Source organism: Oncorhynchus masou, chromosome 24 (genome assembly GCF_036934945.1).
Source record: "Oncorhynchus masou masou isolate Uvic2021 chromosome 24, UVic_Omas_1.1, whole genome shotgun sequence".
Lineage (NCBI taxonomy): Eukaryota > Metazoa > Chordata > Actinopteri > Salmoniformes > Salmonidae > Oncorhynchus > Oncorhynchus masou.
The window spans coordinates 67,625,547-67,697,635 of NC_088235.1; the positions used below are offsets into that span (position 1 = coordinate 67,625,547).

Genomic DNA, 72,089 nt, shown 5'->3' on the forward strand with positions numbered 1-72,089 from the left:
ATACATGTTAGAATCACCTTTGTCAGCAGTTACAGCTGTTTGGGTAAGTCTAAGAGCTTTGCACACCTAAATTGGACAATATTTGCCTATTATTTGTTTTGTTTTTTTACTTTTCAAGTATGTTGTTGATCAGTGCTAGACAGCCACTTTCAAGTCGTGCCATAGATTTTTAAGCAGATTTAAGTCAAAATTTCAACAGGGCCACTGAGGAACATTCAATGTTGTCTTGGTAAGCAACTCCGGTGTATATTTGGCCTTGAGGTTTAGGTTATTGTCCTGCTGAAATGTGAATTTGTCTCCCAGTGTCAGTTGGAAAGCAGACTGAACCAGGTTTTCCTCTAGGATTTTGCCTATGCTTAGCTCTATTCAGTTTCTTTTTATCCACCCCAAAATATCCATATTCCTTGCCGATGACAAGCGTATCCATAATGATGCAGCCACTACCATGCTTGAAAATATGAAGAATGGTACTCAGTGATGGGTTGGATTTTGACCAAACATAATGCTTCGGAGCAAAAGTTAATTTCTTTGCCACATTTTTTTTGAGTATAACTTATTTGCCTTATTGTAAACATGATGCATATTCTGTACATTTTACTCCATCATTTAGTTAGTCTTGTGGAGTAACTACAATGTTGTTGATCCATCCTGTTTGCTCCTATAACAGCCATTCAATTCTGTAAACGTTTTGAAGTCACCAATAGCCTCCCGGTGAAATCTCTGAGCACTTCCCTTCCTCGCCAGCAACTGAGTTCAGGACACCTGTATCTTTGTAGTGATTGGGTGGGTGCATTGATACACCACCCAAAGCATAATTAATAACTCCACCAGACTCTAAGTGATATTCAGTGTATGCTTTATCTTTTTTCAATCCAATTCCAATTCTTTGGAAATTAATGGCGAGGAGGCAGAATAAAAGCAGGGGGAATATGCATACTATTTTTATGAAACACCAGTCAGGTTGCAGCAGTATGTTTTTTTCAACCCTGGTCTGATTAACTGAATGCGATACACAACATCCGGGACTAGCATTAGCCACTGGTGGTGGTGGACAAGGTGTTTCATAAAGAAAGTATGCATTTTTTCCTGTTTTTTCCTCCACCGTCTTTGCATTAAATCGAGTTAAGGAAGAAATTGACACCTTTGCAGCCTGAATGGAGAATGTTTAATGTACAAACCGGTCCATGGAGGATACAAGCGTTAAGCTAGCTGCATAGATTCCCTTTGGATAGTAAGATGAAATAACTCAATATTGCCATCTGCCGGCCATTGGGCTATCTTTATGTGACTCTGTGCAGCCAATGGCAATGTCCACTTTAGGTATAATGGCGGGTAGCCTATGCGGAGTCCCCAGAAAACACTAACATCTGGTTTTCAGGGTACAGTATTTTCATCCGAACTTCAGTTTCCCATGTAAAATGGAAGTGGGAACTCAGCTCAAGCGTCTTTCAACACCTGCTACGTTAGGTTAAATGCCAGGAGCCTTGTGGATTTGACAGCTTTAACACAGTTCCACCTCCGACAGTTAAAACATCAGCTATGCAGATGTCGGCTAAAGAGGATTTGATTGAATCTGCCCCATAGGATCTCTATTAGAGGTCGACCGATTAATCGGAATGGCCGATTAATTAGGGCCGATTTCAAGTTTTCATAACAATCGGAAATCGGTATTTTTGGACACTGATTTGGACGGTTTTTTTTACACCTTTATTTCATCTTTATTTAATCTTTATTTAAGTAGGCAAGTCAGTTAAGAAAATTTTTATTTTCAATGACGTCCTAGGAACTGCCTCGTTCAGGGAACGACAGATTTTTACCTTGTCAGCTCGGGGGATTCAATCTTGCAACCTTACAGTTAACTAGTCCAACGCTCTAACCACCTGATTACATTGCACTCCACGAGGAGACTGCCTGTTACACAAATGCAGTAAGCCAAGGTAAGTTGCTAGCTTGCATTAAACGTATCTTATAAATAACAATCAATCAATCATAATCACTAGTTAACAACACATGGTTGATGATATTACTAGTTTATCTAGCGTATCCTGCGTTGCATATAATCGATGCGGTGCGTATCGTTGCTCCAATGTGTACCTAACCATAAACATCAATGCCTTTCTTAAAATCAATACACAGAAGTATATATTTTTAAACCTGCATATTTAGCTAAAAGAAATCCAGATTAGCAGGCCATATTAACCAGGCAGAGTCAAGTGTATATGCAACAGTTTGGGCCGCCTAATTTGCCAGAATTTTAAGTAATTATGACATAACATTTAAGGTTGTGCAATGTAACAGGAATATTTAGATTAATGGATGCCACCCGTTAGATAAAATACGGAACGGTTTTCGAGATGATAGTTTCCGGATTCGGCCATATTAATGACCTAAGGCTCGTATTTCTGTGTGTTATCATGTTATAACTTAAGTCTATGATTTGATAGAGCAGTCTGACTGAACGATGGTAGGCAGCAGCAGGCTCGTAAGCATTCATTCAAACAACACAGTCGTGCGTTTTGCCAGCAGCTCTTCGCAAGCACAGCCCTGTTTATTATTTATTATACTAACACCATAGTACCCTCCAAGCTCGTCATCAAGCTCGAGACCCTGGGTCTCGACCCCGCCCTGTGCAACTGGGTACTGGACTTCCTGACGGGCCACCCCCAGGTGGTGAGGGTAGGCAACAACATTTCCACCCCGCTGATCCTCAACACTGGGGCCCCACATGGGTGCGTTCTGAGCCCTCTCCTGTACTCCCTGTTCACCCACGACTGCGCGGCAACGCACGCCTCCAACTCAATCATCAAGTTTGCGGACGACACAACAGTGGTAGGCTTGATTACCAACAACGACGAGACGGCCTACAGGGAGGAGGTGAGGGCCCTCGGAGTGTGGTGTCAGGACAATAACCTCACACTCAACGTCAACAAAACTAAGGAGATGATTGTGGACTTGATGATTGTGGACAGCAGAGGGAACACCCCCCTATCCACATCGATGGAACAGTAGTGGAGAGGGTAGTAAGTTTTAAGTTCCTCGGCATACACATCACAGACAAACTAAATTGGTCCACTCACACAGACAGCATCGTGAAGAAGGCGCAGCAGTGCCTCTTCAACCTCAGGAGGCTTGTCACCAAAAGCACTCACAAACTTCTACAGATGCACAATCGAGAGCATCCTGGCGGGCTGTATCACCGCCTGGTACGGCAACTGCTCCGCCCACAACCGTAAGGCTCTCCAGAGGGTAGTGAGGTCTGCACAACGTATCACCGGGGGCAAACTACCTGCCCTCCAGGACACCTACACCACCCGATGTTACAGGAAGACCATAAAGATCATCAAGGACAACACCCACCCGAGCCACTGCCTGTTCACCCCACTATCATCCAGAAGGCGAGGTCAGTACAGGTGCATCAAAGCTGGGACCGAGAGACTGAAAAACAGCTTCTATCTCAAGGCCATCAGACTGTTAAACAGCAACCACTAACATTGAGTGGCTGCTGCCAACACACTGACTCAACTCCAGCCACTTCAATAATGATGGGAATTGATGGGAAAGGATGTAAAATATATCACTAGCCACTTTAAACAATGCTACCTAATATAATGTTTACATACCCTACATTATTCATCTCATATGTATACGTATATACTGTACTCTATCATCTACTGCATCTTTATGTAATACATGTATCACTAGCCACTTTAACTATGCCACTTTGTTTACATACTCATCTCATATGTATATACTGTACTCAATACCATCTACTGTATCTTGCCTATGCTGCTCTGCACCATCACTCATTCATATCTTTATGTACATATTCTTTATCCCCTTACACTGTGTATAAGAAATTAGTTTTGGAATTGTTAGTTAGATTACTTGTTGGTTATTACTGCATTGTCGGAACTGGAAGCACAAGCATTTCGCTACACTCGCATTAACATCTGCTAACCATGTGTATGTGACAAATAAAATTTGATTTGATTTGATATTACTTCAAGCCTATCAACTCCCGAGATTAGGCTGGTGTAACCGATGTGAAATGGCTAGCTAGTTATCGGGGTACGCGCTAATAGCATTTCAAACGTCACTCGCTCTGAGACTTGGAGTAGTTATTCCCCTTGCTCTGCATGGGTAACGTTGCTTCGATGGTGGCTGTTGTCGTTGTGTTCTTGGTTCAAGCCCAGGTAGGAGCGAGGAGAGGGACGGAAGCTATACTGTTACACTGGCAATACTAAAGTGCCTATAAGAACATCCAATAGTCAAAGGTTATTGAAATACACATGGTATAGAGAAATAGTCCTATAATTACAATAATAACTACAACATAAAACTTCTTACCTGGGAATATTGAAGACTCATGTTAAAAGGAACCACCAGCTTTCATATGTTCTCATGTTCTGAGCAAGGAACTTAAACGTTGGCTTTCTTACATGGCACATATTGCACTTTTACTTTCTTCTCCAACACTTTGTTTTTGCATTATTTAAACCAAATTGAACGTTTCATTATTTATTTGAGGCCAAATTGATTTTATTAATGTATTATATTAAGTTAAAATAAGTGTTCATTCAGTATTGTTGTAATTGTCATCATTACAAATAAAAAAAAACATTAAAATCGTCAGATTAATCGGTATCGGCTTTTTTTGGTCCTTCAATAACCGGTATCGGTATCAGGGTTAAAATCATAATCGGTCGACCTCTAATCTCTATGGCAGAAACAGACAGCACACTGGGGCAAATCGTAAGCAATTGAGGGTGATCTATTGTACTATTCACAGGTGGTTGGTTTCACCTTAATTGGGGAGGACGGGCTCGTGGTAATGGCTGGAGTGAAATGACTGGAATGGTATCAAATAAATCAAACACATGGTTTCTATATATATATATATATATATATATATATATATATATATATATATATCTATATATATATATATCTTTAATCTCAATGAGACAAATAATTGAGGATGCCATTCAATTCTCTCCAGTCCAGCCATTATTATGAGTCACCCTCCACTGGTACTATTACACATGGAAACATTCAAACTTTTGTCATGTGTTCTTATTTTTGCTATCTATCTTTAGACAAATAACAGCATAATGGGTCACAAATTCCTCTGTGATTATATTATTCAAGTGTTATTTCATGGAAAATACTGCAATGACCAGAGAAATGTATAATGTATGAGAACACTTTGTAACAAATCATACATGTATAAAATTAACTTCTAATCAAATTCCAGGCACACTATTAACCATTTGGAATTAGTATGACATGCCTTCCTCTGTTTTCACTGTATATTTTAGTGTATACATTTATTATATAATGCCTACTAAATACCGTAATCACCAAGGGTGGGTTAGGATGCACTTACTGTTTCTCCAAGACAATTCATGGGGCATTGACTTCAGGACATATTCTGTCCTCGATCTGTCAAACTAGACAAACTTATAATTTTACAGTAGGCGCATGTGAGCTAAATATGACAGTCCCCCATATCGTGAAGGAGTAAGGGGCTAAAACGTGTCTTCAGATTTTCAGTTAAAGTTATATAAACTATTGAGGAAAATTCACATCTTTAAACCTTGGTAATAACTGTCTATGGTATATTTAGCTATTATTTGTCTCATTGAGATTAAAGATATATATATATATATTTAGCAAAAGAGACCTATAATATCTGCAATTCAAAATCCTTATGATCCTCAGTCAAAAAAAATGTACTCACAGAATCATATGGATGGTTGGATATACACATTTTATTCCCCCTTCTCCCATAGCCACATAAGAAAGCTCCAACAAGCATGATCAAGATTTTATATGATGCTATGTCTACTTACATTCTCCATACAAGCTTGTGGGGGAAATACATAATATATATACACAATATTCAGCAAATCCGGACGATATCCCCTCTGACGTTTGGTTAGCGTGGAAATCGGGGACACAGTAGCATTCATTGTTCAGCGAGCTTTTCCACTTAGTTAAACCCACCGACAGCAATGAATGTTGATTGTGACCTTTTCTGTGGTTAGAGGCTGGAGGATTGGTTTCTCTGTGTGTGTGTGTGTGTGTGTGTTTGTGTGTGTGTGTGTGTGTGTGTGTGTGTGTGTGTGTGTGTGTGTGTGTGTGTGTGTGTTTAGGAGGGGGGTAGATGCAGAGGGGTGGAGAGGCAGATAGGACCATAATGTTCATCTTCCTTCTTCCTCTGGTCACATTGAGAGTTGGGCTGGCCACAGGGTACACTCAACGGTCGATGGTTTTTGTCAATTTAACTCAAACTCACCGACAGCGTTGAATGTTCACCGGGGAAAACAGGGCCTGATGGTGAGTCGGGCTGACAGTCGGGCTGACAGTTTGCTGCTTCGAGATGAGGAGAGCAATAGGCAGGGCTGGATTACCGAATGGAGGTCGGGGGCCACCACCCAGATAGCAAAATGTATAGAATTGCAGAAAATTAGCTATAAAACTTCAAAACTTTCTCTCAGCCTCATGGCAAAATATGAACAATAGCATGAGATGAGCTATAAAAACAGAAAAACTAACATTTTCTCTTGTGTAGAGAAATGTGTAGAATACTATTACAAAACTGCTTTTTCTGCAACACAAAATGTGTTGAAATGCAGTTTGTCAAAAGAGACCCGCCTGGAGGTCGATGCCCCGGGCCCCAAAAGCAGTAGTCCGGCCATGGCAATGAGCAGCTGGGCCTCTCTATTGCTCCCTCTCCATTCCTCTTTCTCGCTCATCCCTCTTATTCTCTCTCTCCATCCTTCCTTTATTATCTCGCCCACATGTATTCTCCCCTCTCTCCATACCTCTATTCTCTCCCCATCCCTCTTATTCTCACTCTTCATCACTCTTATTCTCCCGCTCATTCTTGTTTTATTCGCTCTCTCTCTCTTCCCTCTTTTATTCTCTCGGTCCCTCTTTTATTCTCCCTCTCTGTCCCTCTTTTATTCTCTCTCTCTCATCCCTCTTGTATTCTCTCTCTCTCTCTCTCAGAGCTAGAAGGACACCACAAAGACATAGCCATGGTCCCTCATGTCTTAAAGTCACTTTTCAGACGCCTCCATTTACCTGTTGTTATATAAGGATGGTTATTTAACTTTGAGTGTTTTATTATACTTAAAAGACTGAAACCATCTCATATTGCTCACCCACGTGAAATATATGTAGAGAGACTGAACACTTGGAAATTAATGCAGACATCTTCTCTGCTTCCTCTTGGTCTCGTCCTCTGGCATAGATGAGAAAGCAAGGGAGAGAAAGAAAGGGAGGCATTAAGAATTCAAATATGCACTTCGGTTGGGTTAATAAACCTAAACCTATTAACATGTCAATTTCCAATAAAGCCCCATTTGTTTCACAGACCGTTCAATGTCATGATTGCCAATTGTATACTGAGTGGCACCCCCTTTCCCTATAATGTATAGTGCACAAAACATTATGAACGCCTTCTCTTTCCATGACATAGACTGACCAGGTGAATCCAGAAGAAAGCTGTGATCCCTTATTGATGTCACTTGTTAAATCCACTTCAAATCAGAGTAGATGAAGGGGAGGAGACCTGGTCAAAGAAAGATTTTTTAAAGCCTTGATACAATTGAGACAAGGATTGTGTGTGTGCAATTACGAAGGGTGAATAGGCAAGACAAAAGATTGAAGTACCTTTGAACGGGGTATGGTAAGTAGGTGCCAGGTGCACCAGTTTGTGTCAAGAACTACAACGCTGCTGGGACATCCAGCCAACTTGATACAACTGTGGGAAGCATTGGAGTCAAAATGGGTCAAAATGGGTCAAAATCCCTGTGGAATGCTTTCGACACATTGAGGTGTCTATGCCCCAACGAATTGAGGCTGTTTTGAAGGCAAAAGGAAAGTGGGGGTGGAGGGTATTATAATACAATACAATGTTCTAATATAATATTTTTTGTCCTAATATAATTATTCAAAGCATTTCACACATTATAATTTTGCTCCGAGTTTAACCTTCAGTTCAGCGGCTTATTTGTCTTAGACACATTTAATGCAAGGTCATTTTTGTTAAACTGTACGCGGAGCAGGAAAACACATTTGTTTTCACTCTCGGTAGCGGTTGAGGCTTTAGTATCTTTTAGTCATCTTGAAAGTTCTGACTCATTTGAGTCTTGGTAAACAACGCACCGTGAGAGCGCTAGGGGTGGTTTCTATCGGCATGTAGTCTATCGGCATGTGTTGCTAGCTACCTCAACTGAGAGACCTTAGCGTCAACACAACCTGCTGAGTCATGGTAATTGATAGCATCTGAAGTTTCACTATGATGTGGGGACCTTTCAAAGGCAAGACAGTCATCTGCAATTGTGACCATGCCAAAAATCGGTGCATGCACTCTCATGGAATGTGTGTGGCGCTTTTTCAATAATTAATGTGAGTAATACTAAAATGTGTTCAGTCATTTAATTTAATCTAAATGTAATAATGAACAGAATGTGACTATCTTTCAAGGACGTTTTTTTCTCACAGGTGGACAAAGTGAACAGGAGACTATCTATATGTTGACCCTTCGTCATTAGCTAAATTCTCTTGTCTATTCCGTACTGCAATTTTTTTTACTAATTGCTAACAAGGCCTTTATTAGCTTGCTCCGGAAACATGGCCAAAAGTACAGCCAGTCCTTGCTCGAGGGCCACATCAAACTCCCTGACCCCTGGCCCCTTATTAAGCCATTGGATTGACATTGTGCGAATTGACAGAAGCGGATCAGCAGAGGTAATGGCAGTGTACTCCAAGGTCTTCTATGTCCAGAGGATGAGCATGACTCAGACTGGTTTGGTCACGAGTCAGAGAGAAAGAGATGGACCCTGAGCTGACGTCCAAGCCCAAATTGGAGTGACGGGGCTGGGCATGACTGCCGACGGGCCGGAGGAAGTGGAAGTCTACAGTATATGGGGTTAGGGGGGGAGGAGGGGGTAGTCTTTTTCACTCAGACAAGCTGATCTTAATGGTATGAGCAGCTCTGACATTTGACCACTTCATTGTTGTAAGACGATGGTCGGTTGGAGACCCCTGTGAATGTGCGACTCAATGTAAAGGCTTTGTGTTAAAGTGATTTCCCCAATAGTCAAAGCATACAGAACAAGGTTGTACATAACCTTATCTACAAATGTCTCCATTGCTGAAATGGAGACGATTTTATCTATTTTTGGATGAATGAGAAAGAGAAGACATAGCCAAATTACAACCACATGTATTGGGACCCATATCTAAAAACAACTAACTCTAGTGTTTGGCGCAATCAAATTACGTAAAAATAACAATGGGAGCTGTCTGCACATTGCTATCGTAGCAGTGTGTGAATTTTAGACTATTTTACAACTCAGAGAGCTCCTTTCAGACATGAGGGGTGCAGCGATGACACAGGGAATATTTTGTGACAACTGGTTAGGGACAGCCAGGCAACACAATACACTACAATACAGGACAGACTGGTTTCTTCGCAGGGCAGCAGGCTACTGGGTCATGTTCATTAGGGAAGCGATTGGACAACAAAAAATTGAGTTTCTAATTGGACAAGTCCAGGTAGTCCCTCTCAGTTTCAGGCTGTTTTCATCCATTTGGTGCCAAATGAACATGACCCTTTTGGTGTTACTGACATATGAGACTGGTTGGGCATTAGGTACACTTCATACACTGTAGTTATGGGAACTTATAATATTTTGGTGTAATTAGTTACATGTAACTACACTAGTAAGGAATTTAAACAGAGCATTTGGTAAGTACATTTTTTATTAGGCTACACTATAATAAAACATTTTCATAGACCTCATCTGCAGTAGTTACATTCTGGCTACCAAAGTAGTTATATGTTGTATCTACATAATGGCATTAGGGTAAAGTAATGTATTGCAGACAGGTTGTCTATCTGAGGAGGAAATTCCTTCCTGTTTTTTTGTTAGATTTACAAGCTGCCAGTAGGTACAGACTGGTTAGCTCAGCCCGTCTGCAGCTCTCTCACACACACTATGTGATCTGTTTACCTCCATCTTAATGCTCACCTGCATCTCACCTTTGGGTGTCTTTGTGAGATCTTCTGGCTTCTTCTGTCTCTTCACAGCTGAATGGTCTCTCGAGTTGTTCTGTGACCTGTTGTCATGCACGCACGAACACACACAAAGAAAAATATAAAATACAAGGTTACTATTTTGACATTTGAAAAAATATTTTTTTTCTGGATCAAAAAAGGGGCTTAAGTGGGTGGGCGTGCCTTGCCCGTTGGCGCAGCAGAATTTAAGGAAATTATAGAGGACCCCATCTTGGTGTAGAGAAATGTAAAACATTTTAGGCCAATTTCCTGCAATTCTACACATTTCACTATGGCGTGGAAATATTTCTTTGCTGTTTTAAAGCAAATTGCCTGCAATTCTACACATTTTGCTATGGAGCAGAAAGAAAATATTGCCGTTTTAGAGCTAATTTCCTGCAATTCTATTAATTTTGCCATGGCTAATGCAGTATTCTTCTGCATAAACATAATAACAAAATCAATATGAATAAAATATTACTTTTTTTATTCTCCCTGACTGTCTAGCTTTTATTTTGGTGATTGTTAGTTCTCAAAGATGAAATAATAATTAAAAAAATAGGTCCATATTCTACATATTTTCTATCTGATTTTAGTCATTTAAGTTTAAACTGAAAGCATTTTTCCATCACAAAAACGTATATATAATAAAAAAGTTTTGGACCAGCCCAAGGACTTCAATTGCATAAAAATCCCTGAAAAATACTTGAAGACATTTGAAGAACAATGATAAGAGCACAGGCAAAATATACTACAACAAAGCCACACACACTCCCTCTCGCTGCACTCAAACACACACACACCCTCCATGTAACAACCTTCCATGTCAGAAGGTGAATTCACCAATTTGTAAGTCGCTCTGGATAAGAGCGTCTGCTAAATGACTTAAATGTAATGTAAATGTAAATGTAACAGGCTGGGTTTGATGGGGTTGATTACAGTAATTGTGTGTTTGTGTGTGTGTGTGTGGGATCCTGTGGCAGGAAGGCAATATGGAGTGGTGAGGACACACACACACACACACACACACACACACACACACACACACACACACACACACACACACACACACACACACACACACGAGAGGACAGGCTGTGACACCCGTATTGACGCCCAGCCACTGAGCACTGAACAACCCACAGACTCGCTCAAACCAAAGCCATACTCAGACAAAACCAAAATGGCAGCAGTTTCCCTGCATCAGGCCTCGTGTGAATAGCACACAAAGAAAGCAATCCTCCATTTGGGCACTGGGCTTGCTAATCTGCCGCTACTGCTAACTAGAAAGACCAGCAGACCTGTAGCCTAGCAGACTGTATGCATATTTTGGGCTCTCTCAAAACACGGGTGAGCTCACACAAATAAACACACACACACAGTTAAGCTGGGGGATGGGGGGAGTGGCTCAGGCAGTTAGTCTCACTGTGGTAACTGAGAAGAAGAGGTTCACAAACGCCTATATTATGTATCTCATACCATGTATTTCATAGTGCCTTTATGGCTACACATTTACCCATCTTCACATTAAAGCCATTGCTCATCCATTGTTCAAAAGGCACTACACTTTCAGTATAATGTGCAACAAGACAGTGGCAAACAAATGTTCCCTTATTCACTCCTAAATTGGCATGACACTGAAGAAGGCTTAGGCCGAAACCTTTGTCTATCTACCTACCCCTGAATGAAATACATACTAAAAAAAAAAAACTAAAAAAAACAACCTTGAATCTCCTTTTTGAGTATGGACCAGATAAACAATTTTGGAATTCTATTACGTTTTGGTCGACACACCTGTTCTGAGTGTAGTGGTCACACAAACCTTCATAGTCCCTTATTCATCCCTACAATAAGGAATTGGCCTGTTCAACTCAAAAATTAGTAGGGGTTGCCCTTATTCCCTCGTGTATTGCCCCCTATTTAATCCTTTGTTACAGACCTATTCACATAATTGATTCATTCTTTGACAAAAGCCAATATAAAATTTGGCAATATGTTTAGTGTTTCACACATAAGTTTGGATAATAGGGCAGTTTTCTGTTCTTTCAAACCACAGGATGTTTCTCTACACAACAACTATGCACACTGATCCTTTGGTTATGTGGACTGGGTGGACGTTGGAGCCAGCCATTAGATTGACCACAGGTGATAAGAACATGTCAGGCCAGCTAGGCCACATCTCCACTCCTGGTCAGCCCACTGACGTGCATGTCAGTGAGAGAGATCTGTGTTGCGCTCTTTATTTAGGGCATGCAACCGAAAATGGGCAAGTCTAGGTAATTCCTCCTTAATTCAGTCAGTTTTTTTTCTTCATAAGATGCCTAATGAAAACAACCATGAGGTAGTACATTAGGGTCCCACCTGACTCTACAGGACAGGCCAAGTGTTTGTGTGTGTGTCAGTGGAGGCTGGTAGGAGGAGCTATAGGAGGACGGGCTCATTGTAGTGGTTGGAATGGAGTTTGATACCATTCCATTTATTCCTTTACAATGAGCCTGTCCTCCTATAGCTCCTCCCACCAGCCTCCACTGTGTGTGTGTGTGTGTGTGTGTGTGTGTGTGTGTGTGTGTGTGTGTGTGTGTGTGTGTGTGTGTGTGTGTGTGTGTGTGTGTGTGTGTGTGTGTGTGTGTGAGAGAGAGAGAGAGAGAGATGACAGAAAGACAGAGATGACAGAAAGAGAGAGAGAGCAGAGATGGAAAACCTGAAAGAGATACAAAGCCAGATACAGAAACTGAGAGAAAGAGACAGATGGATGGAAACAGAAATCCAGAGACAGACTGAGATATAAATGGAGAGAGGGAAGAGAGAGGACTGAGATAGAAATTAAGAGGGAGAGAACGCCAGATAGAGAGAGAGAGAGAAAGATAGATGGAGAGTTAAATAGTGAATAATAACCACAATCACTCCAGTATCCCTTACATTGGCTGATGAAAACATCAATAGTCATCCATTAGCCGTGCCGTCCTCTCTCTCTCTGCTCTTATTCTGAAGGTCTTAATAGCGACACTGTTTTGTGTGTGTGTGTGTGTGTGTGTGTGTGTGTGTCTGTCTGTGTTCAGACAATGCTCATCTAACCAGCTAACAGGGTCCATACACCAAATTCCTGTGATTTCTGAATCTGCAACAAGACGTATAGGACACATATACAGTTCAAGTTTTCATAGTCAATGTCGAAGCTAAACTCAGCAAAAAAAAAGAAACATCCCTTTTTCAGGACGCTGTCTTTCAAAAAGAATTCGTAAAAATCCAAATAATTTCGCAGATTTTCATTGTAATGGGTTTAAACACTGTTTCCCATGCTTGTTCAATGAACCATAAACAATTAATGAACATGCACCAGTGGAATGGTCATTAAGACACTAACAACTTACAGAGAGTAGGCAATTAAGATCGCAGTTACGAAAACATAGGACACTAAAGAGGCCTTTCTACTGACTCTGAAAAACACCAAAAGAAAGATGCCCAGGGTCCCTGCTCATCTGCGTGATCGTGCCTTAAGGCATGCTCCAAGGAGGTATGAGGACTGCAGGTGTGGAAAGGGCAATAATTTGCAATGTCCGTACAGAGAGGTGACTAAGACAGTGCTACAGGGAAACTGGACGGACAGCTGATCGTCCTCGCAGTGGCAGACCACGTGTAATAACACCTGCACAGGATCGGTACATCCGAACATCACACCTGTGGGACTGGTATAGGATGGCAACAACAACTGCCCGAGTTACACCACGAATGCAAAATCCCTCCATCAGACTGCTCAGACTGTCCGCAATAGGCTGAGGCAGGTCCTCACCAGACATAACCAACAACAACGTCACCTATGTGCACAAACCCACCGTCGCTGGACCAGGCAGGACAGGCAAAAAGTGCTCTTCACTGACGAGTCATGGTTTTGTCTCACAAAGGGTGATGGTCGGATTCGCGTTTATCGTCGACGGAATGAGCATTACACCGAGGCCTGTACTCTGGAGGGGGATGTTTGGAGATGGAGGATCCGTCATGGTCTGGGGCGGTGTGTCACAGCGTCATCGGACTGAGCTTGTTGTCATTGCAGACAATCTCAATGCTGTGTGTTACAGTGAAGACATCCTCCACCCTCACGTGGTACCCTTCCTGCAGGCTCATCCTGACATGACCCTCCAGCATGACAATCCCACCCAGCCATACTGCTCCTTCTGTGCGTGATTTTCTGCAAGACAGGAATGTCAGTGTTCTGCCAGCGAAGAGCCCGGATCTCAAACCCATTGAGCACGTCTGGGACCTGTTGGATCGGAGGATGAGGGCTAGCGTCATTCCCCACAGAAATGTCCGGGAATTTACAGGTGCCTTGGTGGAAAAGTGGGGTAACATCTCACAGCAAGAACTGGCAAATCTGGTGCAATCCATGAGGAGGAGATGCCCTGAGGTACCTAATGCTGCTGATGGCCACACCAGATACTGACTGTTAATTTTCTTTTTAACCCCCCCTCCCCCCCCTCGCTTTTGTTCAGGGACACATTATTCCATTTCTGTTAGTCACATGTCTGTGGGACTTGTTCAGTTTATGTCTCAGTTGTTGAATCTTGTTATGTTTGTACAAATATTTACACGTTACGTTTTCTGAAAATAAACGCAGTTGACAGTGAGAGAATGCTGAGTTTATCAGTATCTTTTAGTATTTTCCATTAGCAATGCAATTGTACCATGATTCTAGAAGCTGGTTGAAGGGAGCCTAGGCCGGTGTAGAGTGAAGTTTCTCCCAAACGCTGATCTTGAGTTAGTTTGGCATTTTCCCCACTGATGGTTAAGGTTAGTATTAGGGGAGGGAAAGCTGATCATAGAACTGTACCTATAAGAAACATCACCCCAGAGTAGTCCAAGACACCAACAGCATCTCACACACACACACTCAGAATGATCAGCATGAGCCTACTACCACAGAGTCAGTACTTAACCAAACCACGGGCTCTGGGTATAAAATAATCACACACAAATTCACTTAGTTGACTTGCCTAGTTAAAAAGGTTTAATAAAATATAAATGAGAAAAACATTACCCTGTACTTGTGCACATGACATGAAACACGGACACACACACTAAGACAGAAACCAACCCTAATTATCCTGCAGCAGACCTATGACAAAAAGGTATACTCTCCATAATTGGACAGTACAATTGCAGATGTGAATTAACCTGGCGAACGTTGATGCACATAAAACAAAGATGGGAACCAGCTATTGAGACCCCTGGAGAGGGAGAAAGAGGAGAAGGGATGGGGCGGGAGCAGAAAGAGAGAGGCTTTCCCATAGTAACTAGGCCTAGGGTGGCATTCCTTGATCCCGGCGCTCCGGAGTTTGGTCTCCACTGTGGAGTAGGGATGTTTCCATAGGGGTAAATGTAACAGTTGCCTTCTCTCTCTCTCTCTCTCTCTCTCTGTGTGTCTGTGTGTGTAAAATGCCATCAGGGTCTTAGGATTTCATTAGTCAGACAGAGAAGATGCACATGCCAGTATGAGGGGAGCAACACACAAAGTTCTTACTGTAAAAGTACTTGAATTCACTAATATGCAACAGTAGCCCTTTATACTCGTACCTGTATATGGGGGGAAAATTGCAGATTTGGGCACTGATAAGCGCCTAAAATGGAACACAGTGGCTGTATAGTAGCATGTTCTAAATGACATCAGAGCTCAGGCTCTGCGATTCACAGCGCCGTATGGGTTTTGACTGACAGCCATTCTTGAACTTCAGCACCGCACGCCACAAGAAGTTCCCTCATTCCACCCGATAATTGGGCAACATTTGCAAATTGTATGTTTTGTGAGAGAGAGAAATTCTGGAAATTAAGAGGACTCTATGTATTTTTGAAAGATGAGACGTTGAGGATTATAATAAATGCCAATTTAATGTCATACAAGCAAGCCAAACACCTGTGAGTCCAAAATGTGCACTTCACATTCCCCTATCATAAAACTCATGTCATATTCAGCGACAACGTTAATGATCACTATGTTTGATGTACAGTTACAAGAAGATATGGCATCGTATCCTGGGTTGTTCTGAACAGAATGAGCCAATGTTTGTCTCTTGCGAAGAAAACTTACTGCGCAATAAGCACCTGAAACAAGGAGATAAACTCAATAATACTACTGTGTTACTAACTAACTAACTAGTCACACACACACAGATACAAACAGACGCGCACACACACACAACATTGTTAGAGTTAGACAAAGAGAACCCCCAAAAAATAAACATGATTTACGAACTATTGGGTATGTCTCATTGCAAGGAGTCATATCTGTCATTATTGTACATAATAAATACTGAGATTCCTCTGGCCAGTCGGCCCACAGTAGAACCCAGGGGCCTTTTCAGCCTGTTCAGATAGAAATGTATTGTGTAGAATGGATATGATTGTCTGTCATGTAGAATAGGGAATCGTGTCAGCTCTATTCATAAGGAACTGTGTCAGCTCTATTCATGAAATTTCTAGGCTTGCTGAATAGATCCCAGCTGCAGCTGGGAGCACTCAGTCCCTTCCTCAGTCCCTTCCTTCCCTGCCTGCCATAGCGCAAATACCAGCCAGGCCAACCGGTCACCACTGTGGCCCCCGAGATTTTCTCCTGGTTAAATATCCAGATGTACTTTTTAATGCACCCCAGTTACTAAATTTCCCATATGCTGGTTATAATACTAACTGTAGAATGTCTTTCCTCCTTAATGTAGACCATAGAGGGTAAAGAACAGCCTATTGTATAACTATGCCATATCCAATATAGACGTGGTGGAATATATTAGCAAAACCTCTTTCAATCGTTTTTTAAAATAAAAATGTACAAACGGAAGGACTAAAAATGTCCATTCCAAAAGTGATATGCTAAATATGGATTTGATGGTGAAATACAGCACCTTAACTATTTAAATGGATCTACATTCACAGAGAAGGAACAATGATTGACCTCGATTGTTAATACCTCGCTTTGATGTTAAATATTACTGGGATGCTGGGATGCAGTGCTGCTGTGGCTGAGAGCGGGAAGAAAAATTAGGCCTTTATTCCGGTGACTGAATCTCTCTCTCTCTTGCTAAAACCAAGTAGGGCATTCTTCATTAGGACAGATATGGCACGACTCGCCAATTTATTCCTTCATTAGCAGATATGTGCTGCTCACTACAGTAGGAACATGGGGACCACCCACACGTTTATGCCCTCTCAAACAACTACGCACAATAAAAGAGCTGCTCTCTGGTGACTAAATGATGGAATTCACACAAATAAAAACGGGGGGGGGACATTCAAAGAAACGCACCTTTTGTGCACTCTATCTCAGTGCCTCGCTCTCATCCAAATGCATTCACACCACTTGACTTATCCAACATTTTGTTGTGGTACAGGCTAAATTCAAAATGGATGAAACAACTCTATCTCACACATCTACAAACAATACCCCATAATGACAAAGTGAAAACATGTTTTTAGAAATGTTTGCAAATGTATTGAAAATAGAATAAAGAAATATATATTTTATTTTCTAAGATTTTCCTGAGTTACAGTTCATATGAGGAAATCAGTCAACTGAAATACATTTATTAGACACTAATCTATGGATTTCACACGACTGGGATTACGTACATCTATTGGTCACAGATACCTTTAAAAAAATGGGCCTCATGATCATCACTGTATTGCTGTGCATTCAAATTTCCATCGATAAAATGCAATTGTATTCGTTGTCCGTAGCGTATGCCTCCCCATACCATAACCTCTCTGCATGGTTTTACCGTAAGGTGTGTATAGAAATGTCTATGCATGGTTTTACCACAGCGTGTGCAGTAAAACAACCAATAGAGACATGGTTTTACCGTAGCATGTGTAGTAAAACAACCAGTAGAGACATGTCTGTCTAGCTGTAGACCACCCAGAGCAGTCATCCAAACAATCCCCCCTCCCTCTCACAATTCCTAATTGTCTCCATCCACTGGTAGGGCCTTTCTACTTCCAACACATCTAAACTAAAACTAGCCCCACAGCAATCCTCAAACAAAACATCAGCCATGGGAGAATTTTAGGGCTTTGCAATATATATATTTATGCCTAAAATAGTACTAAGAGTTCCCTGGTCGATTCATATGGCAAGGAAAAACTCAAGTCCCCAATTACAGTAAAAAATCTGTTCTTCTGCATGCTTATTGATGCAGCTTTGCATGCACTAATTATCCATTTAAATTGCATTGTATAAGACTGTCTCCTAAACAACAAGTCTTGTTAACTTTCCCCATTGACGACAACGTTAAGACAGAACCTCTGCTGGAGTTCAACTGCTCAGTGTACAGAGGTAGTCAGACTTGAGAAAACACATTGCTAGCGAGTCCTTTTGACTTCAAAGACGCAACTTAAAAAATACCACTATATCAAGCCGTGCCAGACAGAGTAAGACCCGGAAAGGAGAGAAGGAAAGGAACTGAGAGAACCCAAACATTGTAATAACGGAGTGTCAGTGTTATGAATACACTGCTCGATTTCCTTTCAGAGGTTTGTCATTTTAAGATGGTAATATCAGGGGCAGCCTAGTCAAGGGGCAGGCCCGTAGCAATGCCTCTCTGCCAAAACCCTTTGATCATCTGCCCACCTCGCTCAGAATGTTTTGCTTCTAAACAAATAGTCTAGATGCTTTGCTAAAGTACGGTGACATTCCGTTGCGCTAAATAGTGTCCGAAAAAGACTCTGGGGGAAACAAAAGATAAAGGCTTCTTCGGCTGTCCCTGTATGATAACCATTTTTGGTTCAAGGTAGAACCCTTCCCCTCAATGAATAACCCCCAAAAGTCCTTTAGATGTTGGAATCAATAACCAATACCTTCAGGGACAGCATAAGAACCCTTTATGGTCCTAAGTAGCACCTTTTTGTGAAGAGAAGGAGAAGAAAAGGATACCAAGGAGAGCATAAGAGAGAAAAGTTCCCCTCCCTCTTCGGCACCAAAATGTTCAAAAACCTCCAACCCTGAGGTATTCATCTGTTTCTGTCAGAGGTTAGCACCGATGCTAACAAAGGCTGTTTATTCTAGGCAGCATGGCTAATGACCCCTAATCAATTAATTATTAGCATTATGGAGATCTTAACACCTTCCTTTGATTTACCAGCTGATACGCAAAACCTCATAACTAAAATCTCACAACTAAATTCAGTCCCAATAATCTCTCATTCCTCCTGAACTGTGCACTTGTTCAATTCTCCCCACAAATGTAAAATTATTGGATTGGTATAGGCATTGGCTGGAAAGAGTTCCATATATCTGTAATTTCCTTTCAAATCCAAGGGGGGAATAAGTGCATAATTCGGGAGAAAGGAGAGATTATTGGGACATTTCAATGAAGAGGTTGAGCCACCATACAATGTCAACTCCAAGCACTGTAGCTCTTTGAAAGCTGAGGAAGTTCATGAGCCAAAGAGAAAATATGGAGTATTGCTTCTATGAAAAATATATAAACGGTCTCACAAAAAGGTGCTAATTGTAAACAAGGGTCAAAAGAGACTTTGGGGAGCATATTTCGTAGTCTATTATACACTGAACAAAAATATGAACGCAACATGTAAAGTGTTTGTCCCATGTTTCATGAGCTGAAACAAACGGTCCCAGATATATTCAATGCACACAAAAACCCATAAATTCATACTCATAAATTTGGTGCACAAATTTGTTTACATCTCTGTTAGTGAGCATTTCTCCTTTTTCAAGATAAACCATCCACCTTACAGGTGTGGTATATCAAGACACTGATTAAACAGCACAATCATTACACATGTGCACCTTGTGCTGGGGACAATAAAAGGCCATTCTAAAATGTGCAGTTGTCACACAACAATGCCACAGATGTCTCAAGTTGAGAGTGCGTGCAATTGGCATGCTGACGGCAGAAATGTCCACCAGAGCTGTTGCCAGGGAATTTAATATTACATTTCTCTATCATAAACCCCTTCCAACATTGTTTTAGAGAATTTGGTAGTACGTCCAACCGGCCTCACAACTGCGGACTATGTGTAACCATGCCAGCCCAGGACCTTCACATCAGGCTTCTTCACCTGCGGAATCATCGGAGACCAGCCACCTGGATATCTGATGAAACTGTTTGCACAATCAAAGAATTTCTGCACAAATCTGCATGCTTGTCATCCTCACCAGGCTCTTGACCTGACTGCAATTAAGCATCATAACCAACATCAGTGGGCAAATGCTCACCTTCGATGGCCATGGGCACGCTGGAGAAGTGTGCTCTTCCCAGATGAATCACAGTTTCAACTCTACCGGACAGATGGCAGACAGAGTATATGGTGTTGTGTGGGCGAGCGGGTTTGCTGATGGTGGCAGTGGGGTTATGGTATGGGCAGGCATAAGCTGCAGACAATGAAAACAACTGCAATTTATCGATGGCAATTTGAATGCACAGAGATACCGTGACGAGATCCTGAGGCCCAATGGCGTGTCATTCAACGTGCCATTCAACCAAGGTGTAACGGTTTTCATGCGGTGAAGGAGAGTCGGACCAAAATGCAGCGTGTACATTGGAATCCATGTTTAATAAAAAAACGTAAAACACGAATCAATACAAATACTACAAAACAAAAAGAACGTAACGAAAACTGAAACAGCCTATACTAGTGTAAAACTAACATAGAGACAGGAACAAGGACACTAAGGACAATCACCCACGAAACACACAAAGAATATGGCTGCCTAAATATGGTTCCCAATCAGAGACAACGATAATCACCTGACTCTGATTAAGAACCGCCTCAGGCAGCCATAGACTAACGCTAGACATCCCACAAAACCCCAAGACAAAAACACACCACAATAACCCATGTCACACCCTGGCCTGACGGAATAAATGAAGAATAAACATAATATATTTCGACCAGGGAGTGACAGAACCCCCCCCTAAGGTGCGGACTCCCGGACGCACATCAAAACAATAGGGAGGGTCCGGGTGGGCGTCTGTCCATGGTGGCGGCTCCGGCTCCGGCGCGGGACGTGGAACCCACTCTATAAATGTCTTAGTCCCCCCTCCTCGCGTTCTAGGATAGTCCACCTTCGCCGCCGACCATGGCCTAGTAGTCCTCACCCAGAACCCCACTGGACTGAGGGGCAGCTCGGGACTGAGGGGCTGCTCGGGACTAAGGGGCAGCTCGGGACTGAGGGGCAGCTCGGGACAGAGGGGCAGCTCGGGACAGAGGGGCAGCTCGGGACAGAGGGGGAGCTCGGGACAGAGGGGGAGCTCGGGACAGAGGAGCAGCTCGGGACAGAGGGGGAGCTCGGGACAGAGGGGGAGCTCGGGACAGGGGCAGCTCAGCACTGAGGGGAACCTCGGGACTGAGAGGAAGCCCAGCACTGAGAGGAAGCCCAGCACTGAGAGGAAGCCCAGCACTGAGAGGAAGCTCAGCCAGGTAGTTGGATCCGGCAGATCCTGGTTGGTTGACGGTTCTGGCAGATCCTGGCTGACTGGCAGATCTGGAAGAGTCTGGTTGACTGGCAGATCTGGAAGAATCTGGTTGACTGGCGGATCTGGAAGAGTCTGGCTGACTGGCGGATCTGGAAGAGTCTGGCTGACTGGCAGATCTGGAAGAGTCTGGCTGACTGGCAGATCTGGAAGAGTCTGGCTGACTGGCAGATCTGGAAGAGTCTGGCTGACTGGCGGATCTAGAAGAGTCTGGCTGACTGGCAGATCTGGCTGCTCCATGCTGACTGGCGGATCTGGCTGCTCCATGTAGACTGACAGCTCTTGCGGCTTCTTGCAGACTGACAGCTCTGGCTGCTCCATGCAGACTGGCAGCTCCATGCAGACTGACAGCTCCTTGCAGACTGACAGCTCCTTGCAGACTGACAGCTCCTTGCAGACTGACAGCTCCTTGTAGACTAACAGCTCCTTGTAGACTAACAGCTCCTTGCAGACTGGCAGCTCCGGCTGCTCCATGCAAACTGACAGCTCTGCCTGCTCCATGTAGACTGACAGCTCTGGCTGCTCCATGCAGACTGACAGCTCGGGCTGCGCTAAACAGGCGGGAGACTCCAGCAGCGCAGGATAGGAGAAAGGCTCCGGTAGCGCTAAACAGGCGGGAGGCTCCGGCAGCGCAGGAGAGGAGGAAGGCTCTGGCTGCGCTAAACAGACGGGAGACTCCAGCAGCGCAGGAGAGTAGGCGTCAGTAGGTCTGATGCGTGGTGCTGGCACTGGTGGTACTGGGCCGAGGACACGCACAGGAAGCCTGGTGCGGGGAGCTGCCACCGGAGGGCTGGGGTGTGGAGGTGGTACTGGGTAGACCGGACCGTGCAGGCGCACTGGAGCTCTTGAGCACCGAGCCTGCCCAACTTTACCTGGCTCGATGCCCACTCTAGCTCGGTCAATACGAGGAGCTGGTATATACCGCACCGTGCTATGCACCCGCACTGGAGACACCGTGCTCTCCACAGCATAACACGGTGCCTGCCCGGTCTCTTTAGCCCCCCGGTAAGCACAGGAAGTTTGCGCAGGTCTCCTACCTGGTATAGCCATACTCCCTGTGAGCCCCCCCCAATACATTTTGGGGCTGACTCTCGGGCTTCCTTCCGCGCCGCCGTGCTTGCTTCACCATCTCCATTCTCCTATAACCTTCTTCGCACTGCTCCAGTGAATCCCAGGCGGGCTCCGGCACTCTCCCTTGGTCGACCGCCCACCTGTCTATTTCCTCCCAATTAGTGTAGTCCCGATATTGTTGCTCCTGCTGCTTCTGTTGCTTCTCCTCATACCAAAGCCTCTCAGCTCTCGCCGCCTCCAGTTCTTCTTTGGGGCGGCGATATTCTCCAGGCTGATCCCAGGGTCCTTCTCCAAACAATTCGTCCTCCCATGTCGATACCTCCTTTTGTTTCTCCTTGGGGCGGCTACACTCCCCTGGTTTAGCCCAGGGTCCTCTCCCGTCGAGGATTTCCTCCCAAGTCCAAAAGTCCTTTTTACGCTGTTTCTCCTGTGGCTCCTGCCTGTTGACACGTTGCTTGGTCCGTTTGTGGTGGCTAATTCTGTAACGGTTTTCATGCGGTGAAAGAGAGTCGGACCAAAATGCAGCGTGTAGATTGCGATCCATGTTTAATAAAAAAACGTAAAACACGAATCAATACAAATACTACAAAACAAAAAGAACGTAACGAAAACCGAAACAGCCTATACTAGTGTAAAACTAACATAGAGACAGGAACAAGGACACTAAGGACAATCACCCACGAAACACACAAAGAATATGGCTGCCTAAATATGGTTCCCAATCAGAGACAACGATAATCACCTGACTCTGATTAAGAACCGCCTCAGGCAGCCATAGACTAACGCTAGACATCCCACAAAACCCCAAGACAGAAACACACCACAATAACCCATGTCACACCCTGGCCTGACCGAATAAATGAAGAATAAACATAATATATTTCGACCAGGGCGTGACACAAGGCAAGTCGCAAGGATCTGTACACAATACCTGGAAGTTGTAAATGTCCCAGTTCTTCCTGCATACTCACCAGACACATCACTCATTGAGCACATTCACCGCCCCTACTTTTTAAAAATGGTATCTGTGACCAACCGATGCATTCCCAGTCATGTGAAATCCATAGATTAGGGCCTAATGAATTTATTTCAATGACAGATTTCCTTATATGAACTGTATAACTTCAGTAAAATCTTTGAAATTGTTAGATGTTGCGTTTATTTATGTTCAATGTACTGCTCTAAAAAGCAGTTTGTGAATGGAAATGCTCCAATCTAAATGACAATATTCATTATTGCTTTCATTACACAGGCTAAAGTGGTACTGCCCTCTAAAAAAGCATTTTACAAATGGATATACTATCAATAATCAGTTGCATTCGGAAAGTATTCAGACCCCTTCACTTTTTCTACATCTTGTTTACGTTACATTACTCTTATTCTAACATTGATAAAAGAAAAACAAATCCTCAATCTTCACATAATACCCCATAATGATAAAGCAGAAATGTTTTTACATTTATTCAGAAAAATGTGAACAGAAATACCGTATTCAGTCCCTTTTCTGTGAGACTGACCTAAAAAAAAACTGATGATGATCTGGGTCATTGTCCTGTTGAAAAAATACATTGATAGTCCCACTAAGCGCAAACCAGATGGGATGGCGTATTGCTGAAGAATGCTGTGGTAGCCATCACAGACAGTGCCACCAGCAAAGCACCCCAACACCACCTCCTCCATGCTTCACGGTGGGAACCACATATATAGAGATCATCTGTTCACCTAATGTGCGTCTCACAAAGACTGTGGTTGGAACCAAAATTTCTAAATTTGGACTCATCGGGCGGATTTCCACCGGTCTAATGCCCATTGCTCATGTTTCTTGGCCCAAGCAAGTCTCCTTTTCTTATTGGTGTCATTTAGTCGTTTCTTTGCAGCAACTCGACCATGAAGGCCTGATTCATGCAGTCTCCTCCGAACAGTTGATGTTGAGATGTGTCTGTTACTTGAACCCTTGTGAAGCATTTATTTGGGCTGCAATCTGAGGTGCAGTTAACTCTAATGAACTTATCTGCAGCAAAGGTAACTCTGGGTCTTCCTTTCCTGTGGCGGTCCTCATGAGAGCCAATTTCCTCATAGCACTTGATGGTTTTTGCAACTACACTTGAAGAAAAGACTTGTTTCTCTTTACTTATTTGAGCTGTTCTTGCACTAATATGGATTTTGTCTTTTACCAAATAGGGCTATATTCTGTATAACCCCCCCACCTTGTCACAACACAACTGATTAGCTCAAACGCATTAAGAATGAAAGAAATTCCACAAATAACTTTTAAGAAGGCACACATGTTAATTGAAATGCATTGAGAGAATGCCAAGAGTGTGCAAAGCTGTCATCAAGGCAAAAGGTGACTACTTTGAAGAACGGCAAATATAAAATAGATTTTTTGGTTACTACATGATTCAATACGCCTCACAAGACCTCAACTGGCAGCTTCATTAAATAGTACCTGGGAAAACACCAGTCTCAACATCAACAGTGAAGATGCTTGCCTTCTAGGCAGAGTTGCAAAGAAAAAGCCAGGTCTCAGACTGGCCAATAAAAAGAAAAGATTAAGATGGGCAAAAGAACACAGCGACTCCACAGAGGAACTCTGCCTAGAGGGCCAGCATCCCGGAGTCGCATCTTCACTGTTGACACTACTTGTCCTCTTGCTCAGTTGTGCACCATGGCCTCCCACTCCTCTTTCTATTCCGGTTAGAGCCAGTTTGCTCTGTTCTGTGAAGAGAGTATAACACAGCGTTGTACGAGATCTTCAGTTTCGTGGCAATTTCTCGCATGGAATGGCTTTCATTTCTCAGAACAAGAATAAACTGATGAGTTTCAGATGAAAGTTCTTTGTTTCTGGCCATTTTGAGCTGGTTCATGTGGAAATGCCTATGTTGGACAAATGGAAAGACACTTAAAACAATGCATAGCTAAACACTTCAGCTCAATCAGGTGTAAGAACATTGACTATCCAGTAGCAGCCCACTTTGTTGAAGCTAACCATCCAATCTCCTCCCTCAAATACACAGGTATTGAGCATGTTGATCTACCAAGGAGAAGAGGTAACATTGAGATCCTACTTCTACAAAAGGGAGGCTTACTGGATATCCTATCTAAAACATTGAACCCTAGTGGTTTGAATATTGACTTTGATCTCAGACCTTTATGAACAAATCTTTCTTTTATGAACAAGTGTTAAATCTATAAATTGATATATTCTTTCTACAGCTTATTAGCGTAAACCCAATATGTTCCCCCTGTTGATGTTGCTTATTATGCATTAGGTATGAAGCAAAGGATTACATGTAACAAATACCAAATACGAAACAATTAAATATGTGAATTTGAATTAAACAATAACATATGTTGATGCTAATATTATGCACAATATTCAATTATATTTCTATATGATAAAAAAAGCCTAATATATTTAATATGCCATACATTATTCTTTAACAGTTTTACTAATTCATTGTAATTAACGTAATCATTATGACACACCCCTCACCATTGTCATTGGTTGCACTGTTTGTCTATATAATCTGGTTCAAGTATTCATGACATTACCCTGAAGAAGGCAGCACAGTGCTGCCGAAACATTGGTTAATACCAAATCAACTACTGGGAGTTTATATATGGAGTGTGCGACTCTCTATTTTGATAGTTTATTCTTTACTCAGCACAACAGTTTTCAGCTGTGCTAACATAACTGCAAAAGGGTTTTCTAATGATCCATTAGCCTTTTAAAATAATAAACTTGGATTAGCTAACACAACGTGCCATTGGAACACAGGAGTGATGGTTGCTGATAATGGGCCTCTGTACGCCTATGTAGATATTCCATAAAAAATTAAATATGGAACAAAAATGGAAAAAACAAGGAAATAAGCAACACCAGCTCAGACTCTGTGAGTGTGAGTGAGTGTGAGTGTGTGTATGTGTGTGAGTGAGTGAGTGAGATACACACACAGTTGAAGTCGGAAGTTTAATAACACCTGAGCCAACAACATTTAAACTCAGTTTTTCACAATTCCTGACATTAAATCTGAGTAAAAATTCCCTGTTATTTGGTCAGTTAGGATCACCACTTTATTTTAAGAATGTGAAATGTCAGAATAATAGTAGAGAGAATGATTTATTTCAGCTTTTATTTCTTTCATCACATTCCAAGGGGGTCAGAAGTTTTACATACACTCAATTAGTATTTGGTAGCATTGCCTTTAAATAGTTTAATTTTGGTAAAATGCTTTGGGTAGCCTTCCACAAGGTTCCCAAAATAAATTGGGTGATTTTGGCCCATTCCTGCTGACAGAGATGGTGTAACAGAGTCAGGATTGTAGGCCTCCTTGCTCGCACCCGCTTTTTCAGATCTGCCCACAAATTTTCTATGGGTTTGAGGTCTGGGCTTTGCGATGGCCACTCCAAAACCTTGACTTTGTTGTCCTTAAGCCATTTTGCCTGGAGTCATTGTCCATCTGGAAGATGCAACCAAGCTTTAACTTCCTGACTGATGTCTTGAGATGTTGCTTCAATATATCCACATGATTGTCCTTCCTCACGATGCCATCTATTTTGTGAAGTGTGCCAGTTGCTCCTGCAGCAAAGCACCCTCACAACATGATGTTGCCACCCCTGTGCTTCACGGTTGGGATGATGTCCTTCGGCTTGCAAGCCTCCCACATTTTCCTCCAAACATAACGATGGTCATTATGGCCAAACAGTTCTATTTCTCCAAAAAGTACGATTTTGGTCCCCATGTGCAAACCTTAGTCTGCCTTTTTTATGGCGGTTTTGGAGCAGTGGCTTCTTCCTTTCTGAGCGGCCTTTCAGGTTATGTCCATATAGGACTCGTTTTACTGTGGACAGATACTTTTGTACCGGTTTCCTCCAGCATCTTCACAAGGTCCTTTGCTGTTGTTCTGGGATTGATTTGCACTTTTCACACCAAAGTACATTAATCTCTAGGAGACAGAATATTTTTTCTGAGGTCTTGGCTGATTTATTTTGGTTTTCCCATGATGTCAAGCAAAGACGCACTGAGTTTGAAGGTAGGCCTTTAAATACATCCACAGGTACACCTCCAAATGACTCAAATGATGTCAATTAGCATATCTGAAGCTTCTAAAACCATGACATCATTTTCTGGAATTGTCCATGCTGTTTAAAGGCACAGTCAACTAAGTATGTAAACTTCTGACCCACTGGAATTGTGATACAATGAATTATAAGTGAAATAATCTGTCTGTAAACAATTGTTGGAAAAAATTACTTGTCATGCACAAAGTAGATGTCCTAACTGACTTGCCAAAACTACAGTTTGTCAACAAGAATTTTGTGGAGTGGTTGAAAAACTAGTTTTAATGACTCCAACTTAAGTGTGTGTTAACTTCCGACTTCAACTGTGTGTGTGGGTGTTTACACTACAGTTAGTAGTTACAAATTGTTTAATGGGTTCCACCATTTTAAAGTAGTCAACTAGATGGGGATTCCTTTAATTGGGAGCAATCAGCCAATGAAGAAGGCTCCCGAGTGGCGCAGCAGTCTAAGGCACTGCATCTCAATGCTAGGCGTGCCACTACAGATCCTGGTTCGATTCCAGGTTGTATCACAACCGGACGTGATTGGGAGTCCCATAGGGCAGCGCACAATTGGCCCAGCATCGTCTGAGTTAGGCCGTCATTGTAAATAGGAATTTGTACTTATTTGCCTAGTTAAATAAAGGTTAAATAAAAGAAAAAAAATCTGTTTCTGCCCCCTCAAACCCAACATAAAAGGAAACGTCCTCTCACTGTCAACTGTGTGTATTTTCAGCAAATTTAACATGTGTAAATATTTGAATGAACATAAGATTCAACAACTGAGACATAAACTGAACAAGTTCCACAGACATGTGACTAACAGAAATAGAATAATGTGTCCCTGAACAAAGAGGGGGCCAAAATCAAGAGTAACAGTCAGTATCTGGTGTGGCCAGCAGCTGCATTAAGTACTGCAGTGCATCTCCTCCTCATGGATTGCACTAGATTTGCCAGTTCTTGCTGTGAGATGTTACCTCACTCTTCCACCAAGGCACCTGCAAGTTCCCAGACATTTCTGTGGGAAATGGCCCTAGCCCTCATCCTCCGATCCAACAGGTCCCAGACGTGCTCAATGGGACTGAGATCCGGGCTATTCGCTGGCCATGACAGAACACTGAAATTCCTGTCTTGCAGGAAATCACGCACAGAACGAGCAGTATGGCTGGTGGCATTGTCATGCTGGAGGGTCATGTTAGGATGAGCCTGCAGGAAGGGTACCACATGAGGGATGAGGATGTCTTCCCTTGTAACGCACAGCATTGAGATTACCTGCAATGACAACAAGCTCAGTCCGATGATGCTGTGACACACCGCCCCAGACCATGATGGACTCTCCATCCCCAAATCGAGCCACTCCAGAGTACAGGGTTCGGTGTAACACTCATTCCTTTGACGATAAACGCGAATCCAACCATCACACCTGGTGAGACAAAACCGCGACCCGTCAGTGAAGAGCACTTTTTGCCAGTCCTTTCTGGTCCAGCGACGGTGGGTTTGTGGCGACGTTGTTGCCGGTGATGTCTGGTGAGGACCTGCCTTACAACAGGCCTACAAGCCCTCAGTCCAGCCCTCAGTCCAGCCTCTCTCAGCTTATTGCGGACAGTCTGAGCACTGATGGAGGGATTATGCATTCCTGGTGTAACTCGGGCAGTTGTTGTTGCCATCCTGTACCTGTCCCACAGGTATGATGTTCGGATGTACCGTTCCTGTGCAGGTGTTGTTACACGTGGTCTGCCACTGCGAGGACGATCAGCTGTCCGTCCTGTCTCCCTGTCTCCCTAGGCAACTCACAGTATGGACATTGCAAATTATTGCCCTTGCCACATCTGCAGTCATCATGCCTCCTCGCAGCATGCCTAAGGCACGGTCACGCAGAAGAGCAGGGACCCTGGGCATCTTTCTTTCGGTGTTTTTCAGTGTCAGTAGAAAGGCCTCTTTAGTCTCCTAAGTTTTCATAACTGTGACATTAATTGCCTATGGTCTGTAAGCTGTTAGTATCTTAACAACCGCTCCACAGGTGCATGTTCATTAATTGTTTATGGTTCATTGAACAAGCATGGGAAACAGTGTTTAAACCCTTTACAATGAAGATCTGTGAAGTTATTTGGAATTTTACGATTTTTATCTTTGAAAAAGACAGAGTCCTGAAAAAGGGACGTATCTTTTTTTGCTGAGTTCAGCTAAAACGTCCCACCTGATCTCGCATCCTCCCGCCTACCCTCCATCTGAGGACAAACAGTGCATTCGGAAAATACTCAGACCCCTTCACTTTTTCTTATTATTAGAAAATTATTCTACACTCAATACCCCATAATTACAAAGCAAAAACATGTTTCAGAAATCTTTACAAATGCTTTTTAAATAAAAAATATCTTTATGTAAATCAGACTCTTTGCTATGAGACTCGAAATTGCTTTGAGACAAAAAAAATGCTCAGATGCATTCTGCTTCCATTGATCATCCTTGAGATGTTTCTACAACTTCATTGGAGTCCACCTGTGGTAAATTCAATTGGTTGGACATGATTTAGAAAGGAACACACCTGTCTATATAAAGGTCCCAAAGTTGACAATGTATGGCAGAGCAAAAACCAAGCCATTAGGTCGAAGGAATTGTCCGTAGAGCTCCGAGACAGAATTGTGTTGAGGCACAGATTTGGGGAAGGGTATCAAAACATGTCTGCAGCATTGAAGGTCCCCAGCAACCTTAAATGGAAGAAGTTTGGAACCACCAAGACTCTTCCTAGAGCTGGCTACCCAGCCAAACTGAGCAATCGGGGGAGAAGGGCCTTGGTCAGGGAGGTGACTCTGTGGAGATGGGAGAACCTTCCAGACGGAAGCCACTCCACAGTAAAAGTCACATGACAGCTCGCTTGGAGTTTGCCAAAAGGCATCTAAAGGACTCAGACCATGAGAATCTGGAGGAAACCTGGCACCATCCCTACGGTGAAGCATGGCGTCATGCTGTGGGGATGTTTTTCAGCGGCAAGTACAGGGAGACTCGTCAGGATCGAGGGAAAGATGAATGGAGTAAAGTACATAGAGATCCTTGATGAAAACCTGCTCCAGAGCGCTCAGGAACTCAGACTGGGGCAAAGCTTCACCTTCCAACAGGACAACGACCCTAAGCACACTGCCAAGACAATGCAGGAGTGGCTTCGGGACACGCCTCTGAATGTCCTTGAGTGGCTCAGACTTAAACCCGATCAGACTTAAACATCTCTGAGGAGACCAGAAAATAGCTGTGCAGCGACACTCTCTATCCAACATGACAGAGCTTGAGAGGATCTGCAGAGAATAATGGGAGATACTCCCCAAATACATGTCTGCCAAGCTTATAGCGTCAAACGGTGTTTTAAATTGTTTATAAATTTGCACAAAAAAAATAAAACCTATTTTTGCTTTGTCATTATGGGTTATTGTGTGTCGATCGATGATGGGGAAAAAAGCGATTTAATACATTTTAGAATAAGACTGTACTGTAACAAAATGTATAAAAAGTGAAGGGGTCTGAATGCTTTCCGAACGCACTGCATATTTCTATTGTTAGAGTGGTCACCCGACTATCTTGTCAATATAATTGATAATCTTTTCTGCAGTGGAGAAAGAGTGGAGAGTGCATGCACGCATTTGACATAATCACAGAGCAACAGACATGAAAAATAACAAAGAGCATCGAAAAGGGATTTTGCTGAAATACAATAGCACAATATTATTATATTTGTTGTATTCACCCCTCTTAAAGTTCACCAAAATTCCCTTTCCGTTGCTCTTTGTTATTTTACATGTCTGCATTGGCTTTTGTGGTTGACAATTGCGCTGTGATGGATTGATTTGGTCTACAGGAATGTAAGACGAACAGAACATGCGCTCTCTACCAGTCTCCTCAGTCTGCTGTTTGAATGCTTTCTGTGAACAAGTACTTAGCAAGATAGCTATAATGTTTTTTTATTTTATTAAATAGAACATGAACATTTCATCAAGCCTTTGCTAATGTTGTGATATTAGCTAGCGAACTAGAGGTAAATGACACAAAAAAACACAATTTTAGGTTGGCTAACATTGCTATTTAGTTAGCTAAAGTAAAACAACACCAGGGTGTTTTACTTTATACTTTACTGCACTTCAATAAAGAATAAATAAATCCATAGATATTACTATCTTATTACCGAGCTGGAATGTAAGTGCTGTCCTCGTGCTAACGCAGGACAGTTATTGGTAGTTCTACAGTCCTAAAATGATACAGAAAGAGCTGAAATGCACTGTGCTGTCAGCTTTAGCCCTTAATCAAGGGGGCATCACAGCGAGTCATATTATAAGATCAGTCAGGTGACATCCTGGCTTTGAAACCAGGCTTTGAGACAGAAGGCAACACCTGAGCTTGTCGAATAAACTTGGTTTTGTATCAGTTGAAAAATGTTTTGCCCTAATGAATAGGAGGAAAAGCAAAGTGGGGTTGTTTGCTTGGAAACACTCACAGGTTTCCCGATGTAAAAAAAAACCAAAAAAACAAGGAGCTACTCTCTATTTCCCATTAAACGTTTTAATCGCCACCTGCCTTTAAAATAAGAGGCCTTTGTTGGACTGGTAGGATGAAAGAGAGGGATATGTGTGTGAGTGAATAAGACAAGGGGAACACTAATGTGAATGTGGGTAGGGAGGGACTAGGAAAAAATATTTCCCAGAAGAAGGCTACAGCAACTAAGCTACCACAACAGCTAGCTGGAAGCTAGAGCGTCAACCTTTTCAACTTCCTACCACCTTGAGAGAGAGAGAGAGAGAGAGAGAGAGAGAGAGAGAGAGAGATCTCAGGCAAAGAGAAGAAGAGAGGGAAGAAATTACAGCTTTCCGGCATTCTCTTTATATCTTGGCGTAACCTATAATCTTAGAGCCCCAGTCAGTCTGACCACGCTACATACTAGCATTTGATTTACTGTAGCTTTTAGCCCAGGAGAGGGAAAGACAGAATGCTCTTAGACTAAGTGGCTCAGACATTGCCTTGGGAACACTAAAACACAGCAACACATTGCAGTATCTGTTTGTTCTCTGTGTGTTTCGTCTTTTTGCCCTGACAATGACCCTTCCACATACGGTGCCTTCAGGTTCAACATCCAAGTAAACTTGGTTCAATCTGTGACCAAATACTGGATCAAGACCCCTTATTATTCAGTATAAAACTACCATAGCATGAGAGAAGATAGATAAGATGGCGATACATGATATACAGTACCAGTCAAAAGTTTGGACACACCTACTCATTCAAGGGTTTATCTTTTATTTGTACTATTTTCTACAATTGTAGAATAAAAGTGAAGACATCGAAACTATGAAATAACACATATGGAATCATGTAGTAACCAGAAAAGTGTTCAATTAAAATATATACGATTGAGGTCTTCACTATTATTCTACAATGTATAAGATAGTAAAAATAAAGAAAACCCTTGAATGAGTAGGCGTCCAAAAATTTGACTGGTACTGTATGTGATAACAGATCTGTAACGGTCTTCATGCGGTGAAAGAGAGTCGGACCAAAATGCAGCGTGTAGATTGCGATCCATGTTTAATGAACAAACGTAAACACGAATCAAATACAAATACTACAAAACAAAGAACGTAACGAAAACCGAAACAGCCTATACTAGTGTAAACTAACACAGATACAGGAACAAGGACACTAAGGACAATCACCCACGAAACACACAAAGACTATAGCTGCCTAAATATGGTTCCCAATCAGAGACAACGATAATCACCTGACTCTGATTGAGAACCGCCTCAGGCAGCCATAGACTAACGCTAGACATCCCATAAAACCCCAAGACAAAAACACACCACAATAACCCATGTCACACCCTGGCCTGACCGAATAAATGAAGAATAAACATAATATATTTCGACCAGGGCGTGACAAGATCTTAGGATTCAAATACATATTTTTTTAAATGGGTAAAACTGGACGTAAAAAGGCACAAAAAAGGATGATAAGTTGAGCCCAATTGATGGCTGGAGTCAAGAAAAAAGCATTGCACGTGAAACACCTCTTAATTAACACGTGAAGGCCAGATTAACTCTGCAATAGCAGAGAAAACAGTCTGACTTGGTTGGCTGGAGTCTGACAATTCTTAGGGCCTTCCTCTGACTTGCAGTTGGATGTGGAAGAAGTTGACATACCAAGTGGTGATGCAGCCGGTCAAGATGCTGTCAATGCTACAACTGTAGAACTTTGAGGATCTGAGGGCCCATTCCAAAACTTATCAGCCTCCTGAGGGGGAATAGGCATTATCGTGCCTTCGTCACGACAGTGATGGTGTGTGTGGACCATGTTAATTCCTTAGTGATGTGGACACCAAGGAACTTGAAGCTCTCGACCCACTACAAGAGGGCTCAGGAGGACACACACACACACACACACACACACACACACACACACACACACACACACACACACACACACACACACACACACACACACACACACACACACACAGTGTGCAGGTGACTCAGGCATCCAGGTGGGAGTTAAATGAGGACACCTCACCCTCCCCCAGCCCTCTAACAGGAGGCGTCGTTTGACCTCAGGGCTCTTACCTCTATCCCTCTCATCTCACGGCAGTCATCCCTCCTTCCTCTGGTTCTGCTCCGGGGTTTATTCCATTCCTTCACACCGCGTTGGGCTGCTTCTCTTCCTCTCCATTTTCCTCTCTTATCGCAGCTCTCTGATAACCTCTGAAATGTAAAAGGACAGAGGCAAAACGATAAAGAAACTGTTCCAGTATATGGAGTCGTATTCACAAGGAAAAGCGGAGGGCAGGGAACATTCCATTAAAAACTAAATTAGTCGAGAGAGAGAGAGAGAGAGAGAGAGAGAGAGAGAGAGAGAGAGAGAGAGAGAGAGAGAGAGAGGTTGCTGGCTCCACTCATAACATCAGCGATTTGGTTATCTTTCAAAATGTAGATTTACAGTAATAGGAAGTCCTGTAAAAGCATACCACGGTGGATGAGAGCATATTTTCAATGACACCTATTTCTACTCCAGAGGCAAGGTGGTGTCTAAAAGCCCAAACGGCATAGTTTTCAAAAGTGAACAAAGCAGCAAAGCCAGAATACTTAACTGAGCTTGTGCCAAACGGCAACGCATACCTCAGGATAACTTGTGTGAAGAGGGGGGGGGGGGGGTTAGCTAGAGAGAAATCCACAGCTGTTATAATTGTACTCAAGAAATCACTAACAGCTGTGCTCCCATTCAGCCAGCTAGATCCCCTCCCCAGCCTTTTTTCAAACGTACAGCTGCACAGATAAAGGGAAGAGGGTTAAGCAAATACTGCACAACGAAGAGTAAACAGAGCGGACCTTCCACTCCTCGCGCCTCACTTCGGGAGACACGGGCAAGAGAGCCCTACTGTTTTGTATGTGTGAGAGAAACGCTCACTGCTTGTAGTCTTTATCTCTCTCAATAGTTCCCTTCTCCATATTTTAATATCTATTCTACCCCCCCACTACCCTCCCTCTCCCACCCCACCCCACCAGTCCAGCCAACCCTCCCCAAAAACCCCAGTGAGACAGTGACAGTGCCTCTTTGTTCGCCCACCTCTCCTCTTGCCCTCGGTCTGTGTTGCGAGGGGAGGCATGCCTCGAAAGGCACAGGGAGGGGGAACCAGGGAGGCAGAAGAGGGGCAAGGAGGGGTCTCACAATTTTTCAGTCTCTTTTTTTCAATCTTTCAGTCCCCCATTCCTCCACTTATCTTGGTAGAGGGGGGCAGTGGTAGGGTGTCCGACCTCGATGAACTTACCACTGAGGATCACAAGCCACCCAAACCCCATAGATGGGCCCTATTTCTTCAAAAGACTTTATAGAAGAACATAAAGAAACTGCAACTAAACAATGAGGAGAGAGCGGGAGAACAATAAACAGCAACTCCACAAGTAGACTTAGAGGCTCTGTGGCTAAAAAAGAAAAACAACAAAAGTTTCTAGTTTTGGCGTTTACCTTAAAGTGTTTTATTTTCACAGAAATAATGTGGCGTGATATTCCGTGCAGTCTTGTAATTTCTCCTTTACGCAAAGAAAATAGTCTGCCAATTGAGGTCTGTTGACAATTTTAGACTGTTCATTTTCTTAGCAACTTTTAAAAGGGTTAGGAAACCGATTCCTAGATAGTATAAATAAAGAAATATAATTACTGGAACAGTCATTCCCATTCAAGTTGACATTCTGTAATACAATGTCTATGCCGTATGGTGCCTGCAAAGCGTAAATAGTGTTGCCACCATAGAAATACAATTTCTAGAACGGATATTTCCATTCAAGTCAAGGTTTTGTTATTTTATTTCTATGCTATATATATTGCCTGCAGTACTGTATGTGTCTGGTGGCAATAAGGGAGACGGGACAGCGAAGCACAACTTGTTTTCCCCCACCTCACATTCGCCTAGCCTCCCAGGCAGCCACCAACCAAGCAATCGGATCATTAACCTCAGCTAATCTACAAACATTATGTTTAGAATAACGCTTTCACAGGCTTAAGCCCTGTGTAACAGCCAAAGCACCTTTCTAATTCACATGGAGGATATGAGCGTGTGAGACTGACTATGTGTGTGTGTGAGATGGAGTGTACACATGCGAGTGTGCGCACACGCATTTGTATACCCCTTGACTTTTTCCACATTTTGTTGTGTTAAAACCTGAATTTAAAATGGATAACATTTAGATGTGTCACTAGCCTACACACCATAATGTCAAAGTCGAATTATGTTTTTAGAAGTTTTTACAAATGAATAAAAAATGAAAAGCTGAAATGTCTTGAGTCAATAAGTATTCAATCCCTTTGTTATGGCAAGCCTAAATAAGATCAGGAGTAAAAATAGGTTGCATGGATAAGTTGCATGGGCTCACTCTGTGTGCAATAAGAGTGTTTAATATAATTGTGTGTTGTTCCCCACACATACAATTATCTGTAAGGTTCCTCAGTTGAGCGTTGAATTTCAAACACAGATTCAACCACAAAGACCAGGGAGGTTTTCCAACGCTTCGCAAAGTGCACTTATTGGTAGATGGGAAAAACATTTGTTTATCAGACATTGAATATCCCTTTGAGCATGGTGAATTTATTAATTACACTTTGTATGGTGTATCAATACACCGAGTCACTACAAGGATACCGAGGTCCTTCCTAACTCAGTTGCCGGAGAGGAAGGAAACGGCTCAGGGATTTCACAATGAGGCCAACTTTAAAACAGTTAGAGTTGAACGGATTTACAGTAATAAGAGAAACCTGAGGACGGATCAACAACATTGTAGTCCACAATACGAACCTAATTGAGAGTGAAAATAATGGAGCCTATACAGACTAAAAATATTTCGAAACATCCATCCTGTTCACAAAAAAAGGCTCTGAAGTAATACTGCAAAGAATTGTGGCAAGGCAATACACTTTTTGAAATAAACAGAAAGTGTTATGTTTGGGGCAAATCCAATACAACACATTACTGAGTACTAGTGATGCACCGATATGACATTTTTGGCCGATACCAATATCCAATATTTTTCTTGCCGGGGTAAGCAGTCATTGTAAATAAGATTTTGTTCATAACTGACTTGCCTAGTTAAATAAAGGTTACACACACACAAACACACTGACCAAAAGGTTACTTCGTTTGGCATTTACGTATGTCCCCGTTACCATTAAAACATAATCAAAACCTATTCCTTTCACATACTTGCTGTGCTGTTTCGTTGTTCAGTCATTTCATTCTAGACTAGGATTTCTATGGAGCGCCATTTGGGTCTTTGCGTGTCAAATAAGCGTGCTGACCAATCAGGATCTGAATATGACTGCACGTCACATAATTATTTTATTTTATTTCATATGTCAGAACGATTCATCGATACGTATGCTATGATGCTGGTAAAGTTGTTTCACGCACCTACAGTGCTGGTCATAAATAAAGCTAAATCAAATCAAATTTTCAAATCAAATTTTATTTGTCACATACACATGGTTAGCAGATGTTAATGCGAGTGTAGCGAAATGCTTGTGCTTCCAGTTCCGACAATGCAGTAATAACCAACAAGTAATCTAACTAACAATTCCAAAACTAATTTCTTATACACAGTGTAAGGGGATAAAGAATATGTACATAAAGATATGAATGAGTGATGGTGCAGAGCAGCATAGGCAAGATACAGTAGATGGTATCGAGTACAGTATATACATATGAGATGAGTATGTAAACAAAGTGGCATAGTTAAAGTGGCTAGTGATACATGTATTACATAAGGATGCAGTAGATGATAGAGTACAGTATATACGTGTATATATGAGATGAAAAATGTAGGGTATGTAAACATTATATTAGGTAGCATTGTTTAAAGTGGCTAGTGATATATTTTACATCCTTTCCTATCAATTCCCATTATTGAAGTGGCTGGAGTTGGGTTAGTGTGTTGGCAGCAGCCACTCAATGTTAGTGGTTGCTGTTTAACAGTCTGATGGCCTTGAGATAGATTTCTCCAGCCTCCTGAGATTGAAGAGGCGCTGCTGCGCCTTCTTCACGATGCTGTCTGTGTGAGTGGACCAATTCAGTTTGTCTGTGATGTGTATGACGAGGAACTTAAAACTTACTACCCTCTCCACTACTGTTCCATCGATGTGGATAGGGGGTGTTCCCTCTGCTGTTTCCTGAAGTCCACAATCATCTCCTTAGTTTTGTCTAGCCAGTTCATGCATGCAAACAATGGTCTTTCACAAAAACATAGCAAAAAGACAATCTGTTCCAGTAGCTATAGTTGGCTAGCTAACTGTATAGCTTGGTAGCCTAATTTATAAGGCAATTCTTATTTGATTAATGGTGGCCTTTGTGAATGTGTGAAACTAATATGAATATATGAAACTAGCCACATTAAGGATTAGCCACAATATTGGACTTTGCGGATAGCCTTCAAAATTAAAGAATGTAATTGACAGTGATGCTAATGAATACAAACAGTAGAATTATGCCATAATTTAATAGATCATGCTATCAGTCTACTTAGTGACATCCAGAGAACCTTAGCGTCTCAGCTCTTATTGCGGGACTCTGAAACAACTGCTCATCAGCCATAAAAATTACACAACAAGTTGGAAATCACAAATTCAACAATGAGTGGTTTGGAAGGAAGTGAGAACAGCACGAACAAGGTGAGTCCAAAAATGTACTGTATGCTGCTGCAATATGCCAGGGAGTGCCTTGCGAAAGTATTCGGCCCCCTTGAACTTTGCGACCTTCTGCCACATTTCAGGCTTCAAACATAAAGATATAAAACTGTATTTTTTTGTGATGAATCAACAACAAGTGGGACACAATCATGAAGTGGAACGACATTTATTGGATATTTCAAACTTTTTTAACAAATCAAAAACTGAAAAATTGGGTGTGCAAAATTATTCAGCCCCCTTAAGTTAATACTTTGTAGCGCCACCTTTTGCTGCGATTACAGCTGTAAGTCGCTTGGGGTATGTCTCTATCAGTTTTGCACATCGAGAGGCTGAATTTTTTTCCCATTCCTCCTTGCAAAACAGCTCGATCTCAGTGAGGTTGGATGGAGAGCATTTGTGAACAGCAGTTTTCAGTTTATATATATATTTACTTTATGTTTGAAGCCTGAAATTTGGCAAAAGGTCGCAAAGTTCAAGGGGGCCGAATACTTTCGCAAGGCACTGTATGTATACTGCAGCTAAGAAAGTAATACTAAGTGTATGTTGTGAAGTAAGCTGATAGCAACTCATGTGTCTCACACAAATAATTTGGTCCCTTTCCCCCTCTTTCGCCTACTGCTCTGACTTGGTGGTGCACATGTGGCCTATAGCCTGCTTTAGAGAAATGTAATCATCAAATATTGTAAGAGCTTTCATTGTCTGCTTATATGACCTCATTATTTATCCTACGGTTCTGACTTGGTGTACAGGGAGAATTCTGTAAGAACGGCTCATGTTCTGAATTTCAAAAGTGCAGAACAAATCATTATATTGACAGCGTCTGTCCTAGCTCGCTCATTAATGTCTTAATCGAAATTACGTATTGCCCCTTACCTGCTCATCTTTCCCTTATGCCTTAGTTCATACATCTCAGTAGAAACCACAGTTGTTTAAACAAGTTAGACATATCAGCTATGTTTTTTAAAAAGGCAGTAAATGTGGCTGAATTAACTGTTTCGTTGCCAGACATGGCTCCGCTGATAGCCAGGTGTAGCAGTGGTAAGGTGTTGAGACTGCTGTTGGGGCAGCTTTATGTGGACCCTAACAGTTTGTGGGCACTGTTTGTCACCATTATAGTGTAAGTTTTACATGCTAAAATCCACTGGGGCAGGGAAGGGATAGAGACTAAATTGAGACTGCTCAGTTGGTAACATGTTACTCTTTATAGGCTCACACCACATCTCTGACAGAGACTACTGATCAGGACCCGAGCCAATGTGTACACAGGGGATTCGGAGGCGTCCCCCATAAACGCCTGAGATTCCTCAAACAGTCAATCTCAGAAAAGGGAGTCATTGTGTGAAGGGGGAGGAGTATTGGGTTCTCCTGACTCAACTGCCACGTTGTTCCGAGAACAAAGAAGCATCCGGAAGTGATTCATCAAAACAATTACTCATCTGACTGTCATATTTGCTCATCTGTGTATGCAGAAGGTAATCCCCCTAGGGAGCTTGGCGTAACCAAGCATTATATTGTGAAATGTGAACTTGAAAACATTACTCGTGTTTATCTTTAAAATGACTTAAACTATCTGAAAGCTTGAGTAATATCTATTCTAGGCACAAGTTATTTATAACATTATACTTTTTCTTGTAGAAATGTTTTTATTAGCATTTGGTTGAGATGTGCAGTGCCATTCATTCCAGTAGGTAGACTACAGTGTGTTGTTTAAAAAAATTGCTGTCTCATAATGCCGGTCTCATAATTTCATTTCCAGTTAATGTTTTTTTAAAGGATTTTCTCAGCAGCAGGAACAGTGCGCTCCCTTATCTTCTACAACTGATCTCGCTACCACAGCTTGAATTTGATTTTATTGTAATTTCAAACAGAATATATGTAATTTCCTGGTATTCCAACTTCCACATGAATCAATGCAACAGCACAGAGGCCAATTCTTCAGTAGTCACCTTTTAGAACTCTTATACATTCAAGTTGGGGACTGCTCATTTCTATGTGCATGTTTAAAACATTTATAATTTAGTTGGTAACATTGATCAATGTGTTTAATGTTCTTTTTGTCCGTAATGTCATGCAATGGAATGTATCTTTCTTTTAAACTTGAGGGTCCCTATTCTTCTACTAAACATTACTTAACATGACTGTATGTCCAGTGAATGAGCCAATCATCACCATCACATTTACAATCGATGTTGCCAGTAAATGTTCAGAGGTGAGAATAAACAACCCAACAGACTTTCTATAGTGTTTGCAACACCAGAGCCCTATACCACGTACTGGGTTTGAGGAGTTAGTTAGGTAACTTTGACCAACTTAATGGAAATTAATCCTTCAGAACTAACCTGCTCCCACGCAGGCTAATGCAACGTTAACACGATTTATCCTGAATGAAGTGTCTGACCCGCCAAGTTGAGGACCAATAAATGAAATCAGAATCCCTCACTCTTGCAAAGATTGCATCATCATCCCCTTAATTTGAGGAAGAGGACTGATTAAATATTTTATTCACTAATGTTTATATATATATATAAATAAATAAATGCTAAAATTCCGATCACATTACACATTTAGCAATAAAAGATTGCATTTGAAACTTCATGCACAGTAAAACTTGCATGACTTAATACAATTATTTTATCGATAGAAGTGGGGAAAAAAGGTGTTTGTGCATAGATAAGCACACCAAAGATGGCATATTAACGATTTTTTTATTTATTTTACCTTTATTTAACTAGGCAAGTCAGTTAAGAACAAATTCTTATTTTCAATGACAGCCTAGGAACAGTGGGTTAACTGCCTGTTCAGGGGCAGAACGACAGACTTGTACCTTGTCAGCTCAGGGGTTTGAACTTGCAACCTTCCAGGTACTAATCCAACTCTCTAACCACTAGGCAACCCTGCCTGTAATTAAAATAAAGACGGCACATCAACAAGCCTATTTCACACCATATTTCACACCATTTTCTTTCATTTTGATTTCGGCACAAATGAAAATGTGGCACTGACTCGCGCATTTATTGATGTTTTAGCATTGTCTCAAAGAAGAGTTTGGTGTTCGACTAGCCACAAGCGACATGCACGCGCAGTTACATGCCTGCTAGAGTTAGCGGCAGGCAGACCAGCAATATCCACCGTCATAGTACGGATGAAGCCTGAGCTGGAATGTGAAGTTACCTGAAGCTGGCTAGCTTTAGAAAATCGTGAAAAGATCTAGCTTCAAATTGTAGTATACCCCTCAAATCTCAAAAAGTTAATAGATATGTAAATTCCCTAGCCCGAGATGCCCCGATTGCATGGGCACATTGTGCTGACATTCTACAAACCAATACGGCCTAGACAAAGACAAAGGAGGCGGCATGGGTTTCCGGGGGGGCAGATGACAAACGCAGCTTAAACGCGGCCAGATGTAATCTCCGAGGACAAATGTATTTGGAAGGGGACTTATTCAGAACGCATTAGAGAGGTGACAGGGGCAAGCACTGAGGGAGTCCCCCCCCCCCACGCGCCCCGTTCCCCCCTCTCCACACTCCCAATCAGCCCACACAACCCTTCAGAGATCCCTCCCTCCCTAGCCAACTCGACACATCCAGGGGCATTTAAGAGGGGGCCACTAACCAAATGAACGGCCTCCTGGGAGCTGTAGTTTAATTGTCCGTCCTCTACTCTAAATTGAACAAGCAGCCGTACTCACACAAGAGGCTGTGCTGATCTCTTTACCGTAATAGACGGGCACGTTACGTTATACTGCGTCGCCAAGTACCATAAAGCAGCGTGGAATGGCCGAAACGGCTGCATCATCCATTTATAGGACTTGCAATTAAGAGAGTTAGAAGACTAAGGCGAGATGCCGAGGCAAACGTTTCTAATCACGAGTCTGGCGAAATCCCACTGAGAATCCCGACTTCATTACACGTAATGGCTCTTCTCAATGCTTGATAGAAGACGCAACTGTTTTATTACATTGCAACTGTATCACGTGCAAACAGTGAGGGTTTGAGGAAGGGAGGCGTGATGTGAAAAGTATTAGATTTCAGGTGATAAAATGATGTCTAAGCGGTACACTGTGGAATGTCTTCCCCCATGGGTGTGTTGTAGAATGTATTACCCATTTTGGGCTGTAAATCAGCGGGTCACCTGGACACCTCTTTTTTTAATTTTCTCATGTCTTCACCAATCCATACTTTTCCCAACTTCCTCTCCACCTTTCCTTTAGTGTGGCAGTGTTTTCCTTCACAAACTCTGCTATATCTCTTTTGACAAGGCGTGAAAAGTTGAACATGGGCCTCGTGTCGGTATCGCCCAGCACAACAGGTAATGTGACATAATGTGACATAATCATCTCTCTTTTCGCTGCAGGAGGTCAAGTCATCTGTCAATGACTGTGTCTGAGAGGCCAAACGAAGAACAAATCCATGATTTATTTTCTGTCTTTTAAGGTTGAATTTGAACAACACTCAACTACAGTAACAGCCACACAACTTTAATCTTTGCCACTTAAGGTGATACACGCTGCATTTGGAGAAAAATAACTTTAGCAGTAGGGGTTATAGACCGGAGACGTCTGTAGAAATTAGAATTGTTTGAAAAGAGAGGAAGTCGAGTGGCCATGATCAGCATTTACCTGGAAAGCGTTCAGTTAAGAATTAACCAGCATTTAAATCATGGCCTCGGTAGCTGTTGTGCTTTGATAGAGCCTCCCAACAGGACAAATACCACTTTCATATAAAATTGTGCAAATCATTTTCTTTCATCTCAGATCGTGGTGGCATTGTTGCATTTTCTTACCCCCCCTCTCCTCACAGCACAGGGAGCTAATCTGAGACAAACACTCACGCCAACTGAAACGTTGTCAAGTTCAAAACTGGGTGATTATTTTTAGCACGTAAAAGAGGAGAGCGAGGGAACAGGGCCCTCATTTCCCCAGAGGACACAGGGAAAGGGAGGGTGGGATATCGAACCTCATGCATCCTCTCGATGCACACAGTGGGGCTTTTTTCTGTAGGCCTATCACCCTTGATTACCCCACCTTCACCCCCCGATCCTTCCATCTACCCCTCCATCCATCCGCCTGTTCCAAGACTATTTCAGGTCTGCCACGTCTAAAACAGATGACAGTGGGGCCCCCGACCCCAACATGTTTTGGGTTGCCCATCTCGCAGATCCAATCTTCTAATACTGCCGGTTGGAAGGATATCCGTCTGATAGTGCTGCCCGAGGCCACGGAGGACCTTTCTGCAAGGCCCCGGCTGCGTTATCTGATTCCAGCAGACGGGGAACAATACTGGCCATGCCAATAACCCACCATCTTTGATTCTTAAAGCACATCCCTCTGCTCTGCGCTCCCTTTATTGATCGCCGGCAGGCATCACTTTGTCTATCCTCGCACTAGGAACACTGGGATTTATCTATTTGTAACATGAGCTCCAAGATGAGGGGCGACACATAAGTGGACTGGACACTAATTATTCTTCTCTCTCTGTGGTGAATTTCTTTGATGCATTGGTTCTGTTGAGTTTCAGATAGCCCAAGGGTAAGTAGAGCCCTCCTTTTGGAAAGGTTTTGGCGTAATCCACACTTAAGTGGTGCCTTCACAAAGAACAATGGCACATGCCATTGACTGGCAATTTAAATCCCAGCAATGGTGGGTTTGATGGTTCAAAATGACCTATGGTAGATCTACACCTCTGCATATTTCTGTGACCGCTAGCGAACGACAACTGCAAGACGGTTGATTTCAAAAGTTTATATATCGAAACATTTCACCTTAACGAAGCCAAAGGTCTGATTGATCTACATGATCAACTCCTTCCATGTCAACTCCAGAAATTCTATGAAATAGTGCAGAGGATCTGTCTAGCTGCTCCATCCAGATGTATGTCAATTGAATCATTAACCTTACAGCACAACCACTTGGCGGTGCACTGTAGATGGTTCAGTCCATCAGCGCTTTAGTGTTCTATGATAAAGCACATTAATAGCATCAGGATGCCTTCACTATGGCCCAGGGCTGATTTGCTCTGGCGTTATCAAACAGTGTAATAATTATACATGACAAGCCTTTGATTTTATGCTCGTGATTATTACACCATGTCATACCATCTGAGTTTTGCTTTCCCCTCTCTGCTTTGAATCTTTACCCTGAGACAAAACAATGGCACAAAGGGGAGAAAAGCAATGTTCTCGCACAACGTTTCCCCCAGGTTCTCCAGTGTGTGTGAAGAATAAATGGTGTGTGTGAGCTCCGGCGGAGAGGGCTTGCACCTGGAGCAGGGAGGAGCATGCAAGAGGTCAGGGGGCTAGAAAGGACTTGCTCACTCTCCTGAGAAGGCCAGAAAACCCCTGTGGCGGCATTGCACAACATGGGCATTTTTTTCTCTCTTGATCCCCCTCTTCTCCTTCTTCTTTTCTCCTTTGGAGAAGCGCAGTAATCCATAACACACTCAACAACCGGCAGCTCAATTATCCTCCCCTTCGCCCATTTTCTCCCCTCGGGTGGAAATTCTAAAACAATTAACCTCTTCATGGCCACAGAGTTTTCCCAGGAAATAACACATTGGTAACTGAATGAATCCTACATTTACATTCCTGACCGTGACTTCAGTCCATATACATCTTGCTACAAAAATCCTAAACTGTTGCTCTGTGATTGTCCAATGACATTAGCGGCATGTGCTTTATATTATCGTAGAATTAAGATAATTTATTTCAGTACAGATTTATGAACTATTGATAGACTTAAAAAACATGTAATATAATTCCCAAATAACTATAGGAAAAAATATTAATGTAAGATTTTACGACTTACCCCTAATGCAATTTTGTGTTAAGACGAATGCTAAATGAATAGGTGAGGCAAACAAATCCAGTGCAACATACATTTGTAAAATACACAAAAAATCACTACTCATTGCCATTTTGCTAAATTCAACGAGTTAATTCAAATAAACTGAACATCTAATATAGCAAGTCAATGTTTTTTCCTCAACAGTGAGCGCAAACAGAACGATAGCTCAATGGCTTACCTACCACACATGGTACATTGCTTACTGGTTGCACCAAAACTATCTAGTCTGTGAGTATAATATGACTATAAGCCATGTAGCATCCCCCCTCTAAGCCTTCAATAAACGCTTTTCTCTCTCCTTCGTTCTAGAGGGCCTCCTATTCATCTCCAGGTAGAATGCTTCAAAGTGCAGGAGGGAAAAACAGCTTGTGGCTTCCATTCAGTATTTTATGGCCCCCTTCAAAGGATCATTACATCTCAAATGGCACCCTATTCCCTATATAGTGCACTGCTTTTGACCAGGGCCCATAGGAATCTGGTCAAAAGAAGTGCACTATATGGGGGCTAGGGTGTCATTTGGGAAGCAGACAAGGAGAGATCTAGGTGTGTCCTTAAATGTCTTGATACTCAAAGTAGGCTCTGAAAAAACTAGTGGTTTTCATCTAGAGCTGCCTTCACATTTTACATGCATCAGACATGTTCATTACTTTGACAATTTGATGAATGAATTTGACAATTTGACATATCAACATAATTCACATATAAATTATACATACTCTTATACATCAGCTGAATGTTTGAATATGGAACTTGGTTGTATTATGAATAAATCATATAAAGTGTCTATTTGATCAATGTAAGGGGCTTCCGAGTGGCGCAGCAGTCTAAGGCACTGCATCTCAGTGCTCAAGGCGTCACTACAGACCCTGGTTTGACTCCAGGCTGTATCACAACCGACTGTGATTGGGAGTCCCATAGGATGGCGTACAATTGGCCCAGTGTCGTCCGTGTAAGTGTTTGGCCGGCGTAGGCCGTCATTGTAAATAAGAATTTGTCCTTATAAAATGAGGTATGTGAGGTAAAAATCTGCAAACAGCTCAATAAAGGCATTCTGAGGCGACCCAAGAAGAAAGACTTGACCATGAGGGAAAAAAATATTTTATATTATAGATAAAGGCTTGTTATTATCAGATTAAGCCAGGAAGAATTGAATTTGTAAGAAAATTCTGTATTTGAGGCTAGCTCCACAAAAGCTGCTTTCACCCAAAGACAATCTTTATTATTGAAGCGTTTTCATTAAATCACTAGTCCTAATGAGACCTAGGTAAGTCAGCTTTTTGTTCATGTCTCGCATTAGAAACCTGCATGCGCTAGCTTTCAGCCCAAGGTGATAGACATTCACTATAGCAGTATGTGGCAAAACGGGTAGAAAATCTTCAAAGGCCTGAACGTTACCACCAATGTAGTGCTGAAACAGGGGCAGGTTCCAATTAAAACAACATGATCAATTCACTGAGGAAACCGCATGAGGCGGAAAGGTAAATAATGCCAGACTTTTGTGCTGTAGAATGAATAAAAGCGAATTTACAGGCTAATAATCCAAGTCAACAAAAAACTTCTGGCTTTCAAAATGAGCCCTCGCTCTGTTTGGACGAAAAACACTAGGTGCTATTTAAAAAAAATCAGAGCCTTGCTAAAATAGCATGGCAGAAAAACACACACACACTCGACAGGAACAGAGTTGTCTTTCATGTTTCCTTCCTCCTGTGTGTGTGTGTGTGTGTGTGTGTGTGTGTGTGTGTGTGTGTGTGTGTGTGTGTGTGTGTGTGTGTGTGTGTGTGTGTGTGTGTGTGTGTGTGTGTGTGTGTGTGTGTGTGTGTGTGTGTGTGTGTCTGTGCCAGACTCCATATCTATACATAGTGGCAGTGGAACTGGCCCCATGCAAACATAGCATGCTGGCTCCTTGATTGTGGATGGAGGAGGGAGAGGCAGGCAGGTCGAAGCAGGGGGGAGAATAAAATAAAACAACTGGCTATGCTCCAAACTGACTGGAACTCTGTTGATCATTATGTCTAGCCTTCAGGTGTCTAGGGCGGCAGCTAGCGCCAGTTGGGGGAGGTTTAGATAACAGAGGAACCAGACAAAGAAAAAAAGAGCATACCACCAGAATCAAACAGGGAGGGAGAAAATGGGGGTAATACATTTTTTTTTAAATACTTTCTGTGTTGGGTTGTTTTTTTGTTTTTGCACCCCCCCTACTTTCTTTTTTTCAGAGAATGGGATAGAAAGATTTTATAGGTCCTAATTAAAACCATGTGAAGCCTTTCAAAACGTCAATCAACCGGGCAAGTTATTTTCTGATTGCGCTTAAAATCAAGAAAAACAGCCCTTTTAATGTGACGCAAGATATTATTGTGGTAATCGATATAGGGTGAAAAGAATGACATGACCTCAAACAGTGTCTGTCAAATTAATTGGAATGTGATCCCTCTCAAGCAAAGGCATGTTTGGGAGTGAGAGACTTTCTTGTAGGCTAGTCTATTTCTGACTTCAGTCTTATTTTCTTATAATTGAGACACGTGACATATTAATCTACTGTGTCAGAACATTTAGCATGGAAATGAAATAAATGAGATGGGAGGATGGATGATCCACCCCCCCATCCATGTTGCAGAGCTTTTGCACCTCAAGTGCTCCAGCCCTCTTGTTGGGTTATAACTGCCCTCACTCAGCCGTGTCTGCACACACTTAGGGTCAGCGAGTTTGCAGTGCCTTTATTTAGGCTGTATGTCATGCCCTGCACATCACATAGGCTATATCAAATCAAAAACAAAACTTTTTACCAACAGTTGATAACAAATCCAAGGGTAGGTAGACCTACGCCTATATGCGTGAAACTCACAAGTACAAGCCTCAATAATAACATTTGATAAAGGCATTTTAACTCACAGCGTGCAAATACAGGACGTGTGATGCAAGGTGTGGAGAAAAAAAGAGCCACCATTGATAAATGCGCATCTGATTTTAAAAAATCCATCTGAATTAAGTAACAACAATATTTACGGTTCATTTTAGTATTTTAAGATGATGCACCTACCGTTCACGGATTTCCGCGGTCAACAGTCAGAGAAAGTCCGTTTGAAAATACATGAGAACATGTGGCCAGGAACCTGAAAAACTTAATTTCACAAATGGTCTTCATTTCTAATAATTTGTTGGCTGTTGTTGACATCCTAACCCGCCGGTTTCAGATCTTCAGTGATGCCACAATCCCGCGATTGTACACGGTCTGGAAAGGCATGAGAGATAGCCAACATGTGATCTACGAGGGCTCGCGCCATTGGCTAGGCAAGCATAAATTGATAAGGCTGGTCTTTGTTCCATTGGACTAGCACGAGAACTGAGAGGCCCCTCCTGCGCGAAGTTGGTCTGTGTGCAAGAATGTGTGTGCATTGTGCAGTGTGTATCTGCTATCTGGTATCCTTGGGACATACATACCCCCATTGACATTTAAGTGGTTTAAAGGTAAGAGTTATGTTTAGTGTAAGGGTAGGAGTTAAGGCAAGGGTTTAGGGTAGAGACGTCCCAAGGATTCCCGAATAGCACTTAATGTGTGCAGTGTTCACAATTTTCAGCAGAGGAAAAGTAACACATTGCTGAAATAATGGAATGACAAATAGTAGTCTAATAGTAGTCTATGCTCCTATTAATTTTGAGAAACAAGTCATCTCAGAGAAAGACAAAAGCATGATAGATGAAATAGGGCAACACAAATGTACACAGCAAATTGGCCAGTGTTACCTAGTAGAGATTTCACAATTCTAGTGTTGATTCAGGAGTTAAATTAACTATGTAAAGGCACTTACAGACAGGCCACGATAAGCTGCAAAGGTCTCATAGACTTCAGTGGGAGTAGGGTGGCAGGCAGCAAAATGCAAACAGTTTTGCAAGCCCCGCAGTTCTGGGTGTTCGCACCTATGAGCAGCTTCAGCACCCAAAGCAGCAAAAGATGAAATTAGCTGACAATAACCAGGACCGCTGGTCTCTACACACAGTAAACAGATTTTCTTGCTCTTTGTTGTTTACCGCAGCCCGTGTGTAAGCGCTTTAAGAGTGATATTAACACTCAATGGTTTTAAAGAACCCCACTGTTGGTGTTAACAACCAGTGTTGAGCGTGAGAGTGATTGTCAGTTTTACTCTGTGGAGAGTAAAACATTCCCATCAAACCATGCCCATCATTAAAATATATATATATATATATATATATATATATATATATATATATATATATATATATATATATATTTTTTTTTTGGGGGGGGTCGTTGGAAACTCTGACGCAGTTGTAAAGTCAACACATGTCAGTACTGCTGTGAACTGCATCACAAAAGACATACCAAATTATATCATTGATACAATTTCAATGTTTAATTTGCTTGATGTATCACCAAATTTCCTTCAAGATGATTTTACTGCTAACTGCATCCAAGTTGCCTGACATAGGCGTTTCAAAGAGCTGTCAGTCAAGGCGAGCTCATGAATATAAACTCCTCGTCCACTCAGCCTCTTTTCAAACTTCATGGTAGTTAGCCATTAGAGAAGTACTTGTAGCTGGAAAGAGCAGATTTTTTATGGAGTATCTACATAGGCCCATTATCAACAACCATCACTCCTGTGTTCCAATGGCACGTTGTGTTAGCTAATCCAAGTTTATCATTTTAAAAGGCTAATAAATGATCAATTAGTCTTTTAAAATTATAAACTTGGATTAGCTAACACAGCGTGCCATTGGAACACAGGAGTGATGGGTGCTGATTATTGGCCTCTGTACGCCTATGTAGATATTCCATAAAAACATCTGCCGTTTCCAGCTACCAATAGTTTACAACATTAAAACAGTGTCTACTCTGTTTTTCTGATCAATTTGATGTAATTTTATTGGACCAAAAATGTGCTTTCTTTCAAATACAATTACAAATTCAGTGCATTATGTTGTACATAACATGGATTTTATATACTCACTTTAGGACCACCACAGACCATTTTCAAGGAAATACTGTATTTCATGGCTCTGTCACTAACAATTATTGTCATGCGTGGTAACGCTACAATTCAATCGAAAAGCAAGGCACACTGGGAAATTATATATTTTTAGGTAGTTATTTTTGGAACTTTTGTTTATTACTATATATAATTTAAAAAATGTAGAATGTCTGCTGACAGTTCTGAAGTCCTTGTAAATGCTTACGTAGGAGGATGTGTGTCACGCCCTGGCCATAGTTTACTTTGTATGTTTCTATGTTTTGATTGGTCAGGGTGTGATCTGAGTGGGCATTCTATGTTGGATGTCATGTTTGTCTATTTCTGTGTTTGGCCTGATATGGTTCTCAATCAGGGGCAGGTGTTAGTCATTGTCTCTGATTGGGAACCATATTTAGGTAGCCTGGTTTTCACTGTGTGTTTGTGGGTGATTGTTCCTGTCTCTGTGTTTTGCACCAGATAGGGCTGTTTTCGGTTTTTGTACGTTTGTTATTTTGTTAGTTTATCGTGTATAATTTCCGTATTAAATAAAATGAATCACAACTACGCTGCATTTTGGTCCGCTCCTCCTTCCCACAACGAAAGCTGTGACAATAAATAGTTGTAAATAATTGTGTAATGCCCGTAAGCCAACACTAAGCAACCTTGTCAAAAGATACAGACCTCTTGGAATAAGGGTTAAAAAATTATGGAACACCGTTCGGGTCTTTGTTTGTCAAAAAAGATACACAATTAACACTATTTGACGCATCAAATAAGCTTGTTGACCAATCAGGACCTGAATATGACTGTACATCACATAATAATTTAACACGTTCATAATTTTTTTATGTGGTTATAACACATTTATTACTCTCGTGTGTTATATGTCACAGCGATTCACCATCTGTATGCTATGAGTCATAGATTTTGTCACTGATTATCCTCATTTGCATAAAGGCCGTTTGGACTCCGCCCAATTCTCAGGTACTGATGAAAAACGATAACTCAACTTTCTGTTCTTCTGAGGTCAAGTTAGCTAACTGTTCTTCTGAGGTAAAATGATCTAGTTAGTTAACAATGGCTGCCCAATTTCTCAAAAATTGTAAATCTACCAGCTCTGGTTGTACCAGACTGCTGCTCACGGACAGAAGAGATGGACTTCAACCATCAATAGCCAGGTAACGTTAACTTCATATTAGCTAGGTAGCTAACGTAGGTGTTGAGAGTGAGGGGTGTAACAGCTACAAAAAAAGTAGCTACATAATATAACGCAATCGTTACCTAACAACGCGTCAAATAGTCAAATAGCAATATGCAAACTATATGCAGATATTGGCCAATCACAAATAAGGCGCATGTGACAAACTTTGTCAATCATCATCACCAACAAACGAATAAGTCATGTCGATCCTTGAAAACATGAAATCACTTTTTAAGGTTTGCCAGCCATGTACAACCACCTTTCCAACTACCCCAGGAGGATCGGGTGGTTCAAAGGTAGGATTCATTCTGGTTGGTAATACTTGGCAAAAGTCAACATTGACAGGTGTTGTGCTGAAAATTTCCCCCCTGACAGAATTCTCCCCCCTTCTAATTTCCTTAATTTGTGTCTAGAGTCAAATACTTTCTGTGGCACACATCAGAGTCAAATTATTTCTATAGAATAAACTTCACATCAGGATGGGCAACCAAAATGAATAATTCATGTATGTGTGTTATATTAATGTTATGAACTTGAGTGAAGACCCAAAAGCGGTTTTAACAGAAAACAGAGTTCTTTAATGAAAAAACAGGAATGGCATAAATCCTCTTCCAACGTTGTCAGCGGAACAAAAGAACGTTAGTATAGTGCAGGTGGCACCTGCCAGGCAGACTCCGACAGGACAGGACAAGGTGGAAGCAAACGAGACGACAGCTTGCTTCTGGCATCAAAAAACACAAACAAGAATCAGACACTGAAAGTAGCAGGAACAGAGAAAGAAATAGAGACCTAATCAGAGGGGGAAGAGAGAACAGGTGTGAAAGAGTGAATGAGCTAGTTAGAGGAGATGTAGAACAGCTGAAGAATGAGAGACAGAGAAGGTAACCTAAAAAGACCAGCAGAGAGAGAGAGTGAAGAGAAAGGACAGGAACAGACATAACAAGACATGACAGTACCCCCACTCACCGAGCGCCTCCTGGCGCACTCGAGGAGGAAACCTGGCGGCAACGGAGGAAATCATCGATCAGCGAACGGTCCAGCACGTCCCGAGAGGGAACCCAACTCCTCTCCTCAGGACCGTACCCCTCCCAATCCACTAGGTACTGATGACCACGGCCCCGAGGGCGCATGTCCAAAATCTTACGAACCCTGTAGATGGGTGCGCCCTCGACAAGGATGGGGGGAGGGACGAGCGGGGGCGCGAAGAACGGGCTTAACACAGGAGACATGGAAGACCGGGTGAACGCGACGAAGATAGCGGGAGAAGAAGTCGCACTGCGACAGGATTAATGACCTGGGAAATACGGAACGGACCAATGAACCGCGGGGCCAACTTGCGAGAAGCTGTCTTAAGGGGAAGGTTCTGAGTGGAGAGCCATACTCTCTGACCGCAACAATATCTAGGACTCTTGGTCCTACGCTATTAGCGGCCCTCACAGTCTGCGCCCTATTACGGCAAAGTGCCGACCTGACCCCCTTCCAGGTGCGCTCGCAACGCTGGACAAAAGCCTGAGCGGAGGGGACGCAGGACTCGGCGAGCTGAGATGAGAACAGCGGAGGCTGGTACCCGAGGCTACACTGAAAAGGGGATAGACCGGTAGCAGACGAGGGAAGCGAGTTGTGGGCGTACTCTGCCCAGGGAGCTGTTCTGACCAAGACGCAGGGTTACGAAAAGAAAGACTGCGTAAAATGCGACCAACAGTCTGATTGGCCCGTTCGGCTTGACCGTTAGACTGGGGATGAAAGCCGGACGAGAGACTGACGGAAGCCCCAATCAAACGGCAAAACTCCCTCCAAAATTGAGACGTGAACTGCGGGCCTCTGTCGGAAACGACGTCAGACGGAAGGCCATGAATTCGGAAAACATTCTCGATAATGATCTGAGCCGTCTCCTTAGCAGAAGGGAGCTTATCGAGAGAAATGAAATGAGCCGCCTTAGAGAATCTATCGACAACCGTAAGAATAACTGTCTTCCCGCTGATGAAGGCAGTCCGGTGATAAAATCTAAAGCGATGTGAGACCACGGTCGAGAGGGAATGGGAAGCGGTCTGAGACGGCCGGCAGGAGGAGAGTTCCCAGATTTAGTCTGCGCGCAGACCGAACAAGCGGCGACAAATCGACGCGTCACGTTCCCGAGTGGGCCACCAGAAACGCTGGCGAATGGAAGCGAGCGTACCCCGAACGCCGGGGTGGCCGGCTAACTTGGCAGAGTGGGCCCACTGAAGAACGGCCGGACGAGTAGGAACGGGAACGAACAGAAGGTTCCTAGGACAAGCTCGCGGCGACGGAGTGTGAGCGAGTGCTTGCTTTACCTGCCTCTCAATTCCCCAGACAGTCAACCCGACAACACGCCCGTCAGGGAGAATCCCCTCGGGGTCGGTGGAGACCTCAGAAGAACTGAAGAGACGAGATAAAGCATCAGGCTTGGTGTTTCTTGAGCCCGGACGATAAGAAATAACAAACTCGAAACGAGCGAAAAACAGAGCCCAACGAGCCTGACGCGCATTAAGTCGTTTGGCTGAACGGATGTACTCAAGGTTCCTATGGTCAGTCCAAACGACAAAGGAACGGTCGCCCCTCCAACCACTGTCGCCATTCGCCTAGGGCTAAGCGGATGGCGAGCAGTTCGCGATTACCAACATCATAGTTACGTTCTGACGGCGATAAGCGATGAGAGAAAAACGCGCAAGGATGGACCTTGCCGTCAGAGAGAGAGCGCTGAGAAAGAATGGCTCCCACGCCCACCTCTGACGCGTCAACCTCAACAACAAACTGGCTAGAGATGTCAGGTGTAACAAGAATAGGAGCGGATGTAAAACGATTCTTAAGAAGATCAAAAGCTCCCTGGGCGGAAACGGACCACTTAAAGCACGTCTTAACAGAAGTAAGGGCTGTGAGGGGAGCTGCCACCTGACCGAAATTACGGATGAAACGACGATAGAAATTAGCGAAGCCCAGAAAGCGCTGCAGCTCGACGCGTGACTTAGGAACGGGCCAATCAATGACAGCCTGGACCTTAGCGGGATCCATCTTAATGCCCTCAGCGGAAATAACGGAACCGAGAAAAGGGACAGAGGCGGCATGAAAAATGCACTTCTCAGCCTTCACATAAAGACAGTTCTCCAAAAGGCGCTGGAGGACGCGTCGCACGTGCTGAACATGAATCGAGAGAGACGGAGAAAAAATCAGGATATCATCCATGTAAACGAAAACAAAAATGTTCAGCATGTCTCTCAGGACGTCGTTAACTAGTGCCTGAAAGACAGCTGGAGCGTTAACGAGGCCGAAAGGAAGAACCCGGTATTCAAAGTGCCCTAACGGAGTGTTAAACGCCGTCTTCCACTCGTCCCCCTCCCTGATGCGCACGAGATGGTAGGCGTTACGAAGGTCCAATTTGGTGAAAAACCTGGCTCCCTGCAGGATCTCGAAGGCTGAAGACATAAGAGGAAGCGGATAACGATTCTTAACTGTTATGTCATTCAGCCCTCGATAATCCACGCATGGGCGCAGGGACCCGTCCTTCTTCTGAACAAAAAAAAACCCCGCTCCGGCGGGAGAGGAGGAGGAGACAATGGTACCGGCGTTGAGCGAAACCGACAAATAATCCTCGAGAGCCTTACGTTCGGGAGCCGACAGAGAGTATAATCTACCCCGGGGGAGTAGTTCCCGGAAGGAGATCAATACTACAGTCATACGACCGGTGTGGAGGGAGAGAAGTGGCCTTGGAACGACTGAACACCGTGCGCAGATCGTGATACTCCTCCGGCACCCCTGTCAAATCGCCAGGCTCCTCCTGTGAAGTAGAGACAGAGGAAACAGGAGGGATAGCAGACATTAAACAGGTTACATGACAAGAAACATTCCAGGATAGGATAGTATTACTAGACCAATTAATAGAAGGGTTATGGCGCACTAGCCAGGGATGACCCAAAACAACAGGTGTAAAAGGTGAACGAAAAATTAAAAAAGAAATGGTTTCGCTATGATTACCAGAGACAGTGAGGGTTAAAGGCAGCGTCTCACGCTGAATCTTGGGGAGAGAACTACCATCTAAAGCGAACAAGGCCGTGGGCTCCCCTAACTGTCTGAGAGGAATGTCATGTTCCCGAGCCCAGGTCTCGTCCATAAAACAGCCCTCCGCCCCAGAGTCTATCAAGGCACTGCAGGAAGCAGATGAACCGGGCCAGCGGAGATGGACCGGAAAAGTAGTGCGTGATCCAGAAGGAGAGGCCTGAGTAGTTGCGCTCACCAGTAGCCCTCCTCTTACTGATGAGCTCTGGCTTTTACTGGACATGAGGTGACAAAATGACCAGCGGAGCCGCAGTAGAGACAGAGGCGATTGGTGATTCTCCGTTCCTTCTCCTTGGCCGAGATGCGGATACCCCCAGCTGCATAGGCTCAGCATCCGAGCCGGCGGAGGAGGGTGGCAGTGATGCGGCAGGTGGCAGTGATGTGGAGAGGGGAGCAGCGGAGAACGCGAGCTCCTTTCCTCGAGCTCGGCGACGAAGATCAAACCGTCGCTCTATGCGAATAGCGAGAGCTATTAAGGAGTCCAGACTGGAAGGAACCTCCCGGGAGAGGATCTCGTCCTTAACCTCGACGAGGAGACCCTCCAGAAAACGAGCGAGCAAAGCCGGCTCGTTCCAGTCACTTGAGGCAGCGAGTGCGAAACTCAATAGAATAATCCGTTATGGATCGATTCCCCTGACATAGGGAAGACAGGGCCCTGGAAGCCTCCTCCCCAAAAACAGAACGGTCAAAAACCCGTATCATCTCCTCCTTAAAGTCTTGATACTGGTTAATACACTCAGCCCTCGCCTCCCAGACTGCCGTGCCCCACTCACGCGCCCGTCCGGTAAGGAGAGAAATGACGTAGGCGATGCGGGCTGCGCTCCTGGAGTAAGTGTTGGGCTGGAGAGAGAACACCACATCACACTGAGTGAGGAATGAGCGGCACTCAGTGGGCTCCCCAGAGTAACACGGCGGGTTGTTGATCCTGGGCTCCGGAGACTCGGAAACCCTGGAAGTGGGCGGTGGATCGAGGTGGAGTTGGTGAACCTGTCTTGTGAGGTCGGAGACTTGGACGGCCAGGGTCTCAACGGCATGTCGAGCAGCAGACAATTCCTCCTCGTGTCTGCCTAGCATCGCTCCCTGGATCTCGACGGCGGAGTGAAAAGGGTCCGGAGCCGCTGGGTCCATTCTTGGTCTGATTCTTCTGTTATGAACTTGAGTGAAGACCCAAAAGCGGTTTTAACAGAAAACAGAGTTCTTTAATGAAAAAACAGGAATGGCATAAATCCTCTTCCAACGTTGTCAGCGGAACAAAAAGAACGTTAGTATAGTGCAGGTGGCACCTGCCAGGCAGACTCCGACAGGACAGGACAAGGTGGAAGCAAACGAGACGACAGCTTGCTTCTGGCATCAAAAAACACAAACAAGAATCAGACACTGAAAGTAGCAGGAACAGAGAAAGAAATAGAGACCTAATCAGAGGGGGAAGAGAGAACAGGTGTGAAAGAGTGAATGAGCTAGTTAGAGGAGATGTAGAACAGCTGAAGAATGAGAGACAGAGAAGGTAACCTAAAAAGACCAGCAGAGAGAGAGTGAAGAGAAAGGACAGGAACAGACATAACAAGACATGACAATTAAACATAGAGAAGGGAGTAAAATGTTGGCAAGCGATAAACATTTCAGAACAACTATGGCTGAATTATTATCCTTACACTTTCAAAAATACTAGTCGAATAAAACATGGGAGAGATGACAAATTTTGGCTAAGAGATTTATTTATAGACTAATATAAATCAGTAGCGGATTTAGGAACTGGCGACATGGGCATGTAATCCATTACATGTAAGGGATTACAAAAAAAACAGCTAAAATACCAGCTAAAATATTGTAATCAGATTACAGATACTTTTGAAAAAATGGATGATTACTTCAAGGATTACTTTTAAATTCAGGAAGGATGTTCATGAAAAAAAAGCAGGAATAGGCTTTCGTAGTCTACAGTCCAAGCCATGACTCCAATGGTGCGACTGCTGTTGGAATCCAAAGATCATCCACTTCAATAAACGCTTGTAGATGACAGAAGTGGTGTAGTCTAAAACGATACGGATATCACTTATTATTGACATCTACATAGTGCAGTGATGTGAATCATACTACTGCTCTCTCATTTAGCTATTTGCGCCTTACGGATTGTGTTTGTTGTGGATGGCTGTTCACAAATCTAAATGTGTATTTGAACCCAATAATGGTTGAATTGAAGAAGTTTAAGTTGCCTATCAATCACTGTTATTGAAATCAGTGGACAGCCAGTGAAAAATGCACTTTTGCAACATCTGCATAAAATCAAATCAAATTGTATTTGTCACATGTGCCTAATACAGGTGTAGATCTTACAGTAAAATGCCTTAACAAAAAAAAGTGTTAAGAAAGTATTTACTAAAATAAAGTAAATAAATAAATAAACTAAAGTAAAAAATTAATAAAATAAAAATACTTAAGGAGGAACAACAAAATAACAGTAGCGGGGCTATATACAGGGGGGTACCGGTAGAGAGTCATACTAAACAGAGAGTAGCAGCAGCGTAAAAATGGGGGTGGGGGGGACAATGCAAATAGTCTGGGTAGCCATTTAATTAGATGTTCAGGAGTCTTATGGCTTGGGGGTAGAGTTGTGTACTGTGTGTACTGGTAGAGTCCTCCTAGCTAGCTAGCACACAGTGTCCTTCGCTCCTGCCTGCCGTTGCTATCGTTAAGAGAACTGTGGGAAAGCAGTGCCCGACAGGAAGGGGTGAAGTACACTGTCCACCTGTGTCCTAGCTATTGATAGCTAGCTAGCTACTTAGCCCGCCTGCTATGTACCAAAGTCTTAGCTAGCTAGCACCCAGTGTCCTAAACGCCTGACGAACACCTGCCCTCGCCGTCGTTAAGAGAACTGAAAACAGTGCCCGACTGGCGGGGTCGAAGGACACATAGCTAACTAGCTCGCCTGTGATGTAGAGGAGTCTTAGCTAGCTAGTACCCAGTGTCCTAAACGCCTGCTGAACACCTGACCGACCAGCTGAGTGTTAATTTACCTCTTTGTTACATTGAAAAACCAACACTAGGTAACACTGGACAATTTGCTGGGTACAAATATTATCATATAGGTACAGTTAAACATTCTCATACCTATCTTTTTAAACTGAGCATGACATCTTCATGCGTGTGTGCGCGCGCAGGGTTAAATTTTAAACACCAAGGTAAACACTAAGGCTCAAAGCACTATTTTAAAGAAACACATTTATCCAGATTCCTTCTTGCCTTCCAAAGAATCCTTCTTGCCTTCCAAAGAATAATCTAAGAACCCTTTCTTCCAAAAACGGTTCTTAGAAGAAAATACTTCTTGGTAGAACCCTACCCCTCTGCAAATAACCCTTTTGGAACCCTTTTTTCTAAGAGTGCACTTTCATATTGCTGACAACAGGTGTTTCCAGAGTACCGGCATCTGAAGCTAACTGAGCATTAACACCATCAACATTAACTAGGCTCTCAAAGGCTTATTTCCTATCAGCCAATTATGCCAAATGTTCTGAACTGTCAGTATAAATATAGGAGAAATAACAAAGAGCAGATTAGTTTATTCTGTGATCTCTGTGATAGGCATTGGTTTTGTCTCCACACCGTCTGGCAGTGGTTTGCTGATGTAAGTGTGTTATCCAAACTGAGATGTTACTTATATTAAGTTGGATGTGGGGGTTGGGTAAGCGGAGGCCTAGAACCAGTTCGCCCTGGCCCCTAAATTGACCTTTACTCTAGGTAAAAAGCAAAACTGGCGTGACATCAGAATTTAGGGGTAACGCACGCGCAAGCACACACAAACAGTGTCATTATGACTATACATACAGAGGTATATTCTTTGAGATACAGTATGTATGACCTATTTTTGCAGAGACAGAATTTTGCTTTCATAATGATGCTTTTGCGTTTGGGTGTGTGCGCAGGCTGTGCTTAGCAGTATCATATATTTAGATGATGCAGTGCGACATGGCTTAAATCTTGAAAGGAAGTGCTATGCTGGTTTCTGGTAAATACTACTGTCGCATGCTCACTTCACAAACCATTAGAAAGACCAGCATGACGGTGGCCAGGGGCTTCTTCTGCTGATCCAAAAGTGCAGGAAAAGGGAACCTATCGTGACACTGTGGGTGAAAATTAAGGATTATTGGAAAGAGGACCTGTATTACACTGTAAAAAGTGGGATGACGATGTTGTTCATCTGAAGTGCTTTTACTGACTGGAATGATTAAAAAGTACGCTTTGGTCCGTTAAACGTTTTCTAGTTAATTTGTCTGAAATCTAATGACAAATTAGACAGATCAATGTGAGTTTTCAAATTTAATTAAAACTTCTAAATTGCTTTAGACACCTCATACACATACGCAATATTGGTAGGTGCGATGTAGCAGCAGCCTATCATAAGAGTTGGAGGCATCAGCCTATCATAAGAGTTGGAGACGTGTCTTCCAGGTAGTTTTTTTTGCCCACTCGACAGACTGAATGTCATTCTAGTTAATTTGGTCTATTGTTGTCAACATTTAAACGTAACCTCATACACCGCCAGTATCTGCACTTGCTCAATACTTGCGACAAAGTGTAAATGTGCATTGGCACTGTTATTACTGACTTGTAAGAGGCTTTGGTTTGTTCAACCTATTCTATTCATTTCATCTGAAATCAAATAACAGAGTTGATAGATTAATGTGTTTTTTTTAACTGAATTTAAGTTTCTAAATTGCTTATAACACCTCAAGTAAATGCGCATTGCAGCGGCAGCCTATCAGAAAAGGAGGTGTGGCTTATTTGGGCTGTGCCTTTAAGGTTGTTATTTTTAGTCACCCATCAGAGTGAATGTCATTCAAATTAATCTGTTCTGTGGTATTTTTTTCATAGACTCTTACTTGTATACTACACAAACTTAATCTCTAATGATACTTGCATAATTTAGTGATGGGCATTCCGGATCTTTTCAGTGAGCCGGCTCGTTCGGCTCAGCTCACCAAAGAGAGCCGGCTCTTTTGGCTCTAAAACAGCTCTTTAAAAAATATGTTTAGTATTTTTTCAAGTCAAACAGTTTGCGATAGTTTGACTATGATTGGTGTTAAAACAATTCTAATTAAATTATTAAATAAAATCATATTCTACCTTAACCACAATATATTTAAAAAATACATTGGTTTGTTATGAAAAATAATGCTATTAAACATTTGCATTTAAAGTACAACTTTTTAATGTATATAAACAAGGTGCATATAAATTTAACCATTCAAATCGAATACAATCTGAACAGCATAATAGAATATTGCACCATATCAAAGAAAAATAAATAACAAATTGCAAAACTGCAGCATCCCACAAATTGAAATAAATGTAAAAAAGCAGGATGCTATTACACATGTGCATTTAAAGTATAACTTTTTTAATGTATGTAAACAAAGTGCATACAAATGTAACACTTCAAAACGAATACAATCTGAACAACATAATAATAGAATATTGCACCATATCAAAGATAAATAAATAACAATGTGCAAAACTGCAGCATCCCACTTAAAACATTAAACGGGTCCTTATTTTCTCTCTCTTCTTTATTGCCATGGTATAACCAGCAGCGCACAGCAATGCGGACCCTATTTTGCTTTTATGAGAGATTTGCATTCAGAAATGCAAGCTGCCTTACTTTCGAGGGGCTGATGCGGTTTCTTCTCTCAGTAATTATTTGTCCCGTTTTCGAGAAGACCCTCTCAGAGGGTACGGATGTGGCCACTATGCAGAGTCTCCTTGTCATGACTTTAGTAAGCCGTGGGTAGACAGAGGCCTTATTCTTCCACCAGCTCAGAGGATCTGTAGAGGGACTCTGCCAAATAGGATCGGACCTCCGTTATGGCATCTGTTGAGGTATTCCTTCGTGCTGCATCCCCAGTTGCTCTCTCGTCAAACAGCATCCAAACAGCAGAAGTTTGTGGCAGTACTGCTGGTGCTTCTGTTCCATCTGATCCTTCTTCTTCCTGTTGCCCTGGTACCTGAGCCAGCTGAATGCTGGGGCTGTCCCTCTCTGCTGCTGAGGTTATTCTTTGAAGAGCCTCTCAACAGTTACTCTGCCAAGTTGTCTGAGGTGTGTCTGTCGCTGAACTCAAAGCAGTCCAGGAGACAGCTAGACATCGAAAAATCTTCAATTAACTGACATGTAACCCGACATGTAAGAAGTTGTTACCCTTGATGTCCAGCAGTCAGTGGTAAGGCAAACAGCAGTAGCTTTTTGGACTCTTCCCGCACTGAAACCTGTGTGCTCTCATTTAGTTGTGTAATAAGTGTTTTTGAAAGGGTTTTCCTGCTTGGAATTGTATACATTGGATTTAGACTATTTGTCACGTTCTGACCATAGTTCTGTTATTTTATTCTTTGTTTTAGTATGGTCAGGGCGTGAGTTGGGGTGGGCAGTCTGTTTGTTTTTCTATGTTGGTTTTTGTGTTCGGCCGAGTATGGTTCTCAATCAGAGGCAGGTGTCGTTAGTTGTCTCTTATTGAGAATCATACTTAGGTAGCCTGGGTTTCACTTTTGGTTTGTGGGTGTTTGTTTCCGTGTGAGTGTTTGGGCCACACGGTACTGTTTCGTTTTTCGTTTTGTTCACATCGTTTACTGTTTTGTTCGTTTCAATTAAATATCATCATGAACACTTACCACGCTGTGCTTTGGTCTGATCCTTCCACCGACGACAACCCTTATACTATTGTTATGATTTCTAAAACCTCTGTCCTCCACGATCGAAAATATCTGGAAATCGCTGGCAATCATTTTAGCCAATGCAATATTAATTTGGCCTTGTTTTGGTACAGACATAGACTTTGGCATAAATTGGTCCATAGAAGACTGCTTTCCTGTGGGTCGCAGAGTAGGCCTACTTGACATGTGGAGGTGCTGGCTCCACCACTATCACTATAAGGCCCGCTAGTTTCTTGAAGCTCCTCTACAGCTAGCTTCACAGTTGGGTGCACAGTTCGCATATGCTGGTGTAGGTTGTGCGTAGAACCGGCTTTATATGAGATTTTGTTTTGGCAAATTCTACACTGTGCTCTAACATTGTCTACATTATTAAAATGCATCCAAATGCTACTGTGCTTCCGACTAATTTTCCAGCTGTTGTTTTCACAGCTGCCCTCCCTTTCTCTCCTCGGCTGCTAAGTGTGTGACTGTGAGTGAGTTGGCACGGCCCTCCCTCACGCATCTTTGGTTCATTGGTTGCCACTGCGTGTCTGATTGACAGGAACAACAGACGAGGCTGTTAGTCTGAGCAGACAGTCAGAACGAACGTGTGCGCTTGAGCATTTAAGCCTATATTATTTGATATATTTTTTCATTCTTTGAATTAGGGGGGGTATACCTTATGATTAACGAGACATGGTGTGATCATAACAACATGCAGGAACTCAAAGTCCTTCTGTTCGCCTGACTTAGAATTCCTTACAATCAAATGCCGACCGCATTATCAACCAAGAGAATTCTCTTCGATTATAATCACAGCCACATATATTCCCCACCAAGTAGACACATCGATGGCCCTGAACGAACTTCATTTGCCTCTATGTAAACTGGAAACCACATATCCTGAGGCTACATTCATTGCAGATGGGGATTTTAACTAGACTTATCTGAAAACAAGACTCCCTAAATTCTATCAGCAGATCGATTGTGCATCCAGGGCTGGTAAAACCCTGGATCATTGTTATTCTAACTTCCGCGACGCATATAAGGCCCTCCCCCGCCCTCCTTTCAGAAATGCTGACCATGACTCCATTTTGTTGCTTCCAGCCAATAGACATAAACTAAAACAGGAAGCTCCCGTGCTCAGGTCTGTTCAACGCTGGTCCGACTAATCTGATTCCACGCTTCAAGATTGCTTCGATCACCTGGACTGGGATATGTTCCGCATTGCGTCAAACAACATCATTGACAATTACGCTGATTCGGTGAGAAAGTTTATTAGCAAGTGCATTGGTGATGTTGTACCCACAGCATTTATTAAAACAACCAGAAACCATGGATTGATGGCAGCATTCGCGAGAAAGTGAAAGCGCGAACCACTGCTTTTAATCAGGGCAAGGTGACCGGAAACATGACCGAATACAAACAGTGTAGCTATTCCCTCCGCAGGGCAATCAAACAAACTATGCGTCAGTACAGAGACAAAGTAGAGTCACAATTCAACGACTCAGACACGAGAGGTATGTGGTAGGGTCTTACAGTCAATCATGGATAACAAAAAGAAAACCAGCCCCATCGCGGACCTTGCTCCCAGACAGACTAAATAACTTCTTTGCTTGTTTTGAGGACAGTTCCACTGACACTGCCCGCTATCAAAACCTGCGGACTCTCCTTCGCTGCAGCCGACGTGAGTAAAACATTTAAACGGGTTAACCCTCGCAAAGCTGCAGGCCCAGACGGCATCCCCAGCCACGTCCTCAGAGCATGCGCAGATCAGCTGGCTGGTGTGTTTATGGACATATTCAATCAATCCTTATCCTATCATTGCAACTCCCCTCCAAGTCTCCGACCACTACCTTGTATCCTTTTCCCTCTCGCTCTCATCCAACACTTCCCACACTGCCCCTACTCGGATGGTATCGCGCCGTCCCAACCTTCGCTCTCTCTCCCCCGCTACTCTCTCCTCTTCCATCCTATCATCTCTTCCCTCTGCTCATACCTTCTCCAACCTATCTCCTGATTCTGCCTCCTCAACCCTCCTCTCTTCCCTTTCTGCATCCTTTGACTCTCTATGTCCCCTATCCTCCAGGCCGGCTCGGTCCTCCCCTCCCGCTCCGTGGCTCGACGACTCATTGCGAGCTCACAGAACAGAGCTCCGGGCAGCCGAGCGGAAATGGAGGAAAACTCGCCTCCCTGCGGACCTGGCATCCTTTCACTCCCTCCTCTCTACATTTTCCTCCTCTGTCTCTGCTGCTAAAGCCACTTTCTACCACTCTAAATTCCAAGCATCTGACTCTAACCCTAGGAAGCTCTTTGCCACCTTCTCCTCCCTCCTGAATCCTCCCCCCTCCCTCTCTGCAGATGACTTCGTCAACCATTTTGAAAAGAAGGTCGACGACATCCGATCCTCGTTTGCTAAGTCAAACGACACCGCTGGTTCTGCTCACACTGCCCTACCCTGTGCTCTGACCTCTTTCTCCCCTCGCTCTCCAGATGAAATCTCGCTTCTTGTGACGGCCGGCCGCCCAACAACCTGCCCGCTTGACCCTATCCCCTCCTCTCTTCTCCATTTCCGGAGACCTTCTCCCTTACCTCACCTCGCTCATCAACTCATCCCTGACCGCAGGCTACGTCCCCTCCGTCTTCAAGAGAGCGAGAGTTGCACCCCTTCTGAAAAAACCTACACTCGATCCCTCCGATGTCAACAACTACAGACCAGTATCCCTTCTCTCTTTTCTCTCCAAAACTCTTGAACGTGCCGTCCTTGGCCAGCTCTCCCGCTATCTCTCTCAGAATGACCTTCTTGATCCAAATCAGTCAGGTTTCAAGACTAGTCATTCAACTGAGACTGCTCTTCTCTGTATCACGGAGGCGCTCCGCACTGCTAAAGCTAACTCTCTCTCCTCTGCTCTCATCCTTCTAGACCTATCGGCTGCCTTCGATACTGTGAACCATCAGATCCTCCTCTCCACCCTCTCCGAGTTGGGCATCTCCGGCGCGGCCCACGCTTGGATTGCGTCCTACCTGACAGGTCGCTCCTACCAGGTGGCGTGGCGAGAATCTGTCTCCTCACCACGCGCTCTCACCACTGGTGTCCCCCAGGGCTCTGTTCTAGGCCCTCTCCTATTCTCGCTATACACCAAGTCACTTGGCTCTGTCATAACCTCACATGGTCTCTCCTATCATTGCTATGCAGACGACACACAATTAATCTTCTCCTTTCCCCCTTCTGATGACCAGGTGGCGAATCGCATCTCTGCATGTCTGGCAGACATATCAGTGTGGATGACGGATCACCACCTCAAGCTGAACCTCGGCAAGACGGAGCTGCTCTTCCTCCCGGGGAAGGACTGCCCGTTCCATGATCTCGCCATCACGGTTGACAACTCCATTGTGTCCTCCTCCCAGAGCGCTAAGAACCTTGGCGTGATCCTGGACAACACCCTGTCGTTCTCAACCAACATCATGGCGGTGGCCCGTTCCTGTAGGTTCATGCTCTACAACATCCGCAGAGTACGACCCTGCCTCACACAGGAAGCGGCGCAGGTCCTAATCCAGGCACTTGTCATCTCCCGTCTGGATTACTGCAACTCGCTGTTGGCTGGGCTCCCTGCCTGTGCCATTAAACCCCTACAACTCATCCAGAACGCCGCAGCCCGTCTGGTGTTCAACCTTCCCAAGTTCTCTCACGTCACCCCGCTCCTCCGCTCTCTCCACTGGCTTCCAGTTGAAGCTCGCATCCGCTACAAGACCATGGTGCTTGCCTACGGAGCTGTGAGGGGAACGGCACCGCAGTACCTCCAGGCTCTGATCAGGCCCTACACCCAAACAAGGGCACTGCGTTCATCCACCTCTGGCCTGCTTGCCTCCCTACCACTGAGGAAGTACAGTTCCCGCTCAGCCCAGTCAAAACTGTTCGCTGCTCTGGCCCCCCAATGGTGGAACAAACTCCCTCACGACGCCAGGACAGCAGAGTCAATCACCACCTTCCGGAGACACCTGAAACCCCACCTCTTCAAGGAATACCTAGGATAGGATAAGTAATCCTTCTCCCCCCCCCTTAAATGATTTAGATGCACTATTGTAAGTGGCTGTTCCACTGGATGTCAGAAGGTGAATTCACCAATTTGTAAGTCGCTCTGGATAAGAGCGTCTGCTAAATGACTTAAATGTAAATGTAAATGTAAATGTAGTCTGCTGTTCCCACATGCTTCAAGAGGGCCACCATTATTCCTGTTCCCAAGAAAGCCAAGGTAACTGAGCTAAATGACTACCGCCCCGTAGCACTCACTTCGGTCATCATGAAGTGCTTTGAGAGACTAGCCAAGGATCATATCACCTCCACCCTACCTGACACCCGAAATCCACACCAATTTGCTTACCGCCCCCAATAGGTCCACAGACGATGCAATCGCAACCAGACTGCACACTGCCCAAACCCTTCTGGACAAGAGGAATACCTATGCGAGAAAGCTGTTCATTGACTGCAGCTCAGAATTTAACACCATATTACCCTCCAAACTCGCCTTCAAGCTTGAGAACCTGGATCTCAACCCCGCTCTGTGCAACTGGGTACCGGACTTCCTGACGGGCCGCCCCCAGGTGGTGAGGGTAGGTAACAACATCTCCACCCCGCTGATCCTCAACACTGGGGCCCCACAAGGGTGCGTCTCTGAGCCCTCTCCTGTACTCCCTGTTCACCCACAACTGCTTGTTCATGCACGCCTCAATCAACTCAACTCAATCATCAAGTTTGCAGATGACACTACAGTGGTAGGCTTGATTACCAACAATGACGAGACGGCCTACAGGGAGGAGGTGAGGGCCCTCGGAGTGTGGTGTCAGGAAAGCAACCTCACACTCAACGTCAACAAAACAAAGGAGATGATCGTGGACTTCAGGAAACAGCAGAGGGAGCACCCCCCTATCCACATTGACGGGACAGTAGTGGAGAGGGTAGTAAGTTTTAAGTTCCTTGGCGTACACATCACAGACAAACTGAATTGGTCCACCCACACAGACAGCATGGTGAAGAAGGTGCAGCAGCGCCTCTTCGAAATCAGGAGGCTGAAGAAATTCGGCTTTTCACCAAAAACACTCACAAACTTTTACAGATGCACAATCGAGAGCATCCTGTCGGGCTGTACCAGTTGCCTGGTTACGGCAACTGCTCCGCAAGGCTCTCCAGAGGGTAGTGAGGTCTGCACAACGCATCACCGGGGGCAAACTACCTGCCCTCCAGGACACCTACACCAACCGATGTCACAGGAAGGCCATTAAGATCATCAAGGACAACAACCACCCGAGCCACTGCCTGTTCACCCCGCTATCAACTAGAAGGCGAGGTCAGTACAGGTGCATCAAAGCAGGGACCAAGAAACTGAACAAGGCCATCAGACTGTTAAACAGCCACCACTAACATTGAGTGGCTTCTGCCAACATAACAACAACTCCAGCCACTTTAATCATGTAAAAATGTATGTAAAAATATATCACTAGCCACAATGCCACTTCATATAATGTTTACATACCCTACAGTACTCATCTCATATGTATATACTGTACTCGATACCATCTACTGCATCTTGCCTATGCCGTTCTGTACCATCACTCATTCATATATTTTTATGTACATATTATTTCATTCCTTTATACTGTGTGTATAAGGTAGTTGTTGTGAAATTGTTAGGTTAGATTACTTGTTGGTTATTACTGCATTGTCGGAACTAGAAGCACAAGCATTTCAATACACTCGCATTAACATCTGCTAACCATGTGTATGTGAAAATAACATTTGATTTGATTTGGTAGTACATTTTATTGTACTTTTTGTGACCTGTAAAATAAATTGAAAGAGGTCCACATAAATGATGGACTTTATGGAACAAATCGAACATTTATTGTGGCACTGGGATTCCTGGGAGTGAATTCTGATGAAGATCAAAGGTAAGTGAATATTTCTAATGTTATTTCTGACTTCTGTTGACTCCAACACGGCGGATATATTTTTGGGTTGTGTTGGTCTCTGAGTGCCGTACTCAGATTATTGCAAGTTTTTTTTTATCTGACACAGCGGTTGCATTAAGGAGAAGTATATCTTTAATTCTGTGAATAACACTTGTATCTTTTATCTTGTTTATTATAGAACTATTTCTGTAAATTGATGTGGCTCTGTGCAAATTCACAGGATGTTTTGGAGGCAAAGCCAAATGTTAACTGAGGTTTTTGGATATAAATATGAACTTGATCGAACAAAACATACAAATATTGTGTAACATGTTGTCCCGGGAGTGTCATCTGCTGAAGAATATTATAGGTTAGTGATCAATTTTATCTCTATTTCTGCTTTTTGTGACTCCTCTCTTTGGTTGGAAAATTGCTGTATGCTTTCTGTGACTAGTTGCTAACCTAACATATTGATATGTTCTGCTTTTGCCGAAAACTTTTTTGAAATCGGACACTGTGGAGGCTGAAGAATTATTATCTTTAAAATGTTCCTTAAAATTATCTTTAAAATGTTGTCTAATACTTGTATGTTTGAGAAATTTGAATTATGAGATTTCTGTTGATTGAATTTAGAGCCTTGAAATTTAATTGGCTGTTGGTGAGGGAACAGCCAATGGAACCCCGTTCCCAAACAGGTTGAGGGTGTGAACAATGCTGAATGGGTGTAGACAAGGAGAGCTCTCCAGTAGGTACCAAAACATTCAAAGGCCATTTTCTCAAAAGTGAGTTTACAAGTTTATCAACTTTCAAAGCAAATCCAATTTATTTATAAAGCCCTTCTTACATAAGCTGATATCTCAAAGTGCTCTACAGAAACCCAGCTTAAAACCCCAAACAATCCAGGTGTAGAAGCACGGTGGCTAGGAAAAACTCCCTAGAAAGGTCAAAACCCAGGAAGAAACCTAGAGAAGAAGCAGGCTATGAGGGGTGGCCAGCCCTCTTCTGACTGTGACGGGTGGAGATTATAACAGAACATGGCCAAGAAGTTCAAATGTTCATAGATGACCAGCAGGGTCAAATAACAATAATAATCACAGCGGTTGTCGAGGGTGCAACAGGTCAGCACCTCAGGAGTAAATGTCAGTTGGCTTTTCATAGCCGATCATTCAGAGTATCTCTTCAACTCTCTAGAGACTGCAGGAGCGGTAAAGAGTAGGTCTGGGACAAGTAGCACAGTGAACAGGTCAGGGTTCCATAGCCGCAGGCAGAACAGTTGAAACTGGAGCAGCAGCACGGCCAGGTGGACTGTGGACAGCAAGGAGTCCTCAGGCATGGTCCTAGGGTGCAGGTCCTCAGAAAGAGAGAGAAAGAGAGAAAGAGAAAGAGAGAGAGAAAGAAAGAGCATACTTAAATTCCCACAGAACACCGGATAAGACAGGAGAAATACTCCAGGCATAACAGACTGACCCTAGCCCCCCGACACATAAACTACTGCAGCATAAATACTGGAGGCTGAGACAGGAGGGGTCAGGAGACACTGTGGCCCCATCCGACGATACCCCCGGACAGGGTCAAACAGGCAGAATATAACCCCACCCACTTTGCCAAAACACAGTCCCCACACCACTAGAGGGATATCTTCAACCACCAACTTACCATCCTGAGACAAGGCCGAGTATAGCCCACAGAGATCTCCGCCACGGCACAACCCAGACAGTAAGATTACGTCAGAGACTCAACCCACTCAAGTCACACACCCCTCCTAGGGACAGCATGGAAGAGCACCAGTAAGCCAGTGACTCAGCCCCTGTAATAGGGTTAGAGGCAGAGAATCCCAGAGGAGAGAGGGAAGCCGGCCAGGTAGAGATAGCAAGGGCGGTTCGTTGCTCCAGTGCCTCTCCGTTCACCTTCTCACTCCTGGGCCAGACTACACTCAATCATAGGACTTACTGAAGAGATGAGTCTTCAATAAAGACTTAAAGGTTGAGACCGAGTCTGTGTCTCTCACATGGGTTGGCAGTCCATTCCATACAAATTGAGCTCTATAGGAGAAAGCTCTGCCTCCAGCTGTTTGCTTAGAAGTTCTAGTTAGGAGGCATGCGTCTTGTGACCGTAGCGTACGTGTAGGTATGTACGGCAGGACCAAATCTGAAAGATAGGTAGGAGCAAGCCCATGTAATGACAAATGTCACTTCTAGGTTAGACTACTGCAATGCTCTACTATGCTCCTGTCAAGGCAAGGGCTCATTTCAAGGTTTTACTGCTATCCTACAAAGCATTTTTCTGCATCATTTTTGTACAGAAAGTTTCTGATTTTTGCAATGTTACGTAGATGGGAAAAAGTTGTCCTTGAAACAGTCTTAATATGTTCATCAAAAGAGAGATCAGGGTCCAGAATAACGTTGAGGTCCTTCACAGTTTTATTTGAGACGACTGTACAACCATTAAGTTTAATTGTCAGATTCAACAGAAGATATCTTTGTGTCTTGGGACCTAGAACAAGCATCTCTGTTTTGTCCGAGTTTATAAGTAGAACGTTTGCAGCCACCCACTTCCTTATGTCTGAAACACAGGCTTCCAGCGAGTGCAATTTTGGGGCTTCACTATGTTTCATCGAAATGTACAGCTGTGTGTCATCCGCATAGCAGTGAAAGTTAACATTATTTTTCCAAATGACATCACCACACCAAGAGGTAAAATATATAGTGAAAACAATAGTGGTCCTAAAACGGAACCGTGAGGAACACCGAAATATACAGTTGATTTGTCAGAGGACAAACCATCCACAGAGACAAATTGATATCTTTCCGACAGATAAGATCTTAACCAGGCCAGAACCTGTCCGTGTAGACCATTTTGGGTTTCCAATCTCTCCAAAAGAATGTGGTTATCGATGGTATCAAAAGCAGCACTAAGGTCTAGGAGCACGAGGACAGATGCAGAGCCTCGGTCTGACGCCATTAAAAGGTCACTTACCACCTTCACAAAAGCAGAATTTCTTATTCACTGTGCTAGGATTAGCACCCTTGTTAGCTTTTGGAGATAATTAACTCGCCACTCGTCGGTGGAATCTTTAAATGGGTAATCAATGCTTCCCCACTACAGAAACAAGAGGTAAATGCGTTCCCGAAAACCTGGAGGAAGTCAACTGCGGGGGAGAAAATACCATCTACGTCGCATTCATCATCAATTATTCACTCTCCCATGCCAAATCCAACGATGGGGCTTCCGGCTGCCCCAGACTGATGTCACCAGATTCACACTCTTAAAACCATCCGGAGTCAATCAGGGATAGTATATCATCCCCGGAATCTGGACTCTGAACACTCCCAAAAGTTTAACCCAGCCGGGGACAATGGTTACATGAACTGGTCAGAGCCAAGGCCTCCTGAGCTTGTTTCCACCCCAGGCAACAGGACAGTGCTTGTGAGTATCTTTAATTTTCATTGTGAAACAACATGCCCAGGGCATGGTTGGAGGTTCAAACTTGGCTGGTTATCCTTTGGCCA

The 72,089-nt window shown here is 43.3% G+C and overlaps 1 long non-coding RNA gene across 1 annotated transcript; it reads right to left on the reverse strand.

The window, feature by feature from the left end:
* Positions 1-9,835: 9,835 nt before the first annotated feature.
* On the reverse strand, positions 9,836-48,931 carry LOC135511683 (uncharacterized). Its single transcript, XR_010451296.1, has 3 exons — positions 48,758-48,931; positions 34,274-34,411; positions 9,836-10,134 (listed from the first exon to the last, which is right to left on the reverse strand). It is a non-coding gene; the product is annotated as an uncharacterized LOC135511683 (long non-coding RNA).
* Positions 48,932-72,089: the final 23,158 nt, after the last annotated feature.